The sequence below is a fragment of the Sturnira hondurensis genome, unplaced genomic scaffold (genome assembly GCF_014824575.4).
Source record: "Sturnira hondurensis isolate 20B ecotype Veracruz unplaced genomic scaffold, ASM1482457v3 Scaffold0000780, whole genome shotgun sequence".
Lineage (NCBI taxonomy): Eukaryota > Metazoa > Chordata > Mammalia > Chiroptera > Phyllostomidae > Sturnira > Sturnira hondurensis.
In genome coordinates, this window is record NW_028073411.1 from 4,514,773 (window position 1) to 4,585,799 (window position 71,027).

Here is a 71,027-nt window from a genome sequence, read left to right on the forward strand (position 1 = left end):
CATGTGTCTGCCGTGACTGAGGAGGGAGAGGTTGGTTCACGATGACATAGAACAGAAACAATAGCCCAGCAGTGAGCAAGGCGATGACCTCCACAGTCAAAATAATTACTACAAATAAAGGTCGAAAAGGTCCCACCCACGAAGGAGGAGAACTCTCAGACCTCGCTTCAGAGAATATTTACAGGTGGGTGTCCCTGTGATCTCAGTCCTCTGCTAGGGACATGGCTCAGAAGGCGGCGGGGGCCACAGTGGTGGCTCAGGCAGAGGCTGGCTGACCTTGGCCCCGTCAGACAGACCAATGTAGGTGGAGGCGTGTAAGGTTTCTACTTTGAGTGGTGGTAGGGACCGACATGTGTTGTTCCCCAAAATTCATGTTGAAGGCCACATCCCCAATGTGACCGTGTTTAGACAAAGGGTTTTTAAAAAGATAATTAAGGTTAAATGAGGTCAGATGGGTGGGTCCTAATCCCATGGGGCTGGTGTCCGTATGAACAGAGACACCAGGGATGTGAGCGTGTGGAGCAAAGGCCAGGTGAGGACACAACGAGAAGGAGGATTTCTGGCCCCAGGGGCCAGATCAAACCAACACTGCTGGCATTTTGACCTTGGACTTGCGGCCTCCAGACTGTGAGCAACCAAATTTCTGCTGTATAAGCCTCTCGGTCTGTGGTATTTTGTTATGGCAGCCCTAGCAAACCAATGAAGGTGGCAAAGCAAATATTCATATAAATGTGCTTCCATATAAAGGCTTATTCTTCTAATTAAATAATCGAAACATGGAAAATAGCAGACAAGGTAAAAAACGTTCACTTACTTGCCACTCAGATTTTAACAAATGTGGGCATCTTGTCGTATTTGCTGCAGAATTTCCTCAATTCTTGTACAGTTTGGTGTAGCTGTCTTGCAAGTCTTGGGTTGGACTCCTTCCTGGGAATCTGATGTTTTGCTGCTGCTATAAATGGCATCTTTTTAAACTTTCTAACTAATGTTGTTGGTACAAAAACCTTACAAAACTCACCTACTAATTCTAATAGTTATTGGTAGATGCTTTTGAGTTTTCTACATGGGAATTGTCATCTGTAAATAATGACAGTGTTCTCTCTTGGTTCCTGACTCTCATGCCTTGACCTCCTTCCTGCTTTACTGCTCTGGCTAGGCTCTCCAGGGCAGTACTGAGTGAGACTGATGAAACCAGCCATCCTTGGTGGGCAGCTGCTCTCAGAGGGGGCGTGTGGAAGGCAGAAGGGCTCCCAAAGATGCCCATGTCCGAATTGCTAGAATTTATGGATATGTTACATGGCAGAGGGGAATTAAAGTTGCAGATGGAATTCAAATTGCAGACCAGCAAGGCCTTCATACAGGAAGGTTATCCTACATCTCCTGGGTGGGCCTAGACCCTGGGTGGACCTAGTCCCTGGTGTCCCTAAAAGCAGAAGAGGAAAAAGGTGAAGGGATTCAGAAGCACAGATTGGTAGTTACAGAACAGTCACAGGACGTAAAGTACAGCACAGGGAATACAGTCAGTAATATTGTTAATAACGATGGATGGTGTCAGGTGGGTACTAGACTTACCGGGTTGGTCACTTCCTAAGTCATAAATGTCTAATCACTGGATTGTGTACCTGAAACTAATATTGCAGGTCAACTGTAATTGAAAAATAAAAAAAAAAACTTTTTAAAAAAGTGAAAACAAGAGGTAGGAGTTGGTATCAGAGTGATCTGCTGAGAAAAAGATTCAACCGAACCCGCTCTAGCTGGCTCTGAAGATGGAGGGAGAGGGCCACAAGTCAAGGGACAAAGAGCGAGGCCTCTGGAACCTGGAAAGGGCAAGGAAACTCCTCCCCTGAGACTCCAGGAAGGAACGCAGCCCCACTGACACCCCGGGTTTGACCAGGGCGTGTGTCAGACTGCTGACCTGCGGAACTGCTCGTTAATCTGGCCTGTTCAAGCCACTCAAGTCTGCGGTAATTTATTACAGCAGCAATAAAAAACTGCTGCAGAAAGCTTTGGACTTTCCAACACTATGATGTGTTTTATGGGGGACTGGGGACCCTATTTGCTCTTGCGTTGCTTCTTTATTTCTGGAACAGCCTCTGAGCTGTCATTTTATCTGTACCCTTCCCTGACCATTGCTTGTCCATCTCATTTCTGAACTTTTCCAATTTCGATGCTGTGTTGTTCTCCGGTTCCTATCATTTCTAAAATTCCTCCAGGGTTTAAAAGCTATTCTTTTCTTCTGCTTTGTAAATGCTTCTGGGATATCTTCATTTTCCGTGGGTGTGTTAGATTGGTCATCTTAATTTTTCAGAGCATGTTGTTGGATGTGATCATGTTTACGTGATGTGGGTTTTTCTATTATTTCTCCTCCTATATTTTTCAAAGATTCTTGTGTGGAGGTGGGTAAGGGGAGCAGGACAGTTTCCCATTTTGTGGCCCTTGGGTTCTCTCTCCCATAGTTGCTAAATGGTATTCAATAACAGTGTTCTGTGTGCCTCTTTGGTACTTCCGACTTCTGTCTCACTGTTCTACTCAGTGTCTGAACCTTCCCTCCTTTACCCCAACATCCTTCCCTTGTCAATGTGTGTTCTGTACCCAGCAGTGTCACGCGGCACAGGGCTTTGTGCTCTCACTGGCTACTTCCAGGAATCCAGGTTGCCCTAGCACCCTACCTTTCGGCAGGCTCCTTTCACTAGCTGGTAATTCATTCCTGGACAGCCCTCTCCCAGCTCTGCTTTTTGGACCCGCTGGCAGAGGCTGGCACCACTACTGAGGACTCCTCCTTCGGGGCTGAGCACAATTGGCAACGTCTGGGTTCTTTGGCTCTTAGGAACATCACATCTCCCTTTCTCTCTGCTTGCTTCTCTAAGCTGTTGTTCTCATGTGATCTTGTTGCTATTGATGGTTTTAGTTCCCACTGCTCAGATTCTGGGATTCACAGGGATAGTCTATCGTCTAATTTTAGTGATGATGGGGTCACTGTTTCTTTTTTCCCTTTTGCTATAGGACAGCTCCGAGGGACTTGGGAGGTTAAAAAACTACCCACTGTGGCCACCATCCTACCTCCTATAATTAACTTTTTATTTTAAAATAATTTGCATTTTTTTCTATTTACATTATAATGCCCAAGATAGGACAGATTTAGTAACGAAAAGATCCACACTTTTCATGATTAAAGACGTCTATTTCTTGTTCATGTCATGGTCTAATGAAGTCAGCGGTGACGCCCAGGCCCCAGATGCTTCCGTTTTGCAAACTGTTTGTTGACAGCAGGAAGTAGGAAGACAGGAGAGTGTTCAATCAGGACCACGGATTGTGATGGCAGTGACTTTTACTGCCAGGACTGAAGTCACAAATATCGCTCTTTCCCACGTCTCACTGGCCAGAGCTCAGTCACAAGCCCCAGAGGAACTGTAACGCAGGCTTGAAAACACGGGGCAACCTGAGAATCTCTGCCACCGCCTTGTGCAGGCGCCCAGGCCGCTCTGGCAAAGAAGGGAGACTAACCCGTGCGATGCCGCCTGTCTCTCCATGTGCTGCGAAAAGACTCAGGATGTAATCTGACCAAAGAACATGTCACCATCATTTTAAAATAAACTTTTAATTCCATTAGTATCACATTTTAAATTTATCAAAAATTGTAAATCAAATTGTTTTCAATTACAAAACATCATGTTTCCAGTCTTCAACTGCTGACAAATTTGGGGGACAATAAGGCAGCATATTATTAAATAAAATTAAAATGTGTCTAATTATAAATATCCTAGTTAAATATATCTTTTGAAATTATAAAGAATTAAACTATACTACTAAGATATGAAGTAAGAAAATGGTGGTTTGGCATCATTTATAAACATGTTTACAAACCTAAATATTCAATACACATACTTCAGGAAAAATCTAGCCTTAAGACAACAATTTCTACTTCTTTTAGTCTAACATTTGACACTATAAATATATTCACTGAAAAAAATTAGCACAATACTTAAATAAGAATTAAGTTCATAAAAATTTACAAAATATAACCAACGTACTCTGACTTATAATCACATCTTAAATATTTCAACTTAGCTTTTATGGCCTGGTCAGACCATTAAAAAATATTTCCACACTATTTTAATTTTAGGACATAAAACAGTAGTAACTTACTAAGATTTTCATTATAAAAATTAAAAATTAATATAGTAATTCTCAAAATACTGAAAAAAAAGAACTGTTTTAGAAAGCAGTTACCCACATCACAACCATTTAGTTCTTTTTGAACACGCCTTCAAAGGCTTGTTTCAATTACTAGTATTCATCTAAAGACAGGCGTGAGCTCCACACTTCCAGTTTTCCATCCTGTCAACAGTGAGGGGGTGAAGGGTCAGGAGGGAGGAGGACAATCCTCCTGGGACAGCGGTATTCTCACTGATCACGGCCACAAGGGCTAAGAGAAAGGAGGGAAGACAAGGAGAACTGCAGACCTGCCTTCCACCCTAACCTGACCTTCAGGGAGTACTTTTGATGCAAAAGTACATAATTAAGAAAAAAAATTACAAGACGGAAAGCTTAAAAAGCAAAAGGCCAAAACTCTAAACTGCCCTGTTCATTCCAAGTGATGGTGTTATTTGTCTGGAGCCTGAAGGAGAGAATGAAACTTCTGCTTCTTTGGAATCACATCTTCGCACTGGGGTGGTCATAATTTAAATCCCTTAGTGAATTTTAGTGAATTAAAAGTGTTATAAATGCCCAGAATGTCAGGCATACTGACATTCAAAATTAAACATAAGTGATTTTATGGTTGTCTCTGTCGTGGTTCGCTGTAATTAAGGAGGATGTTCTAAATTTGACTGTAATTATAACATTGGGAATTTCAAGTACCTGAAAATACTGCTGTTATTTTTAAAAGTTTATATCTTAGGACCCCCAAATACAATCTAACATGTACTTTGAGGATGGTTTACTTTTCAGTGAAGTTAAATACTAACTGAAGTACTAAATTGAACAAGATTAGTAATCTGAACTAGTGTTTATGTAATTGATTCCATGCAAAAAACGAAAGGGAATTTTTAATGCTATTCTAGAATTTCAAAAACATTAAGGATCTACCTTAATTTTATATAATTCTCCTCAAGTCTCAGTTGAGTGTTTTTATTTTTTTAAAAAGGGGGCATCTTTAGATTTTTTTCTCATTATAACAAAATAAATGACCAAAAATATTCTGAAGTACAAAAAAAAATAAAGGTCATCTATTATTTAAGCATGATATAATTTTCTGGTCCCTCACAATCGTCACTTTAGGGACTTATTCAAGTTCTAAAATAGCAGCTTTTTAAATTAAGGCAACATTGCTTTGTTCTTACATGTTTTTCTATTAACTAATCTACTAAGTTCATAAGAGTAGTTTCATATTCAAAGGCTTTTATAATGTAAGAAGAATTAACATAAACATTCTTCTCAATGTTTAAAAAGTATATAAAAAGTTATTTTATTCAAAGTTAACAAATACCTTATTTTTCTATTTGAAATTCTAAAATAATTACAGTCATTTCAAAATGTGTAAACCATGAAATTACCTTTGCGACTAGCATCATCAACATAAAGTACATTTTTCTCCAAAAATACAATATAGGAGATATATCAGTTCTTCCCTGAAATAAAAAGCTAATATTTGGACAAAAAACTGTAAACTTTTGATAACATTCAAAACATAACCTTTAAAACACATATTATTTGAGGTTTTGGCAACCCGAGTGCTCAACAGCAGATCTGCATTGCTGCAATGTAATGTAAATACACTTTACATTCTAACAGCACAAGAACGCAGGCTTCTCTCCATCTGCTACCAGGAGGAGAAAAACGGCTTCCTGCAGTGGAAAGTCTGCGTGAAGGAGCTGCCGAGGTGGACGACCCGGCCCTGCGTCCTCCCTTGGCTCTGCTCCACGATCACACAAGGCATCTGCACCAGCTGGACGGGGCTCTTCCCGTCTCTCAAAGCCTGGGTAAGATTTAAGATCTGTGGAGAGAAGAAACATTTTCACCAATTCAAAAAGATAACGGCCCTTCAGTTCACTGACACTAAGTTTAATCATTTATTCATAATTACAATTTGTATTTCATCTGTGTATGCCTGACAGATTGTAATCAGGAGTAACTGCTACAACTATACATTACATGGCCGTATGTATGTTTACACACGACATACACACACACACATACGCACAAAGTTAGAACTCAGTAAATTCCGCCAGCTGGTGCCTTTACAATAGTCTAGAATGCACCTATGTCCAGGAGAAGTGAAATCAGAGACTTGCAAAAGAGAGTGATTCCACACATTCCATTTGACACAGAACCTAAATCAGTACTGGTCTACAGAGTCTGGTTTTAACTACACACTGATTCAACAGAAACATTTATGGAAAGCAAAACATGCCAGGCTCTGTTCTAGTGCTAGGGATACAACACTGGAGAAGCAAAACAAACCTCTGCCTCGTGGAATGTACATTGTGGCAGGGGGAGGAGTCAGTAAATACTACAAACCAGTACGTGAGTTACACCAAGTATCAGGGGTGTCCAACCGTCTGGCGCCTCTGGGCCACACTGGAAGAAGAGTTTTCTCCGGCCATGCATGAAATACACTGCAGCGTGTAATCACACACACACAAATCTCACAATGTTTTAAGTAAATTTGCGATTTTGTGTTGGGACACATCCATCGCCATCCTGGGCCACAGGTTGGACACCCCGTTAGAAGGTCAAAGTGCTGTGAAAGAGATGATGCAGGGCCAGTGGCGAGTGGGTGACAGACTTTGGGAAGGTAGCCATTTAAAATAATGTTTTATTTAAGAGTTAACTTTTTTTTTAATTGTTGTTCAAGTACAGTTGTCTCCACACCCCCCCCCCACCACTTTCCCTCACCCCACGGATCCCCACCTCCCATCCTTAATCCTACCCGCTTTGGTTTGTCCATGGGTCCTTCATACATGTTCCTTGATGACCCCTCCCCATCTTCCCCCACCCCCTCCCCTCTGGTCACTGTCAGTTTGTTCTTCATTTCAATGTCTCTGGTTCTATATTGCTCATTTGTTTGTTTTGTTCATTAGGTTCCACTTATGGGTGAGATCACATGGTATTTGTCTTTCACTGCCTGGCTTATTTCACTTAGCATAATGCTCTCCAGTTCCACCCATCTAAGAGCTAAGTCTTAAATAGGAAACATAAAGTAGGAAAAGTAAAATACACTACATTCCATGTTTACATATTCTTAGAACTGCTACTTGAGCATAAAAATAAGGTTATGAAACTCAATACATAGCTTACAGCCTTTTCTGTTCAGATAAACTTTTAACAATTCATTTTATTTTTTCCCTGAATATCAAGCAAAAAAATTCCCTTTGTTATGTATTTAGTAATAAGGAGGTCTCCTTCAAGTATGTGGAAATCTATAGTAAGCAGATGGCGTGCACTTGACTGGTTCATTAAAGACTATTAAAGACCATTTACTACTGATAAGCATAAAGGTTATAACACAAAGCCATACTAATGAATACACTTCATAATACATTTAAATAGTATAAACTGGATAGTTTAGATCTTAGAAGATTTTATTTATCCTTAGAGGGAAGGGAAGAAGAAATAGTGGGAGAGAAACATCGATGTGCAAGAGAGATGTCAACTGGTTGCCTCTTGCACGTACCCAAAAGAGGCCCTGGCCCACAACCCAGGCATGTGCCCTGCCCAGGAATCGAGCTGGCAGCCTTTCTGTTTGCAGTATGACATCCAACCCACTGAACCATAGCAGCCAGGGCCAGATCTTGGGAGACAAATTACTTAGCACATCAGGGAATCATGTTTAGCAACAGCAGTTACTCACTGCATCTGTTTTAGTGTCCCTCTTAAATTCTTCCCTTAAAACCTTCTATTGTGTCATGTTTGAACAACAATACAAAAGGAATGTATGAAATTTACACTTATATATACTATCTTTACCATGAAAATAAAATGTGAGCACCAGTGTGGTTAAAGAATGAAATGTTCTGGTTAGTTCCCTCTGCTGGTTGTAAAAATTCTGTTCTAAAAATGTTGGTGTAAGCACACTAATTCAAATAACATCTAATGTTTTCCTGACTCTAAAATCAATACGTAATTATTGCTGAGATTCTGGAAAACAGATGGTACAAAAAAAAATAAAGTCATTCTACTAGATTGACAATTTTCAAATACATACTAATAGTAAAAATTATTCTACCCTAAAACTATCCTAAATATTAGTATCTCTTCGAGAGTTGAGAAAACACTTGATAATGTTGCATTTATTTGACAAAGAAATACTTACTAAGCAAGCACTGGGCTGGAGAGGAGAAGACTCCTCCCCATAAGAAGAACCACGTGAACCCTCAACACACCCACAGAAGCAACAGCCAGATGAACAAATAATGGCAGTGTCGCATGACAAACACTTTAACAGCAGCTGACCTGTGCCCTCACTTTAAAAATCTCTTCCTATTTCCAAGTTGGACCCAAGAAGGAACACACCAAGGCACATAATAATTACATTAGCCAAGATTAAAATGAAGGAGAGAATCCTAGAAGCAGCAAGAGATAAGGGGATAGTCATCTACAAAGGAGTGCCCATTAGACTGTCAGCAGATTTCTCAAAAGAGACCTTCCAGGCAAGAAGGGGCTGGAAAGAAGTATTCCAAGTCATGAAATCCAAAGACCTACAGCCAAGATTGCTTTATCCAGCAAAACTTTCATTTAGAATGGAAGGACAGATAAAGTGCTTCTCAGATAAGGTCAAGTTCAAGGAGTTCATCATCACCAAGCCCTTATTATATGAAATGCTAAAGGGACTTATCTAAGAAAAAGATGATGAAAAATATTAACAGTGAAAGGACAGCAAACTCACAGTTATTAACAACCACACCTAGAACAAAAGCAAACCAAGAGGACAGCTAGATCAGGAGTGGAACCATAGAAATGAAGAACACAAGGAAGGTTAGCAACCGGGGAGTGGGAGGAGGAGAAGGGGAGAGAAGGCACAGAAAATAGCATAGACAGTAGGTAGAAAATAGGTAGGGGGGAGGGCAAGAATAGTAGGGGAATATAGAATCTAATGATTGAGACATGTGGTCATAAACTAAAGCAGGGAATGGTGGGGGAGGGGTGTGCAGGGTAGAGGGGAATGAAGGGGGGAATAGAACAACTGTAATGGCATAATCAATAAAATATAGTTTAAAAAAAAAAGAAATAGACTAGACAATGCAGTCGAGGAGAAACACCTTAGACTTCGCCACCTATGCCACATTTGATAACTTGGTAGGGATGTGACAGTTATGTCAAGGGCAGAGTAGTTAATTCACAGGTCCTCGTATTTTAATGGCATAAGAATTACTGTATTATCTCCATAAGGACACATATATTCTACTTTATGGTTGATTTTAAGCTATAATCCTCACCAAGTATGGTTATTGATCTTAGAGACAGAGGGAGGGATCAAAGGGGAGGGGGGGGAGGAGAGAGAGAGCGAAACACTGCTCAGTTGCCTCCCATAAGCCCCCGACCAGGGCTCGAACCCGCACCTTAGGTGTGTGCCCTGACCAGGATCTGACCGGAGACCTTTCTGTGCAGAGGGTAATGCTCCCAACAACCAAGCTGCCCAGCCAGGACCTAAGCTATTTTTTAAAAGGCACATGCCCAAAAGGCTTATTTTAACACCAAATTTCTGAGTAAAATATGACAGCAGTGGATTCCCAGGGAGGGCTGTGGACATTGGGACGCCCTGGGTAGCAGGAGCAGCCGAGGAAGAGGCGCCCGAGAGACCCAGCAGCCAGCCCACACGGGGGCGGCCCTGGGAAACAGGAATGGGAAGGCTGAGCCCCCGAGAGTGGCAAGGCTCCGGAAGCCTCGAATGGCAGGAGAGGAAGGCGAGTGGTCCGACTGGAGGCAGACTGTGAAGGGTCTTGTTGCCGGTGCCAGAGCCGGGGCTTGCGCTGGCATACACTGAAGAATCATGGAAGTTCTACACTGCAGAAGACAGATGGATTTGCTCTGAGAGAGACTGTTCTGGTGGGTGTGGGAGAGCGGCGGGGGAGAGGGAAGGACACACCTAGGAGACCCTTAGCTCCCCAGAAGAAACGGTAAAGGCCCTGGGCAGCAGCGACACCTCAGGCTGCAGGGCGCCAGGCTGGGACGGACCCTCTTACTTTGGATGTTGCTTAACCCCTTTGACCAGGTTTCCTCCACATAAAAGGCAACTAACTACAGGAGCTGTTACCAGGTAAAAGACACAAAAAATATCTAGTAGAGTCAAGTACTCAGGAGGTGCTAAATGTTAAGTTCATTTTCTTTAAAATTGATTATTACTGAATCTGCAAGTGAGGGTGTGGCTCACAAATCACTGAATACAAGTTCACTACATACTCATAAAGCAGTATTATTTATTATTTCTGCCATTTTTTTCAGATCATGTATAAAATGTATTTCACATGGCCCATAACTATTTTCTGAGGTCTAGTGTTCCAAACTGGCACAGGGAGAAAGGAAAATGAATGATTTTATTAAATCTCATTTTGACCTACCGCTATTTAATGTAAGATTCAAACATGGTTTATCTTTAACTGTCATAAACATCATATCCCAGATTTTAAAAGGAGTGCCTTCAAAGTAGTTTTGAGTTCCATTCCATATCTTTGTGTGAAAAATCAGAGCATGTCACTGATTATGTGCATAACACTAAAGACTTACTATAAACTAGGGCAAAAGACTTGGTTGTATAAAGCACAAATCATGAAATTATTGGTAAGACTGGAGAAACGAGGGATTTAAGGGAAAATTACAAATGATGGAACTAACAAGAATTTCGGCTCATTTCAGGAACTAGCTAAATGATGAGTCTGTTGTTTGGAACCCTGGTTACTGGTGTTTGCTTCTGTTCATTAACCCTGTTTCACAAGCACTGATACACTTCAGAATATAAAATACTACCTGACTTTTCACAGTGGATTTTTAAAAATGCAGTTAAAACTAGAGAACTGCATAGTTGTGTCCATGGTCAGTGTACTCTACTCTTTCTGGCTATCAGAAAGGGCAAAACCAATTTTTTAAATGATAAAAATTAAATTAAAACATATAAAGAAGGTATAGTTTTATTTTTTCTTTCCCTAGATCTTGATCTTGTAATTTTCCTTTTTTATTATACACATCTGCATAATGCTTCAACTCCTTTGTGAATGAGACCGGATGTGAAGAAACAAAGCTAAACTAGCAGAAATACTGGTGTAACTGTAATAGACCTCAGTAACGCAGTGCCTCCGTGTCTTTTCAGTGAGCGTTTTTAAATTGAAATTCCTCATGTACCAGCTTTAATCAACAATTACAGCTTATAAAATTATTTACAGCTTTATTCCTAAGATAAAGATGTATATTTAGGGTTATGATGACTCCAGAAGATGGAGGATATTTACAAGTTAATTTGTTTCAAGCAAAAAGGTCGAATGAGGGCGTAATTATCAATTCCTGAAAATTCAGCTCAAATATAGCAGGGATGGTAACATTCTGCAACATAATTACCATCACTGATCATTTAAACCCTTCCTCTCCCCGGAATTGCTGAAAACACTCCCCCAGGGGCTCGCTGGCTCTATACTCCCCGTCCCCTGAGTAAACCTGCACCCCACTGTCCAGACGAACCTTCTACAGCGGCTCTGAACCTTTGTCAGGACAAGGGTGCCTTCTGCTGAGACAGAAATCCAATGGCTTCCCCACATGCCCGAGACACACTGTGAGATGTAATCTGGCGCACAATTTAGGGAGTTCAGAAGAAACAGGTTGAGGTCTCTCTGAAAATGTCAGTCTCACCAAAAGCCCTTTTGATGCTCCATCTCTAACTGTTCCAATCCCTTCTGTGTGGAATGGACATTCGGGCCCTTCAGGCCCTCCATGGTCTGGACCTATGACCCTGCCCAGGCACTCCTCGTACTATTTCAAACTTGGGACTCCAGCAAAGCACTGCGTGGAAACAACAGAGCACGGAGATGGGCGAGCTAGTACCCAGCCCTCTCCCTGAGCTCCCTGAGCAACGGAACTGGGTTCTGTTCACGGCTTTGTCTCAGGGACTTGAACCATTTCTAGCACTAGTTCTGACAATAAATATTTGGTGAATAAATAATTACCTAACTTAATTGTATTTATTCATTATAAATAATATAAGAGTGCAAAACCTAAACTCGTCTTTTTGCCACGGGAATACAACAGCTACCCTATATTAAATGAATATATTTTCTAAGAAGTTAATTACTGACTTGCTAAAAGACAATGTTTATTTTCATTTCCAGCCCCTTTTTTGGGGGGGGGATCTGAATAGCATTAATGAAGTGGAAGAACCAGAGGTTGTCAGTCGGTCAGCCCAGCCTGCAGGTCCACACCTGCACACCTAACACCTCGTATTCTCCTTAGAGGTGAGAAGGGCAAGACGACTGAGTAACAGTTGGTACTCTTATGCCCCAAGTCAGTGCTCAGCCTCTCCTGACACGGTCATTGACCGGCTGCTCTTGCGAGGGCCAAACCTGTTCTATGAGGCAGATAATCAACGGGCAACGTTACATCTAAGCGAGTGAATTTGAGGAGGAGAAGAGAGTAGCAATCAGGAAAATAGTTACCAAAATGAGGACAAAAGAATCCACTGGGTAACAACAAAATGCAGCAAAGTCAAGGATATCTAATTTGTGAGACAATACTATGGAAATCAACTTCACTTTAATTATTTGAGCTACTTCGGCTCATTTACAGCAAGTGCCCAGAGTTGCAGCTATGGGTCACAATGGAGAAAGACGCTGATTACTGTTTCAAAGAGAGGGTTTTTTCCTTCACAAGAACATGAAAAGGTGGACCTACCTGACCCCTCATCACAGACATCTGACTTTCAAAAGCGGCTTTGTTAAATCTTTTGTCAATCTATCACAAAAAGGAAAAGAAAAACAACATTATAGTTCCAGAAATCAGGATCTTTGAAACAAATATTTGAAAATAAATGAACTCTCTCAACTTAGCACATACGGTCATTGGAAATCTTTCCTAATTGATAAAATAACACATGAAAGGGCATTTTTTACCTGAAGAATTTTTGTACATCCCTAGAGTAAGAATAGTTTATTTATACTCCAATCTGTTCCGGAAAGGATTTAAAATGACACTTCAGCCAATGAATTCAGGATTTTTGAGCGAATTATATTATAGCTGGTCACCAAACATTTGTTATAATTTTTAGAGTCATTTTGTAAACATTCAACTCTGAAGAAAACCACTTGTCAAGTTTTAAGTCTCACTACAAACGATGCTCATAGAGAGAACAACTTCACAAACGGACGCTCCCAATTCCCTTCTGCTCTGTCAAGTTCTATTGCAAGAAGTGATACTAGCAGTAAAGTGCAAATTAGCTTTAAGGAGAAAAACCTCTTGTATTTTAAGATTTCATTTTCTGTAATAATTAAAACTGAAAATGTATTTACCTTAAAAAGTTCATAAAGATCTTCACATAAATCTTGCACAAAGTTCATGTCAGAAATATATGGTAGAATCAAGTTTTTTGTTTCTTCCGAAAAGGGAACTTTTGCTTGAGGAAGCCAAGCCCAATGAAATGGATCTAACAGAAAAAAGCATTCTAATCAGTGGGGGAAAGGGTTTGTTTTGACCCACATTCATCCTTGTCCTTTTCCCACAATTCCCAGGTTCTTAGAAAAAGGAGAAAGTTATCAGACAACAGTTATCCTGTGGCACCTAAATTATTCAGATCCCACGTTTGTATGTTAATTCAGATGGCAAAACACAAAAAGTTATTACCTGAAGTAGCTAGGTTTCTGAGTTTTAAAGAATAAAGAGTTTTGTCCTGGCTGGTGTAGCTCAGAAGACTGAGCATGGGCTTGCAAACCAAAGTGTCGCTGGTTCGATTCCTGGTGAGGGCACATGCCTGGGTTGCAGGCCAAGTCCCCAGCTGGGGGTATGTGAGGGGCAACCACACACTGATGTTTCTCTCCCTCTTTCTCCTTCCCTCCCCCCCCTCCGTCTCTAAATAAATAAATAAAATCTTAGAAAAAAGAATAAAGAGTTTTGATGCTGTGTATATTTCAAACAGCCCTATATAAAAATGTGTATCTGAACCTCTGGTTCCTATGTTTGGGAATTAAGAGATTTCCAAACAGAAGAGATTTCCAAATTAAGAGCTGCAATTTGTTCACAGCCCCGGATCAAAACACCTTGGCTGAGGTCTCTGAGCCCTTCTAGCCACAAATCATCAGGAACTGGGTCATCACACTCCCTGACCCCCATATTCTAACATTTTAAATCCTTAGTAGGTAAACAGGTGAATGGCTTTAGGTGATAAAAGACCCATCATTCCAGGCTAACTGTAGTCCTCCCAAGTGGACCATTATCTACACAGCTCCAGGACTAGAAAGATTTATAAAGTAGTGGAATCTTCTAGAGAGAGTGCATATTCAGCTTCCTGCACAAAAAGTATACAGCTTATGACACCGTGATCACCCACAGAACTACTGCGGGTACATTGAATGAGACCTCTAGCTTCGTTGGCTGCTACCATTTGGAAGGCAGAGGAAGAAATCTGCTTTCAGACTCCATTCCAAAGAGGGCTTTCCCACAGGCCCACATCTCCCTGACATTGTATCCAATTTCCTTTGCACCTTTTCCTGACCAATTATATAAAGGAAAAGCGTTTATTCTAACGCCTGCCTCTACTTCCAATTCCTAATCCTCAACTTTGCTACCACCCTCCCCCGAGACCACCAGCCATCACATCAGAGCCTCCCCAAGGCCCGTCTGCAGCCCTCATCCACACGAGGCCTCCGCATGGAGTGCCCTCTCCTGCCATCACCCTTTGGGAAATGCTCTCCTACGCGGCGCTGCGCTGCAGGTGCCGCTCTCAGAGTTTACCTTCTGTCTTTCAAGCCACTTCTCTGGTGTGCTGGCTTTTCTTCAATGTTACCACTCCCCCAGCTTCTCTTTACTGTTTTCTCTCATTCATCTACCAAACGCTCATGAAACACTCAGCACTTACGTACTCTGAGAGTGAACACATGGCTTCCACTACCAAGATGGCACTTTTAAAACTACCATATTTTGCTTTGTATAATGTGCATGTTTTTGCCCAAATTTTTGAGGGAAAAATAAGGATGCCCATTATACATGGGTAGTACTAATTCTGTATCTATATAAATGTTTTTAATTTTTATTTATACTTATGTATTAAAAGTATAACTCTAGAGAATGATAACAATATCTGTATGCAAAATAATGCCCTAGAATATAATAATCTGTTTTTTCTAAATATTAAATATAATACTGAATTAAAAAATTAAAACAAAAATTTTTTTATGAAAGTTTGGGACAAAAACACGAATGCACACTATACATAGCAAAATACGGTATATCCTCAATACCATTTCCTCTTTTAAAGCCTTCAATTGCCACCTGTGTGTTTGGTAAAATTTCCCAGATGTATACTGGCACCTTAAACTTAGTACCTTTAAAGTCCAATTTATACAAAGACTCCACATCATTCAAGGAAAAAGAAATGGAACAAACACCTCAAGTCACTTCAATAAAGACAGAAAAGGAAAACAAGAAATGGGAACTTATGGTAAATAGAAATAAAGACAATGGCAGTAAAAGTTCACATGTATCAGTTGCTTATTGAGACAAACTAGAGTTTAGTGACCCCAGTAAAAGGACCTCAGGCTAGATTAAAAAATCCAGCTAAGTGATATTTATAAGTCGTACACTTAAAACAAAATGATGGAGGTTAAAAATAAAAGTATAAAATAATACCAGGTAAATGCTAATAAAAAGAAATGAGATATACCACGTTACAACAGACAAAAAAAGGACGAGAGAAAAACACTGAGAGTGATACAGTGGGATATGTTTCACGGTGATGAAAGAACACACCACCAGCAAGATAACATGCTGGGCCTTTAGGAATGTGAACTACAAAGCAAAAAAATGCATGAAAATGCAGAAATTGACAAAATCACAATCACAGTGAACTTTAACTTTCTCTAAAAAATAGATTTTATGGTCAAAAAATAAATCAAGAATATGATTTGACTAACAACAAACAAGCTTCAATTAGTAGACAGATACAGAATGTTGTGCCCAAACATTCTTTTTAAATACAGTCCAAACTGGCCATACATCCTATTATAGCCACATTCACAGATCACAAAGCAATAAAACTTGGAAATAACAATGGAAACAGCTAAAAAATTAACTGATCTAGAAACTTTATAATCAAACAAAACACTTCTAAATTACTTCTGTCAAAAACAAATCTGAAGGTATGAATCTATAAAGCAGAATAATAGAGAAGCATGCCCAATCTATGGCCTGGCCAAAATGATACCTAGAGTAAAACATATAGGAAAGTAATAGAGGATGAACACAGAACAAAATAATGATGGAAAATGTAAATCAATAAAAAATAAAAGCAACTAAATAAACTGAAAATTTGATCAATAAAAGGTCAATTAGCTAACACACACACACACACACACACACACACACACACACACACACAAGACATGAAGAGGCCAATGTTTTATAATAAATCTTTGGCAATTCCAGTGAACGAAAAGAGGCTACTAATGAAAAGTGGGAATTTAAAAGAAGCATAGTATTGATACAGTACTGATACTGATATTTAAATGCTGGTTTTTTAAAAGTATTGATCAGTTTGGTTGGGCATTGTTCTGCAAAGCAAAAGGTCGCCAGTTTGATTCCCAGTCAGGGCACATGACTGGGTTGTAGATTCAGTCCCCAGCTGGGGCATGTACAAGAGGCAACTAACTGATGTTCCCATAGATGTTTCTCTCCCTCTCTTTCTTGTTCCCTTTCCCTCTCTCTAAAAATAAATAAGTAAAATCTTAAAAAAAGAAAAAAAGAAAAAGAAAAAATGTCTTAAACTGGCATAAGAAGACACAGAAACCAAACCAGCAGAGACTGGCAAGGCAGTTAAAACATCCCTCACTAAAAAGGGGGTGGGGGCTTAAGACAAAGAGTTTTATCAGTGAACATTACTCAAAATATTAAAATAAAGCTCTACCAAAATATTACATCGATAATTTCCATGTTATAATGTTTTATGTATTTATTTAAAATTGGAAAGCTACCAAACTTACACAGCTAACACAAGCCGAAAAACCAAAACCAGCCCGTTATCCAAAGCGAACACCACATGGCCAGGCCCACGCAGTGCACGTCTCTGAGCCCAGTGCCTAGAACAGCGTCCCAGCGGACACTTCGCCCAGGTTTTTTCCCGCTGGTTTAACAACCATAAATTTTCTCCCTTTCTTTTGCTGGAAAGGGGTAATGATAGAACCTCTCGAATGTTTTAAGTACTCACATGCTCTCCACTCATCAGGATGTTTAAAAGGAAAGGCCAGACCATTATCAATTGCAGCTATTTGAATGAGTGATTCTTTACCATCAACCCAATCTGCTTCCTAAAAAGGAGAAAATAGTCTGTTGATAAAAAATGTATACAATATTTTTAACAGATAAAGTATTTACAGTAATTACTGGGGTTTAAAGACATTTTATACTTAAGAGCCTATAAAAATAAGAAATAAGTTCCCAGAAAGTACAAATTCACTGTTGAAGGGCAGAGACTGTCTTAAAAATAAGAATTTCATAATCACTATTTTTTTAGAAATTTGATATTATAAATTTACATAGGAATGGTTTCTTCCCCCTGCCCCCCTTAATAGAAGAGCATTTGGAATTATTAAGACTTAAAGTGTTATTCTGGATAATTTATTGCTAGATGCATTTCTTAAATGTATGACAGTTACAAAATATGGACATTTTCAACAACTTAAAAAGTTACCTAATTAAAATCTAGTCTTTCCTCGGGTCCTATAGAAATAATTAGTTTCAAATACAAAATGTTTATAAATAAAACTCCCCAAAGACCACAGCTAAGTCTAATGAGGTGCAGAAGGAACCTCAAGAAACCCGATTACAGAATCTAGGCCATTCCTAACTTTTACATTCTTCTGTAGCAGAAACGAAGACACCAGGGGCAAGAAAATTTTCTGTCAAGGAGTACCTCCTATTACTTAAAGATAGACAGTTGCCATTATTAAGTGGCATAGATAAAACAATAAAAGGTAAAATGGATAATTTTTAAATTATAAGTAGATGACTGGGTAAAAAAGCTGTGGTATATTGACACAATGGGACAGTACTTGGCCACAAAAGAAGAATAAAATCTTATCATGTGTGACAGGAGGGATGGACCTGGAAAGTATTATGCTAAGTAAGCAAGTCATAGAAAGATAAATACCATATGATTTTACTTACATGTGGACTCTAATGAACAAAATTACTAACAAGCAGCCCTAGCTAGTGTTGCTCAGTGGATTGAGCACAGGCCTGCGAACCAAAGGATCACAGTTCGTTTCCTAGTCAGGGCACATGCCTGGGTTGCAGGCCAGTTCCCAGCAGGGGTCGCATGAGAGGCAACCATACATTGATATTTCTCTCCCTCTCTCTTCCCCTTACCCTCTAAAGATAAATAAATAAAATCTTTAAAAAATATAAGTAAAGTAGAGGGGAGGGATGTTGAGAGGCTAGGAAAAAAAGGTGACCAGATTAAGCAAAAAACAAACAACATCTCATATACACAGACAACAGTATAGTGATTACCAGAAGGAAAAAGGGAAACAGAGGTACGGGGAGCTAGAAAAGGGTAAAGGGGAATGTATGGTGATGGAAGGGGGCTTGACTTTGGGTGATGAACACACAATGTAATAGACAGACTATCTGTTAAAGAATTGTACACCCAAAACCTACATAATTTTATTAACCAATATCAACCCAATAAATTTAATAACATTTTTTTAAAAAATTCAAGTATTAAAGTAAAAGTCTGTGTGATATAAACTAAAAGAAATAAACCTGGCATATATCAAATATCTCAGTAAAAATGCACAAAATACTTAAGAGCAAAATAATGAAGTTTTCAGTAAACTCTAATTGCTCAAAACATACCAATAAAATATATTTAGGAACTAATATAAATCTATAAATATATGTTTAAGTCTATACTTTAAACCCATTTCTGCTATAAATGGCACTTATTTTTATTTCTATCACTTTTTTCTATTTACAACTTTACTGAGATATAATTCACACACAATAAACTTCACATATTAAAGTGTACAATTTAATAAGCACTGGTAGATGAGAAATCTTCACCCAAAAGCTCCTTGTGTCCCTTTGCAGTCCCTCCCTCCCTCTACCCCCCTCCCCCAGGCCACCAGTCTGCTTTCTGTCACAGGGGTAAGTTTGCACTTGGTAGATTTTTATACAACTGAGACCAGATAGTACATTCTCTTTGTTGCAACTTTTCGCTGCTGCTTTCATTCAGCGGGATTCTGAGGTTCATTCACATTACTGCCTATACTGAGTTCATTCTTTTTTTATTGATAAATACTATGAATATGAAATTTTAAATTTCTCTGATAAACACTGAAAATTACAAACTTTCTAAAGTGATGCCACAGCTTTAAGAGATAAGAACACATAGACTGTAAGTACTGGAGAGATTATCTTTTAACTAATTAAAACTTTCTCCAATGTATAGACTGTTTTGAACTACTAAAACTAAAGTATCTCATGTCAATAATTAAAATTTGAACTTGGGTGGCCAAAACTGACAAAAACTGATCTAAAATCTTTCATTCGGATGGTGTTACAGGTCTAGGCAGGCCGTTATATATATTAAAGTCAGCTTCTCCTAAGGGGAAGTACATTTCTTTAAGTTCAATGTATATGAGTCACAGGTAAAGGACACATGTTCTATAATACTGTATGACCGAATACTGAGCCATAAGACTCAGAAAGAAGTGAATTAGCATATTTATTCAAAGAAGTGGATAAACATGACCAAAAATATTAGAAGCCTTTACTGCATAAAAGTAAAATAAATCTGGTGGTTTTACAAAAATTTCCTAAGCTCTGTAGAAAGTACCAAGCTGGCAATATTCTTCTACTTTAATACAACATAAAAAATAAAGCACTGTGTGGAGATTTAAAAAAAATAGAAACAAAAAATGTAATATAAACAAAGGAAGAAAAGAAAAAAGATGAGGAAAACAGAAAAAGAAGGTAAAAACCAAGGTTTTGTGGGAAGGAAATAAGAAAATAATGAAGAATAACTTCAAGGAATCTTTTACAGAAATTGTGTGTATGTGTGTGTGTGTGTGTGTGTGTATATATATATATATACATACACATTCTTTTTTAAATTTCCTTACCTTAGTTTTTGTTCCATGTTTCTGCTTTTCATATCTGATTAACCAATTATCATTTCCCCTGTCTTTCAAAACAGAGAAAAAAAACCCCAAATCTGTTACTTCATTGTTTTTATGGATAGTATAGCCTAAATCAAAGGAGAAATCTAGTCACCTCTTGATTTTCAAGACTTTCATTGGTTATCTGTGACATATATTTACATATTAAAGGCTCCAATTTAACACATAAAAACTAAAAAATACTTCTAAATATTAGCTAACATTTTTGAGCCCTGGCTGGTGGTGGCTCAGTGGATTGACCACTGGCCTAAGAATCGAAAGGTCACTGGTTCGATTCCCATTAGGACACATGCATGGGTTGTGGGCCAGGTCTCTGGCTGGGGGCCTGCAAGAGACAACTGGTGGATGTTTCTCTCCCTCTCTTTCTCCCTCCCTTTCTCTCTCTCTAAAAATAAATAAATAAAATCTCTTAAAAAATTTTAGCTAACATTTTTGAGCATTTACTCTGTGCCAGACATTATTGTAAGTACTTAACATGCATTAATTTATTTAATCCTCAAACCACTCTGCGAGGGAGGTACAGTTATTGTCAAGAAGTATTAAATCAAGATTATTAAAATCAAGGATAATTTCTCTTCACCTTAAAAAAAGCATCTAACGCTATCGGCAGGCAAATTTACCTGGATGGGTTCTCACCTCATGTCTGTATAGGAGCATTCTAGGCTTTACACTACTTTTTAACATTAACCCAAGACTATATTAATTAAGATGGTAAACCTAGAAAAGCATATAATGCTCGTTGAGAAACCAAAATAGATGAGCTGTTTGAACCTGTGTTTCTCAAGCTTCAGAGCACAGCAGAAACATGGGAGAGTTTGTTAAAACACACACTGCTGGCTCCCAGGGGCATTTCTGCGTCACAAGTGGGGGGTGGGCTCCTAGAAGATGCAGGTGCAACAAGTCCCCACCTAACCCTGACCTGCACAGGCTGGAGGGACATCTGGGAGCCACTGTGTTACATACCTATGTCACTTCTCCCTTCCAGCCCTGCCAAAAGTAAGAGTTTAATGTATTCAAATAATGCATTAAATTACCTATAGTCAAAATATGCATCTAAAGTAATTTATCCAATCAAGTTTTAATTATTCACATCATGCAGGTAACATTTCTATAAGTGGCTTTGTCCTGCTGCCAAGAAACACCATTCCAGGGTCAGGGACAGGTCTCTGCCGCCGGGCAGGGGTGGGCCAGGAGGCGGCAGGTCTCTAGAACAGGATCAGTTCCACCAGGAGAGGCCGTGATGCTTCTGTTTTCTAAGGCAGGTCAGCAAAAAGCGGCCTCAGGACTTGGGCGTGAAAACTTTATGTCTTTGATTTCAATAATGAGTTGAAAACAGTTTGAGAAGTAACATGGTTTTGAGAGAACAAATGAGGAACTTCAATACCTGTGTTTCTGATGATGTAATCCAAAATCACTAATCGTTCAAACTGTGACTGAAATTGTTTTCTAATATTCTCAGGCAAGGGGTCAGCTTCAAATTTCCTAAGCCAAAATTCCGCCTCCTTGTAACCTTCAACAAATAACTGAAAGGAACCAATCTGTAATTTTAAGAACTATAGTTAAAAGAGACAGTACAAGAACGAAGGGATTATTTTTTAAATTTCTCAGCAGTATTATCATAAAATATATAAACACAGTAAGAAAGACAAGTTTTAACATTAATTTAGATAAGCCACATTTATCAAGAACACTATTACACACCAATTTGAAATAATTACATAAAGAGAATACATAGCAAATAAAAAATGTTCAACCCTAGACTTTCAAGGAGTGTAGCAGTTATTTTAGGACAAAAGGCATTTCTATCACTAAAAGTTACTGGTTGTTAACATTAAAAAAGTTATTAAAGTAAATACAAATTTAAATAGCACATGGCACACAGGTAATAGGTAACCAACCTGGTTAGTCTCCTAAGTACAAGGAAATCACCACAAAGAAAATCTAGTTCTTATCGTTTCTTAACAATTTATGTTCTCATTGTTGGCATGAAATTTCAATGATTTCCTAAAGGTCTTCTCCAAAGCATTCATAATTAAGTCATAGTAGTCATAAATAGGGAAATAATATCTGTTTTTAGTCACACTTATTTCAGCATAGCCATGAATTCTTGTAACAGGCCTTGTAAAATTTTTCCAACTTCTTGCTTACTTCAAGTATAATTTTAGAAACAAGTTAGGCTGACCGTGAGTTTCTACTCAAATTCTTTTATCTAGATAAATACACAGCTACCACACAACAACAAAACTGCAGGTCAAATGTGTTTTTTTTAAGAAATCCTGGAGCTTTTTCTAAAAGATCTTTCCCATCAATCCTCCCACCCTTGCTTAGCTAGCAGCTAATCATCCCTCAGGTTTCTTTAAAAGTGGTAAGAAAATTTAACATGTAGTGAGTAAACAGTAAACATTCACTACCATTACTACGTGCTAGGACTGCACCAAGTACCTGGCATAAATTCCTTCATTTTATCCTCACAACCTTAAGAGGCAGTTTTGATCATTCCCCCGTTTTACAGAAATGAGGCCTGGAGAGTAAGGAACTAGCCTAAGGTCTTAGAGCTAACTAATTGGTAGAAGGGCTGGGAGTGAAACCTAGGTCTGATTCTGGACCTGCGATTTCAGCCATTATTTTGTAAAGCTTTAGATGCTTTATAATTAAGTCAGAGTTTTAGATGCTAAGTACCTCCTCTGGCAAACGCGACCCAGCCCTCCAAAGTGGGGCAGGCGTCCCGTACCAATCCTCTCCGAGTTCCCGGCAATGTTATCATACGTCACCACCCTAACAATGTTATCATACTGCATTGAGATTGTTTCTTTACATTAAGCTCCGTGAAGCTGAAAAATTGTTTTCTTTACCATTACATCCACAGCCCACAGCACAATGCCTAGTACATGGAACTTGGGTAACAGGTGCTGAACTGTCCCCTTCAAATAAAGCTTATCACAGAAACTTACCTTAGGAGGGAGTCCTATCCGATGAAATTTTCTACCTACTTTGGGCACTTTCTCTAAGGCATACTTTTTGCCTCTAGCTTTTGCACGATCAATTGTACTGTAGTTAAATGTCTCACTGACGAGCCAAACCACCTAAAAACATACAGTTTAGAAAAATGGTTATTAGAAAAATGGTTGTTAGAATTTGCATGATAGAATTTATATTCATATATATCATGGAAGTCACTCGAATACTGTAAATTAGCAAAGTTTAACCCTACACAAAATGCCTCAGAATCTAAAATAGAAGGGTTAAGGGGTTTTGCAGGCAGTTAGATGCCACCTACTTCTCTCTGAGAGGCAGCGTCAAAATAGCCATTGGAACAAAGCAATAGTCTTGACATGTACAATTAGGAAGGAATATTTTGAGGAAGTCTTCAAGTCAAAATGTATAAAGGACAGAAAGAAAAAAAACAGTCTTTTAGCACATTAGTTATCTCTACCTTCAACAGAATTTTAGATCCCTGATCTTTATCTGCTTTCTAAAAACTGGTTATTTTTCCTCTTTTTGTTAGCATCATCTCAGCTCATGTGTGCAAAAGACACTCCCTTGGGGACTCTGTGGATCTACACGAGAATCGATCTGTTCGTCACTCATGACTGGATTACCAAAAAAGGGAGCTCGAATTCAGGCTCTGTCATTTGAAGTGTGTTTACAGAAAAGTAGGCTATAAATCAGAAGTCTGTGCTTAAAGACAAATGCTCCTTTACCCTTGTTTTCGGTACAATGCTCAGATGAAGCTTTTCATCCACAAGGGAGGCAGCAGCTTCGGAGAGATACCCCTGGTTGGGCACCAAGCAGCCTCTGCCGAAGCAGCAAGGGCAGCAGACCTTATGAACATATTTGGTCCACTTTGGGTTCAGTTGACCATAAGGCTCTTCTGATTTGGGCTTAAACACACCAATGATTTTCTATATGGGAAAAAAAGGAGAAATCTTATTAGACTTTTAATATAGACAGATAATAATCCATGAAGTTCATTCTGGTAAATCTTTTATACTTCTCCCCACCACAGACTTGGACATAAATCTTCAATATTGAGGGATTTAGTTCCATTCACATTTTCACATTCATTCTCATTCAACAGTCTATGCTCAGTAATTGTCTGGGCTAGTGGTTTTCAAACTGTGCTCTGGGAACCCGGAGGGAAGGAGCGAGGGGAGGTGGGGCAGGGCTCTGACCAGAGCGACTCTGACTCCACCTGTTTTATATCACTGGATTTCCAGGTTATTAAAGGATTCCACTGACTTTACAGTGTGAAAACCACCATTCTAGGTCAAACAGTTATTACTCAGAATCTACTAAATATCCGAAGTATACGTTTATTTGCTTACTGTCTACCTTCCCCACTTGACAGCGTACATTCTAAAAGGGCAGGGACTTTCTTGGGACTGTATCCCAAGTACTGAGAACAGTCCTTGAAACTTGGAGGCATTGCTAAATTAATAAATCCAGTGACAAAAAGTGTTCTCTAAACAAAGATAACGACAAAGATAAAGTACAAAGGTAACGACAGGATACAGTGAACATTTATGTTATCAGGTTCTCCTACTCTAATCTCTTTTCCAATAATTTTTTAAGAACCAATTTTAAATAAATTTTCTCCTCTTAAAAAAATTTTGTTCATGGACGTCTAAAAGGAACTGGTGGCTATGCATCATTCAGAAAGCTTTTACAAATGATAACATTGATATCTGAAAAATTCTATACTAAGTGGAACAAAGTCCCATATCAGCTTTTCTTTTCCGCCCTAAATTATGGTTTGGTTCATTTCACTTTGTCACATTCCAATACCTTCAAACTTCAAATTTCCCAGGCTCCTACTCTGGTATAATACAGGGAAATAATATAACTAGGGTAGGGTAAAATATAACTTAGGAAAAAGTCAGGCAATTTGGAAACAACATTAAACAGGTTTTGAAAGTTTAAGTTTCTATTCTGCTTGGCTACTATGGATATAGACTACTATAAGGTAAGGCCTTACGATAAACTAAAAAAATCTCCAGCTGAAAGTGAGTATTCAATAAATGTATAAAACCAAATAGCAAAATAACAAGATTGGCAAACTATGACTTCAAACAAATAGGTTGATTTCTAAATAGTGATGCTTTAGTTAAAAAACAAACAACACACACACACATCAAAAAAAACCCCTGACCTTTCTTTCTGAAAAGAGGGTATAATCAGGTTAGGAAACTGTCTCAGAAACTCACAAGGACTTCACATTTAAGTTAGTGTTTTCCAAAATGTCTGTTATAGATAGGGGGTCTGTGAAACTCTCACCCTCTTAGGATCCTTCACAAAGTAACTTCCACTTGAACCTTGAGAGATTCTTTCTGGAAAAACTCCAAATTCAATTGCTTGCTCTGCTTTCAATATAACATCAGCAAACACTGGATCATCCAAGAATGTATTCAATTCTGAAGAACCAACAATTATTACATTAAAAAACATCAATGTTAAGATAGCACATGAAGAAGAAAAAAGACCAGCTAGGAGAATGCTCATGAAATGAAACTGTCATGTTGGACCAGGTTAATAGCATTAGGACATGAAAGTATAAAAATGTAATCAAGTAGTATATGGGCTGCTTTGATCCTCCTTTTCTCACTACCCCCACTTTTCTCTTTAAGTTCCAAGTGATGACATGTGGAACCCTAGACGCCAATCTGTTGATATAAACACACCACTCTTTCACATTACCTTGAACTCACGTCCAGTGATTTTGTTTGCCATTCTGTCGGTCTCCAACTGCACAGTCATACCTCAGATATGTCATTACCAATACCTGCAATCTCTCCATACTCTGAATTTCAAGCACCTTATATCTAATTCACTTCCTCTGGCATCCTGAGCCCCTGATTCTTCCATCCCACTAGGAACTACAAAGCCCTGATGTATCAGGTTATCACTGATCTTTACCTCCCTCGTGCCTTTCTCGCCTTCCTGGGTCACCTTAACTTACAGTCAATCATCATATGATCACTCTCTTCCTCTCCCCTCATCATGGTCACCTGGAAAAATCCAAACCCTGGTTAAACCCAGCTGTCAGCTGACTATGTCCGGCCAGCCGGACTTGTCAGGAGAAGCACACACCCCCACAATGCCTGGTCTCACTTTAAATCCATCCCCACAAACCTCCGGTGGGCTTCGTGCTGCCCAGGCAGCATGCTACATTCTGATAATACACTGAATACACTGAAGCCCAAATACACTGAATACACTGAAGCCCAAATACACTGAATACACTGAAGCCCTAATCCCCAGTATCATTGTGTCAGAAGGTGGGTCTTCCAGAGTGATCAGGTTTATAGGAGCTCATGAGGACAGGGCCTCCAATGGGAGACTTGGGCCCAGAGTGGGCTCTGCCATGTGAGGGCACCCTGAGAAGGTGGCAAGCCAGGGGGAGAGCCCTCAGAACATGGCTATGCTGGCTCCCTGAACTTGCACTTCCAGACTCCAGAACTGAGAAACAAGTGACTGTTGGTTAAGTCACCCAGGTCATGGTATTCTGTTTTAGCAGCCCAAACTAAGACAACTCCAGGCTACAGACTCTCCCACTCTTCTGAACAACCACCTCATACTCTCTCCTCTCCCCAAATTCTCAACATCTCTCTCAGCAGATGATCTGGTTTCTCATTTCACTAAGAGAAGCAATAAGAAAAAAGATGCCATTAGCTCTCAGCCCAGCATCTACCCACCCCCCATCCTGTACCCAAAACACTGCTGCTTAGTATGTTCCAAAAGCTCAGTTATGGAGGGTTGTCAAGACACACAGGAAGACCGTCAACTCTTCTAGTACCTTCTTCTAAATTAAGCCAGATTACCAGCATTTTGAATTCAGCAATCCCAATAGCGCCACCCATCAGAAGTACTTCTATTGAAATGGGCTGCAGGGAAGTTGTAAGAAACGCCACAATATCAGTCACTTTCATTACAAAGATATTATTTAACATACAGTCTCTTTTCCAAGAGAATACATGAGAGTTACCATTTCCCCATTGTTTTGCTTCAATAGTCAGTTTACTTTAAGTTTATGGACACTGATAGTCTTTCTCTCAAGTCGGCTGCTCGGTCACCTTAAAACCAAATTTGTGGGCTGCCTGCACCAAGTGTCTCGTGTGCATTTTGTACTCTTATTCCAGTCTCCATCTATGTATGGGTTTTATTATCCTTATTTCCCATTCTCATCTTTCCTCCTTAGTTTTAAATTCTATTTTGTTCCTATATTTATAAGCCACCATGAGTCATTAAATGGCTTATAAATACACACTTCCTTTTACTTTAGTAGCTCTTTGTGAATTCTCTAATTGTTAGGCTCACTAACAAAATTGGTAAGTGCTCCTGGTTCATATTAACAGGACCTTGGAGAAGTCACTTCACCTCTCTGTGCTCTTAAAATGAGAATTTAAAAAAAAAAGTGCTCATGCATAGGGCTGGTTATGAGTAATATACATGAAACGCACAGAACGCTATCCTACATGTACTGTTATGTAGGTATTAATCATTAGCATCTTTATCACTCTCCAACTCACTGATTAAAATGACAAAACAGGGAATGACACTAACCCCTCCACCTTGACATCAATCCACCAATGCTATGGTTTAAGCTGGTTCTCGACTTTGTCAAATGCCTTGTCAAAGATGAGAGACGTACTACATTCTTCCATTGGCTCAAGTACATCAATTACACAAACAGAATAGTCATAAATTATGTTATTATTAATCCAAAGCAAGAATTTCTTGGAACTAGAGATGTGGCTTCATGGAATTGGATGGTAAAGGAAGTTAACGTACTCTGAAAAACAACTGAACTTAAAAATGTAGTTAAATTACTCAATCATCAACTTTTTAGGAGACTGGTTTAAAATTTATAAAACAACTTTTACAATTCAAAACTATTTTTAAATGCCTTAAAATAAGATCTCCATAATAAATGACCAAAGTAACAAATGTTTTGTAACACTTGGGGGTCTACAGCGAAGGGAGAAAGTGCATGACGTGAAGAACCAGGCTGAGTCCTGGCTTTCTACTTCCTGGATAGCTAACTTCAACGACCTCTGAGGTTCTGTAACTGAATACTGGTCATTACAGTTTCTTATCCCCTTTCAATCCTCACTAGAGGGATGGGGGTGAGTAACTTACTTGCTATGTTGTTGTGAGAATAAAATATACAAAAAGAAAGATCCTAAATCATGGACTGTGATATAAGTTAATTATGATTTAAAAAGGCAGGAATTATTTTTAATAATCCATTTGTATTCTGAGTACTTTTTAAAGTATTGCCATTTAAATTTTTCTGACCTTAATATTCTTTCTTTACAAAACCTCACTCACTGTCACAAAATAAATGCCCTTTTAAGGTTTCAGGCTCTTTTAAAATTTAGCTACCCAGGTAAATCTGGGGTAGAAAAAGGCAAGCTAGCCACACAGATTGCAGTTACTTCACAGACTGGATTTTAGGTAATATACATCCAAATTATCAATGTAGCTAGTGAATGTGTGTCCACCTGTTCCTTCTGTTAAATGTGGTAATGCCAATGCATCCATTAGCTAACACCATGGTAGCCAACCTGCATGTCTGAATGGTTTTCTAAACCCGCATTCTTCACGAAACACTTAAATTTGAAAATCCACTTCCCTTAGGCCTCTCTGATTTGCTTACTCCAGAATGTTTGACTCTTAAATTCAAATAAAATTTGAATAGCCTAGTCTGTCCAAAATGCTTTAAAATGTAGAAGGCCCATTAGTGCACTAGTAAACACAAGTAAAAACCTAAGAATTCCAGAAAAATTAAGCAACATTAATGAAAATTACATTTTCTATGGCTTTTAAAAAACTGAGTTGAGAGAGAGAAATGGAGGGGGACAGGAAGGAAAGGATGGGGGACAGGGATGGAGGGAGGGAGAAACAGACACAGAGGAGAGCATCCCCAGTCTTCCACCAGATTATGCTTTCATTGGCTGTTTCTTATAGTGCCCTGACCACAACCTCTGTGTAGGGGGCGTCGCTCTGCCTGCCCCTGCCCAGAGGTACCTGGCCAGGGCTCTGTGGCTTTTTGGAAAACCTCTAGCGATAATCCAGGCATTCGTACATACACCATCTCGTTTAAACCATCCTAACCACAAGCAAGTAGGTGCCATCACGATTTTACAAACTAGCTCATCTCACCTTTAAGTAGAACTCTTACAAGTCTATTTTACCATCAAATTAACCTAACTCCACTTGCCATGCCCCTCCCCCCCAAAACCCGCTTAAATATTAAATATCCATGTCTGCGGTAGCATGCCTAAATTTTACCAACTTTCAATATCATTTCAATTACCCTCTCTTTCACCTGAGGCTATCAGTCCGCTTAACAATATATTCTTTTTTCTTTTTTAAGATATAATAACGGAAGTGACTCAAGGGTGAAAAAAGAACTTTGCAGGAGACAGCAGGTACAGAAATGCAACAGCCTCTGCCCCCTCTGGCCGACGTCACAATAACAACTTTTAATAGCAAAGTTTTTGAAACGTGTCCCAGTAGCTACTGGCTATTCTTGCTGTACATCTTGCAAATGCACAATTCCGAGAACCTTCTGCATACTTCAGGGTTCTTAGCCCAAAACTCAAGTCCAAACTTAAGCAAACAGCTTACGTCACTTTACAGTGTTAAGTTTCCTCTAGTCTGATTCTAAAAGTTTAGGCTCCCTGTTAGGGGAGGCCTCGGGGATCAGAGTTGAAGGACACCGGGGGCCTTGGGAGAAGTAGTTTACAGCCCCTGGGGAAGGTGCAGGAGATGCGGGGGCGGGAAAGACTGGCACTGAAGGCCTCCAAGGTCCGCCCGGCTGCTGGCCCCTGGCCTGTGCCCCGGCCGGGATGCCTGGCCAACTAATTGCCTTTCTTACTAGACAAGCGCTAGTGGGAGGCAGAGAATGGAGCCAGGGACAAGGCGGGGAGCCGGACCCCGGGACCGGGGAGGGGCGGGGACGGGGGACGTCTTGGGACGGCCTCGGGGAGAAGGGCAGAGCCGGGTCGCACCTGAGCCCACGGAGCGGCTCCAGTCCAGGTCGGTGGGTGAGCTCCCAGGGAGCCCCACGCCGTGGGAGGGGCAGCGGGGCGAGTCTGCGGGACGGAGCAGCAGTTCCTTGTCGTCCGCCTCGCCCAGGGACGCCGCGCCCGCCTCCCCTGCAGGCTCCACCAGCCTCACGGCGGTTCCCGGGGCTCCCTTCCGCGGTGGGGCCCAGGCGATCCGCGGCAGCAGCGGCTCCCGCTCCTCGTCCTCTTCTTCGTCCAGGCTCTCGCCGCCCGCGGCCACCCGCCGCCCGGGCTCGGAGGACTCCGCCATGGGCTCCCTCTGTGCCTTTCGCGCTGAGACCGGCTCAGAGAGGCAAGCTGTCCGGGTTCGGGCTCGGCATCGCGGGGAACCGGCACTCGCCGAGTCTCAGGGAGGCCACCTCACTAAGTGCCGCCGCGCTCGGTTCCCGCCCAGCGGTTGCCCCGCCCGGCGGGCCGGCCGCCACGCCCCATCGCGCACCGCCCCGCGCCTGTGCGTCGGGGTCCGGCGTTCGCAGGCGGGACGAGCCGCCACCTGCCCTTGATCACGGTGGACATCGCGTGCCCTGGGCTGGTGCTGCTGTTTGTGGACCCTTGACTTGGGGTCCGAGTTAGTCTGTTTACGCAGAGTGTCTCTCCAACTGATATCGGCCTCTCTCCACTAACACTTCTCTCGTAGTTTGCCGCGGTCTCTACCTGTGTATTTCCTTGCGTAACTTTTTTTCTTCCACTAGAAGTCCCTGAGAGCAGGGAGGGACCTTGTCCTTTGTTCAGACGTTCTTGATATCGTAGTTTTTATATTCGTTTCTTTTTTCCCTGAGTAATCTAGCTAAAAGTTTATCTACTTTTTAAATCATTTCAGAAACCTATCTCTTGTTCCGTTGTATTTGTTTTCTAGTATCGTAATTTTTGCTCTTTATTAATTTCTGTCTTCCCATTAATTGGGATTTGATTTCCTCTTGTCTTTCTAGCTGCTTAGAGTAGATTACATTATAATTCTTCACCTTTCTATTTTTTAATATAAGCTATTTTTAAATAAAACTATGCGTTTTTTCTTTAAGCACTTTTATTTTCATTACACATTTTTTCTTATGTTATGCTTTTAGGTTCAATTAGTTCTAAACGGTGTTTTATTTTCCTTATGATTTTTTCTTTGACTCACTTTTTTGAAGTGTGTTGTTTAATTTCCAAATATTTAGGGATCTTCTAGATACTATTATTGATTTCTAATTTAATATTGCTAAAGAAGATGCTCTAAGATTTTAACCTTTGAAATTTAATTGAGACTTAATAACCCCAAATATTATTTACCTTGGTGAACATTGCATGTGTGCTTTAAAAAGAATGTGTATTCTGCAGATTGAGTGGTTCTATAACTATCAGTTGTTTCTATAAATATCAGTTCAGTTAAGTATTGATAATGTTCACATCACCTATGTGGATTTTTAAATTTAGTTGTTCTGTTGTCCACTGACAGGGTACTACAATCTAACTATGACTGTGGCTTTGTCTATTTCTTTTCTTTTAGTTGGGTGAGTTTTTGCTTTATGTATTCTGAAGTTATTAGGTGCATATGCAGGATTTTTATGTCTTACTGATGATTTGATCTTCTCTCTGTTTTTTATGGACTATCCCTTCTTATCTCTCTCAGTACTCCAGGCTTGAAGTCTGTATTGCTACATTGTCTGATATTAATGTAACAGCTCCACCTTTCTTAGGCTTACTTCTTGCATGGTAAATCTTTTCCCACCCTTTTTCTTTCAATCTATTTGTGACTCTATATTTAGTATGAATGGTAGATAGCTTGTAATTGGTTTTGATTTTTTAAAAAATCCAACCTGATAATTTCTGCCTTTTAATTGCAGGTTTTAGTCTATTTACATTTAATGCAATATTAATGTGGTTGGATTTAGATATACTATTGCTCTACAATTTGTATTTTATTTGTTTTACCCTTTTTTGTTCCTCTGTTCCTTTTCTGCTTTTCAGTTAATCAATATCTCTTCATATTTCATCTTAATTCTTCTATTGATCTTTTGCTAAAAGTATTTACATTAATTTTTAGTCCCTACTCTGTTGCTTACTGTAGTTATCCTTAGTTATTTCAATGCACTTAGACCTCAAATTGTGCCACCTAACATAAAATGTAAGAATCTTGCAGCAGTGTGGTTCCATTTACCCCTCATTTATAGGGAACCAATCTGTGAGGCAATGGCAAATGTAGCTCAGTTCTATTGGAAAACTGACAGGCGTGAGTTGGCACACAGGAAGCCAAATCCTCAGATCAGCTTTCCCATGGGAAACCAGGCTTGCATTATACCTGGGATGCTTTGAGGCTTGCTCTTTCTAAAACTCCCTCACCTTGGGTTGCAACAGAAAATGCTTACTGCATATCTTTAAAGTAACTTCCTGAAGTTTGTGCCAATTCTCCCAAGGACAGGCTGTAACCAGACTGATCACTGTAATTGTTCCCTTGCATTGGCAACATTTTTTCCTTGTTAATCTGTAAGAAGTAATCAGTAATATCCTATCCTTTGTTATCTGTAAAAAGTAATCATCTAAAGCAAACGTGAGCATAATGAGAACCTTCTTTGATAAATGCTATTAGAAAGCAATAAAAGCTTGTTCAGGCAAGGGTCTCGGCCCTCTCTCAGAGAGTGGCTGTGCCATCCATTTTTCTCCACAGGACTTCTGTAGTCCCTGTGAATTTATTTATTTATTTATTTATTTATTTTATTATTTATTTATTTTTTAAAAAATTTTAAAAAATATATATTTTATGATTATACCATTACACTTGTTCTATTCTCCCCCTTCATTCCCCTCCACCCTGCACACCCTCTCCCCCACCATTCTCCCCCCCTTAGTTTATAACCACGTGTCTCAAGTTCTTTAGATTCTATATTTCCCCCACTATTCTTGCCCTCCCCCCTATCTGTTTTCTACCTGCCGTCTATGCTATTTTCTGTGACTTCTCTCCCCTTCTCCTCCTCCCACTCCCCTGTTGCTAACCCTCCATGTGTTCTTCATTTCTATGGTTCCACTCCTGATCTAGCTGTCCTCTTGGTTTGCTTTTGTTTTAGGTGTGGTTGTTAATAACTGTGAGTTTGCTGTCCTTTCACTGTTCATATTTTTCATCTTCTTTTTTTTATATAAGTCCCTTTAGCATTTCATATAATAAGGGCTTGGTGATGATGAACTCCTTGAACTTGACCTTATCTGAGAAGCACTTTATCTGTCCTTCCATTCTAAATGAAAGTTTTGCTGGATAAAGCAATCTTGGCTGTAGGTCTTTGGATTTCATGACTTGGAATACTTCTCTCCAGCCCCTTCTGGCCTGTAAGGTCTCTTTTGAGAAATCCACTGACAGTCTGATGGGTACTCCTTTATAGGTGACTGTCCCCTTATCCCTTGCTGCTTCTAGGATTCTCTCCTTCATTTTAATCTTGGCTAATGTAATGATGATGTGCCTTGGTGTGTTCCTTCTTGGGTCCAACTTCTTTGGGACTCTGAGCTTCCTGGGTTTCCTGGAAGTCTATTTCCTTTGCCAGACTGGGGAAGTTCTCCTTTATTATTTGTTCAAATATGTTTTCCACTCGTGGCTGTTTCTTTCCCCCTTCTGGTACCCCTATAATCTGGATGTTGGAACGTTTAAAGATGTCCTGGAGGTTCCTAAGCCTCTCCTCATTTTTTTGAATTCTCATTTCTTCATTCTTTTCTGGTTGAATGTTTTGTTCTTCCTTCTGGTCCATTCCATTGATTAGGGTCCCAATTTCCTTTCCATCATTATTGGTTTCCTGTGCATTTCCCTTCATTTCAAGTAGTTTAGCCTTCAAATGTTCCTCTAATTTGTGACTATAATCTACCAGTTCTGTGAGCATCCTGATGACCAGTGTTTTGAACTGTGCATCTGAGAGGCTGGCAATTTCCTGGTCGCTTAGAGTTATTGGCTCTGGGGCTTTGAGTTCTTCTTGAGCCATCGTTTGGGCTGTTCATGCCTGTTACGTAGCAGGATCGGAGCCCTAGGTGTTCACCAGGGCGGGGCAACTCAGTCCCTGGGTTGTAATGCTGTATGTGGGGGCGGAGTCAAAGAGGAGCAATGGTGTCCTTTCTGCCGCCTCCCACCGCGGCCCCCACAGGTGCGGCAGCTGCCACCGTCACGGGGGCTTTCGCGTTTTGTCCCACTGCACGCGAATGTGCCACCACAGTGAGCCGTCCGCCACTGGGTTTGCCCGCTGGGGCCTGCGCAGTCCGTTTCACTGTGGGAGAATGTGCGACTGTGGTCAGTGTGTCCGCACCCCGACTGGGTCTGTGCCTGGGTCAGGGGATCTTTCCTGCCCAACCCTGCTCCACTGCTGCCTCCGCCCCTCTTACCATCCCAGTTGAACGGTTTGTTGTTGTCGGACTTCCGTATAATTCAATTTTCTGTTATTTGGCTGTGTCTTTGTTCTCCAAACCTTTGTTGTATTCAAACTTGGTTGTGGGAGAAGGCACAGTGTTTCCACCTATGCCTCCATCTTGGCCGAAGTCCCAGTCCATGTGAATTTGTTCATTGCACCCACAGCACTGCGGGCACCGCTGGTTGGAGTCCGCATCACTCATTCTATGTATTACTGTTGTAATATACGTTACACCCACATATTTAAACACAGTGAAAGATTTTTGCCTTAAACAATCGCACTTCTTTAAAAGAAATTAAGAAAACAATGTATAATGTTTCATATTTACCATTTCCAGTGCTCTTCAATCCTTTCTGTAGATCTTAGTTTCCATCTACTATCATTTCCATTCTTTCTGAAGAATCTTTTAAAGCATTTTTTGTAATGCAGATGGCTGGTAATAAATGCTAATTTATTAGAATTTATTCAGATAAATTTTCATTTATTTTTTATTTTTAAATTCACCATTATTTTTATTTCACCATTATTTTCAGAGGATATTTTCTCTGGATATAGAATTCTGGATTAATGGTAACCTCCTTCCTGGCTCCAGCTGTGTAATTCCATTGTCCTCTAGCCTTTGTTGCGTCTGAATCACATCCATTCACCCACCCACCCAATTTGTACTAAGTTCATTTTCTCTAGCTGTCTTTATGATTTTCTCTTTATTTGGGGGTTTCAGTAGTTTGACCTGATGCTCTTCGTATGAATTTCTGTATTTATATTCAGCTTGAGTTTTGTTGGGCTTGTTGAATCTGTAAATTTATGTAGTTCAACAAATTTGGGTGAATTTGAGCTGTTATTTTTTCAAATATTTTTCTGTCTGGCATTCCTGTTACATGTATGTTAGACTCTTTGATATTATCCTACAGGTTAGTAGGAATCTGTTCATTTTTTCCAATAGTTTGTATCTCTTTGTCAGATTGGATCATTTTTTTTTCATTTGTTCTTTGCCCATTTTTCAGCCATTTCCAATTAGCTGTTAAACCCACCCAGTGGATTTTTAATTTCAAATTTTATAGTTTTCAGTTCTAGAATTTCCATTTGGTTCTTTTCTTTTTTTTTTCTTTAACTTAATACATATCAACTTTTTTCTCCAATTTTTATTTAATTATTTTTCAAGTACAAATTTAATTATTTTTCAGTAATTTTATTCAATTATTTTTCTGTCTATTACTCCCATCCCATCCCACCCCCCATGCTCCCCCCTCCCTCCCATTTCCACCCTCCTCAGTTGTTGTCCATGTATCCTTTATATAGGTTCCTCTAAATCCCTCCCTTATTTCCCTTGGTTCTTTTCTAAGAGTGTCTACATCTCTGCTATTTTCCATGTGTTAATTCATTGTGACCACTTATTTTTAAAGTGTATATGTATAATAACTGTTTAAAAGTCTTTGCTCATTCTTACATGGGAGTCATCTTGAAATCAGTTTCTATTGACTAATTTTTCTCTGGACAATGAATTAAACTTTTCTGTTTCTTTACATATCTGTTTAATGTTTAATCATTTATTGGATATCGTAGATACTATTTAGAGCCTTAGATTCTGGTATCTTCCTCTGATGAGTGTTGATGTGTTTTAGTAGGTAGTTAACTCAGTTGAAATCAAATTCTACCTGAAATTTCTGATCATTTCTTTTAGCTGTTGCTTTTTTTCCCTGAGCTCTTTGGAAGATCCACCATGCACCAAGAATTGAGGAGTCAACCAAGGATTTGGGCAGAATGTATGTATAGGTTATACTCTCTCCCTCTATCACTCCCTCCTGTTCAGGATTTCCTACCTCAATCTCTAGCTGTTCTGGAATCCCTAGACTTCATCCTTTAATTCCTTAAGCGATTAAGACTATGGCTTTGAATTCCAGCTGCCTTTCACAGTGGGAACTGAGTAGAGCTCTCAGATGAAAAGATGTATGAGCATAGATCACACTTATTATATTTCAGTTCTTTGAAGAGTGGCCATCTCATCAATTATTGCCAGCTGGCTTTTGATTATTTTCTAGTGTCATCAGATATAATCATGCATCATTTACTGATGGGGTTATGTTCTGAGAAATGTGTCATTAGGCAATTTCATTTTTGTGCGAACATCATAGAGTTCACTTACACAAACCCAGGTGGTATAGCCTAAGCTATATGATATATCCCATTGCTTCCAGGGTATACGCCTATACAGCATGTTACCGTATTGAATGCTGTAGGCCATTGTAATGCATTGCACTATGATGTTATAACACCTGTGACATGGTAGGTGATGGTAATTTTTCAGCTCCATTATAATCTTATGGGACTGCTGTCATGTAAATATGTAATCCATCACTGACAGAAACATTGTTATGGGGTGTGTGACTGTAATGGTTCCTTTATTTTGTCCAAAGTTTATGACTTTATCCATAAAAAGGTTAGCCTGATATAGCCTTCTATGGCATTTTATTGGAAATGTATCTTTTGGTGAGATGAATGGTGCAATATTTTTTTCTCAGTAGTTCACATGTTAGCAGAGGAATATTAGTTATTGCTAGGTAAGACAGGATTTGTCATTGGTTCTATTTATAGTTTACATTTTTATAGACAAACACTGAGACAATCTGCCCAACTATATAGGTAAATATGGAAATCGTTGTATAATAACAATGTCACTAAAATCTTTAATATCCTAGGAATACACTAAACATCAGAGAGTACTTTATCACTAAGTGGATACTATAGCTCAGTGGATTGAGTGCGGGCCTGCGAACCAAACAACTGTGGTTCGATTCCCAGTTAGGGCACATGCTTGGGTTGCAGGCCAGTTCCCAGTGGGGGGCACATGAGAGGGGCAATGTATCAACCATACATTGATATTTCTCTTTTGTCCTTCCCTTCCCCTCTAAAGATAAATAAATAAAATCTTTTAAAATTTTGTTTAATTTTATTATAAGGTATCTCATTTAGGTCTTCCCTTGCTTGAGTTATTCACTCTCTCAATTTCTGGGAAGTATACCAAAAAGGCTTTTAAAAGACATCAAATTATTAATGTAACTCATTCAGTTCAAGGCACCTTATTTTTAAACTCAGAATTGAGAAAGAAAAGATTAACATTTTTACAAACCTTTTGCCAAATACAATATTATTTATTACAATTATTTATATTATCATGAGCTTTAAGTATATATATTTAAAATCTTGGAATTGCAGATTTGGCTTATTCATTGTATGTAAAGCTTACAACTTAAAAGTAAATTGGCAAAGCCAGTCTTCATTAGCAAATCAGCTGACCAAAACAGACTTTTTTCCAATTCACAGGAACATGTGAAAATACACCCCTATGTCAACACGTCAGTTTTGAATTCCCAAGCTCTTTTGCCTTCAGTATTTCCCACAGATAATTTTTTACCCTGTTCCCATGGAATATCCCTTTGGAGTGTATTTTTTGATAGCACTCAGGGTTTAGAAAAGGCGAAATCTTTAAATGAAACTTGTCATCACTTTCACAACCTCACTCTATAGTACCTATGTGTTCAAAACGTCCTAACACAGGCCTGAACGCACCTTGTCCAGTATCAGCATCGCCTTTAAAATAATGCTCCTTTATTAAGAAAAGACATGAAACACTGCTGCTACCTTCAGGGCTTCTGCTAAAGGAGGCTTTGCCAACGCCTGTATTTCAAAGCCAGTCTGTGTTGGGAGCCTCGGGTGTTTTGCTCCCTGGAGCAAGGAGCCCCTGGAAGAGTCAGGACAGGGGGTTCCAACACCAGCTAGTGCGCTGCAGTTGAATTCTGGCACTAACCACCCAGAGTTAGCCCAGAGCCTGAAAATGAAGGGGTCGGTCCTCCATAACACTGCCATCACTTCCGGTGTCAGGCACACTTTGGCAGTCTCCATTTACAACCAACAGACTACGAATCGGGTGGGGGGGCCACAATCCCCTCGGTTTCTATAATTTGCTAGAATGGTTTCAGCAAAGATCCCAAGGTTCTTGCACTCAAGGAGGTCCTGATGAGGTGGAACTTGTAGACAAATAACCGGGCAGTTACAATGCAGTATGTTGAGAACTATGCGGAGGACATACATGGTGCTCTGAGAGCACATAAAGCATATAAAAGATGCTAAGATTTAGAAAAAGAATACAGGGGCAGGGGAGAGACTTGGCTGATGTAAAATCTCACCTGAAACGTTTTATCATTATTTTTAGCGATCGAGCTGTTGCTTTTTGCTGGGCTAATAGAAGGTCAGGGAAGGCCTCATAGGGTGGATGACATTCGGGGGAGACTAGTGATAAGACAGAGCTATTCCTGGAAAGAATGGAGGAAAGAGCAGTCCTGGCAGAAGGAAGAGCTTGAGCAAAGACCCTGAGGTATGCATTAGGCCCTGGAGACCTCCAGGGCTGAGCACAGCGTAGAGGAGTGGAGGTGGGGAGAGGGAGAAGCAAGACACTGGGTCTAAAGGGTGGTCTGGGGCCTCACTGTGTTGCCTTTCAGTACAAATATCATGCCAGTATTTTCAGTCCTTTTGCTGAAGGTCCTGACCACACTGCTGCTCCCTGTCTCCACCAGGAACGAATGCAGCAAACACTCAGACAGAGTCTTGACACAATTAAGATGATAGTGGTGGCTGTTGAGCTACCTGGGAGAGGAACGTTCCAAATACATGTTTGCCTCTAAATCCTTTCGGTACAGAAGTTCTGGAGCTTCTACTGCCATATATGTTTTTGGGCTGTTTGAGTTTTTTCCCCAAAAAACTACATTAGAAATGATTTTAGTGTATTATTATAGTAATGGAAAAAAAGAAACAAGAACAACTTGATTTGGGTGAAATCTTAATTCAGTGTGGCAGATTTTTAAGGTTATGATTCATCTGATTAGCAATCAGTGTGCATGGTAAACAGATAACAACCACCAAGTTGGTAATCTGTGTTGGTTTTAGCTAGCTACAGTGGACTTTGGCCTCGTGGGCACCTGTTATTATTACCTTGAAGGAACACACAGATCCTCCAGACAGGCCCTCTAATCTTTGTGTTCTGCTCCACTTCAATATTTCCATGTGTGTGTTGCAATTTAAATACAGATACATTTAGGAAGAACTTAATTCCCACTTCTCTGCCATTCCCAAAACTTATACTAATATTGGATCTTGCTTTATGCAGAATCTGTTCCCAAAACGTACGTGCAAGTAAAACCTGTGGAACAAGTGCTGCATTAATGTGGTAGTAAGGAAGCTACAGGCTTTTGAGAGCCTATGCTGCTCCATGTGCTTGGAGTTTATTAGCGTATACACCTTCACGGTGACCCACTGAGGCAGGGGTCCTTGTTGTCCTCTCTCTACACATGCAGAAACTAAGGCATGTAAGTGAAGTAGCTCAACCCATACCATCCAGACATAAGTAGCAGAGAGGTAGCGCTAGAACGCAGGCGGTCTGGCTCCCTTCTCGTAGCCGTTCTGTTATGCAGCCTCTGTTGGCTCTGGAAACCAATAGAAGGTTTTTTAAAATCACAATTCTGATCCTTGTCACCAACTTCTAGTGTTATTCTGTTGCTCACCAGAAAAACAAAATCAAACCTGAAAATTTACCAGGGCGTGTGATTCCTCCCACAGACTGGGCTCTTACCTCTAATACAAACCTGGCTTCACCTCCTCCCAGCTGCAGCCGCCCAGAACTTCCCACTTCTAGAACCAGTTATCTCACGACTTTGTCTTTATTTTTGCTCTAAGGATGTCCTTATCCTCTTCTCAACTGGACCAACATCTACCTGGCCACTAAATCCTAGTTTAATGTCAGATGTCTTTGTAACACTGTCCCCAGTTTCTTAAGCAGAGATCGTCATGTCTCTGCCCTGTGTTCTCCCCAAAGCCTTGCTCTAACCTCTGGTACAGCCATCTCCCACTGAACTTTATCTCCCTATCTCCCTACCAAAATGCCTTGAAACTTTGAGCCCTTTGCAAAGAATGATGTGATGTTCTCTTCTCCACATTTCTCTCTCATCCCTCCAGTTCCCAGGAGAGTGACCACAACATGGTGTGCGCTTGACACAAGTTTTATAAATTAGTGAACAATAATGAATGAGTAAAATTCGATTTAAAGGAGTTCAGTAAATGACTTTTGTAGTGAAAGCCATCAACCCTCAACTTCTCTTTCATAGCATGGATATTTGCTCCCCAAGTATCCCCAAGACAACCTATGTTGGAGGTCCCCAAGAGCACCCCCTGTGCTTGATGATTCTAGGAAGACTCATGGTCTCAGCATACGCCATCTTCACAGCTGTGAGTTATTGTAGTGAAAGAAACACAAAGCAGAATAAGCAAAGGGAAAAGGCGCATGCGCTGAAGTCAGGAGCAGACCAGGCACTTCCTGCCAAGAGCCCTCTCCCAGTAGTTGCACAGGATGCCCTTACCTCCCCAAACCACCAGTTGGGACAGACTACAAGTGTGAAATGTTGTCTGCCAGGGAAGCTCATTAGAGATGCAGTGCCTGGCCTGCATTAGTCAGCGTTCTCCAAAGACACAGAATTAACACAATAGAAAAGATTTATTTTGAGGAACTAACTCATGCACTTGGGTGAGAGGAGGCTAGTAAACTTAAAATTTGTAGGGCAGGTCAGTAGACTGGCAACTCAGTCAGGGGTTGATACAATTGCCTTGAGCAACTTCTCTGAGAAACCTCAGTTGTTGTTTCTTATGGCCTTTCAACCAATTGGATGAGACCCACCCATGTTATTGGGAGTAATCTCCTTTACTTAAAGTTAACTGATTGTCGATGCTAACCTTGTCTCCAAAATAGCCTTGAGGCAACAACTAGTTTAGTGTTTGATCACAAACTGAGAATACAGCCTAACCAAACAGACACATAAAGTTAACCAACACATGGACCCTTCTTCTCCTCTTCTGTCTCACTAGATCACACCCATCCCTCATCTGGGACTCCATGTCCCCAGGAAGGCCCCCTTCACCAACTGGATGACCCCTCCTCATTAACTCCAAATGAACTCTTAAATGTAACACTAATTTTATATGATTTTGTAATAACCTGTTTACCAACTACAACATAAGCCTGAAGAGTAAAAGCATGCTTAGTTTACTGTTATACCCATCAGCCAGCATACAACTTGGCCCATAGTAGGCACTCAGTAAATAGTTACCAAGTGAACGCATCTGATCCAACTCCACTTTATGGCTGAAGTACTAGATTTAGAGTTAATAAGCCCCTTACTTGCGGTTACCAGGCAGATTAGTAGCAGAGCTGGATTAGAACTCACAGCTCTTTCGCCTGTAACCTCAGGCTCCTCTCTGCTTCGTTACTCCTCTTTGTGCAGGAAGGTTAGGATCCATTAGAGGTGGTGAGGTTTAGTTTGCAGAGTGTGTTCAGCTCTTTTCTATAACAGAAGAGAGGCAGACTCTATGCAATAGGGATTTATGTTTTTTAAATATACACATGATGATAGGAAGGTCACATGACAGGAACTGCCCTGGAGAGCCTGTGGGAAACCTGACCGGAAACTAGGTTCTCTCCTTGCCGCTCAGCAGCCCATGATCACCAGTTGCCCGCCGTCCCGCTGACTCAGCGACTCAGCTCTGCTCTCCTTTTCCTGTTACTACCCACCAACGACTCCCTGTCCGTCGGTTAAAGCCTTCCTGACCGCTTCTTATGGGTAGTGTGGGCTCACTCATGCCTTCTGTTTGAAAGTTTTCCGTGTCTCTTTCTGCCAACCAACTGACTCGCTTCATATTTCCCAAATCTAATCTCTGACCAAAGCACTCTGGTTGGTTTATTTTGTTACTGTCTTTTCTGTTTGGATAGAGTTTTACATGGCTGATTTTTTTTAAATAGGCTTTATATTTTTTTAGAGCAGAATTAAGTTCACAGCAAAATTGATCAGGAGGTACAGAGGTTTTTCATATACCACCTGTCCCCACACATGCACAGCCTCCCCACTATCAGCATACCACACCAGGTGGTACATTTGCTGTAGTCCACGAACTGACATTGACTTGTCATTATCATCCAAAGTCAGTAACTTACGTTGGGGTTCACTCTTGGTGTTACACGCTCTGTGGGCTTGGACAAATGTATACTGTTATGTATCCACCATCAGGTATCAGAGAGAGTAGTTTCCCTGCCCTAAAAATTTCTCTGTGCTCCATCTCTTTATCCCTTCTCCTTCCTTAACCCCTGATCCTTTTACTGTCTGCATAGTTTTGCCTTTTCCGGAATGCCACATATTTTCAGATTTCACACTTGGTTTCCATGCCCTCACATGTTAGCCCATGAACTGGCTGTTTTTAGGCGCAGTCGGCTGTGATGGAGGGAGTAAGCGGCAGACAGATCACATGGGGGAGGCATTCGTTGTCTCTTGCGGTGACTGAGAGTGAGGCAGGCACCATAACTGACCTGTCGAACACGCAGAAAAAGGACGATCAGAGTTTTGGGGAACAGTCTCAAGTGCTGTCTCAGGCAGGGTGTAGTGTTTGAAAGAGGCTCCCTCATCTCCGGCACGTGGTGGCTCTGGATTTTCCTTTTCAGGTGAAGAGGCTGGGAGTAAAACATGTGGGGGGGCAGTGTGGAGAAAATGGGGAAGATGAGTAATGGAAAGAAGTAAAATAGCCGTGAGATTAAAACAGTCTTTGCCTCGCACAGTAACGAGTGAATCTAAATGAAGCTAGATCACATAGTGATTTCTATAAAAACAGACAGCTAAATTTTATTTTCCTTTCTTCCCCTTTTTCAAAAAGAAAAAGATTTTAATGTAATCTGGTAGAGTAGAAGAAAATAACTCAATGTTCTGAAACTAAATTTCCCCAAGGAAGCTGTTGCAGCAGCCCTCCTGTTTCCTGTCATACTCTGAATCAGTTCCAAGGACAAACTCTATTTGTTTGGGTACATTAATTTTGCTCGATGGCCTTTCTATGAAATGAGCATCAAATTGATGGGACTGGACCTCAGCAAGGAAGAAGTTCCAATTTTCTCTGGATGGATTGTTCTGGACGTGCGGTGGAAAATTATTATTAATAGCGATTCATGTTTACCGTCCAGTGAGCAGGAGAGGAAGATAGCGTTTGGAAATGCAGCAGCGTCCGAGTGAGCACCGAGCGTCGTAGGACAGATTAGTAGGGAGTGATGACCCCAATCTCTGGTTCCTGTGTCTATTTGGTCACATTTGGTGTGTAGGACATGGGTGTTCTCTGACTGTGTTTTGGTTCTGGAACTTCAGGGAAGCAAGATAGATTTTTTTAAATCCAATCTAGTCATTTTAGTTGCCCTGGATGTATCCATATGTTTATTTCAATCACTTAACTGGTTATTTCAGTCATTTAAGTGGGCACAATGAGAGGGTCTGAACAGACATGTTCCTTCCCGTCCCTCATGGAGGTGGTATTCTTGTTACTTAATCTGGTTCCTAGGTCTTCTTGATTCCTGACTCAGCCCTCAAAGGTCAAACCTAAACAGAAGGATATGGTGGCTCAGATTTGTCTTTTTCAGGTTAAGGGCCTGGGGGGTAAAGCAGGCTGGAAGGGAGTGTGAGGATGGAATAGAGAAAGGTAAAACAACTTTGTCCCCTGGGGCTTAATCAGAACCCAGCTAGTCCCTGTGGTCAGTGGGCTGTGGAGAGTTGCTACAATGCTTATTTCTCATAAACATACATGCCTTTGTCATTGCATTCTGTGTGCTAAGCTAATTCCTGAATTCATCTCTTTTTCTCTTTGATGGAAATAAATGAAGACCAACCAAATTAGAACGGGCACGGTGTCTTTATTTAGAGTGTGTATAGTGCTATAGTAAAGGGGTCAGCCACCATCACCTGTGTTTTGGTAGAGAATCAAAGGCAGGCAGAGGAGTGGGCACGTTTTTAGAGTGAAACAAGGGAGGATTCCCGTGTTCCCTGATTAGAGGCTGTTGGCCTGGGAAAGCTGGAGGTGGGCTAACTACGCATGGGTCATGTTGTGTGATTGGTTAGGGGTGCACATTGGGCTCTGTCTGATGGGTCCTAAGTTTGAAGTAGAGACAAACATTAGGGAAGCTCGGTTGTTACCAGTAATCAAGTCCTGGATGTTTGGGGTCAGCTAAAGTTATTGTTTAGCGTCCTGGGCTGGTTACTATAGGTTGGTTTCCCAGGCTGGTGGCTGCAGGTTGTGGGTCATAAGTTCTGTTTTTATATATAGTCTAGACATCGTCTATTTGTACATTCAGTCTCTTACTTCTTATTTTACCTAGGTTACTTCATCTATTTTAACTTTTAAATCCTTTATCTTAATCATATCTACTAATAGCCATTAATTGTGCAACCTCCATGGTACATTTTCAAGAAACTTTTAATTACAAAAATAATACATTTTTATTGATTAAAAAGTTTCAAAATACACTAGGTAAAAAGGAGAATAAATTTATAAACTCCCGTAACCACATCCCTACTCATAATTTGCTGTGTGCTCTTTCTATGTATACATATCAATGTAATCCCATAGCGCTTTGAACATTGACAACTCTTATAAATAGTTGTTGGTATGTGATTTCCCATTGGGGATGTATAGAGATGGGGAGATTTCTTATTCTACCCTTACTCCATCAACCTCAGATAGTGCATTGAACATGGTAGCATGTTCAATAAGGATTAATTGATTATTTTATGTTCAATTATATGAAGTTGGATTTCTTCTAAGTCAAAATAACCAAATAATGGCATTTTCGTGTGGTTAAACCGAGTGGATGGACAGATGGGTGAATGGATAGATGGAATGATAGACAAGGGCTGGACACATTATAATGACTTGCACCATTGCTGGTCCTATTCCATATAACTAAAGATTTAAGCATCAAAAGTCTGGATGACCATGTTGTGGTCTTTTGACAATGACGGGGAAAATTCTGACTTCTGCTCTCAACTTAGTTATTTCTTCCATTTGTTTATGACTGTTATTTAGCCAATTACCAAATAGCAGTGTCAACCCTTCTCATCTATATGTGCGTTCAACATTTTTATAGGACTGCAATCTCCCTGTCATGAGTAGATGGATTATTTTCATTTTTCAATTATTTGAGCTTCAGTTTAGGACTTCGGTTAATGGCTTTTGCAAGACACTGATTACAAAGGTCTTTTTCTTTCCTGATTAAAAGTATGTATGATATCCTCTCTCCAGCTCTCGTTTATTTGTATCTAGTAATTGTGGGTCTAAATGTATGGCTATGGTGATCTGTCATATACTATATTATATGAATTTTTCAGGAAGCAAAATCATTTAGTTTTCTAAGGAAATCATTTCAGAAGGTTGTCATTAGTCAGACTAAGGACTTTGGAAGTAAATCTTAAGTGAAATGAATTGTTTCAATAGAGCGCTATAATAGCAAATCACGCTGGCAGCTCCTCTTCAATATTCCTCCCGTTGTACTGTCTGTGTGTCGTAGCCAGAGAAGGGCTTTCACGTACATTATCTCTAAGGCCATTGCCCATAGGGCGTGGTCTTTCAACCTGAATTTTCCTGTTTTTTAGTGAGAATTTTGACCACCACCTGTCTATTTAGTTTACAACGGGCACTCTTGGAAATGACCTCATCTGGTGATCTCACTGGACGAGAGGTGCATTGCCAGGACTTGTGACTGCCTGGACACTGTGGAGAAGTGAGCAGGAAGAAGCTGTTATTTACATTTTGCTTAGGAGGGAACCGAGAGAGGAGTGTTTAGAAGTTCCCCGAGATCAGATAACAGCAACCTAAGTTGCTGTTCTCCTTTGTCCAACTGTAACATGCTCGTTTTGTGAATTGGCTTGTATCTTTGAGGCACCAATGATATTGCCCTAAGACAAAATATTTCAGAAATACTTTGCCTATCTTTCTTCCCATTGCATCTTTAGAGCCTGGAAAGCAAAGTGAGCATATTTTGTGTCCATATGATGTGTGAAATTGTGCTACCCAATAATACTGCCGAGGACGGGCCTTAACACGTAAGCAGATATTTAGTGAAAGAACAAACGACTATATCCTCCAAGACAACATTACCTCCATTTATCTTAGTCCTTTTGGGCTGCTATTATAAAATATTATAGACTGAATGGCTTATAAACAACAGGGATGTGTTTCTCATGGTTCTGGAGGCAAGGAAGGTCAAGATCAAGGCGCCTGCAGATTCAGTGTCTACCAAAAGCTCACTTCCTGGTTCATAGACAACAGCCTTCTCCATGTAACCTCATGGGACAGAAGAGATAAGGGACCTCTTATTTATGAGGGCACTAATCCCATTCATGAGTACTCCACCCTTGTGACCTAATCACCTCCCAAAGACTCCACTTCCCAATAGCATCACATTAATGGTTAGAATTTAACATATGAATTTTGGGGGGACACAAGCATTCCGTCTATAGCACCATTGTACAGAGGAGGTAACTGAGACTCCAAGAGGGAAGATACGAGCCCAAGTTAACAGAACTTGTAAGAGAGACCAATGGAAGGAGAGACAACTCAGGAAGCCAACTGTGCACTCCTATCCACCATGCTAAACCACCAAATTTAGAAAAGTTAAAGTTGTTCATTTATTCACTCAACAGATGTTTGTTAAGTGCCTGTTATTCACCAGGCGCTGTTCTAAGTCTTGAGGTAGAGGGGATTCAGGGTTAGTTAAAGGAGAATTTCAAAGATGTCATTAAGGACCATTTTCCCTTTTCACTATCTTTACAATGTTTTAGAACAGTTAACTTCATCTTTGGGTTTGTACCCTCATAGTCTCAAGAAGGCTGCCACAGCTCCAGATATCACATCATTACAAGGCCTCATCCAAAAATAAAAACTAGGGGGAAAGAGGACTCTTCTTCCGTGTATGTATTTTATTTTATTTTTTAATCAGGAAGCAAACTTTCCAAAATCCCCCCAGCAGATTTTTCCTCAGGCCCCATTGTCTAGAGTGGGTCATATGCTCATGCTCTAGCAGTAGAGAACTCTGGGATACAGTCTGTTCAGCATTTTCAACTTTTTAATGACAGCATGGTCAACCAGCAAAGAAGAAAAATAGTTATGCATAGTTAAGCAAAAATAGTTAAGCAACTAACAATGTCTACCATGGCTATTTTGTAGCTTTTTAAACTTGAGTAAAACTTGGATAAAGCCTTTTCTATTAGAAAAGGGGGCAATAATACCTGCTCCAAAGAATAGGGTTAGTATTAAACATTATAAAGTAAAAAAGCATGTGATGTAATAGGCATATAATATGTGCCAAATAAATGTTAATACCCCCTTTATATTATTCTCACACCCATAACATTCAGTGTTTGTGGAGAGTTTATCAAGAATTGTTCAAATGAGAGTTCCAGCCAAGATGGAGGCATAGGTAGAAACACTTTGCTTTCTTGCACAACCAAAAGTAGGATAATAACCACTCTAAAAACAATAAATAACCAGAAGTGCCAGAAAATCAAACTGCATGGAACTTCAACAACTAAGGAATTAAGGAAACATTCAGCCAGACCAGTAGGAAGGAAACAGGCAGGCAGAGAAGACCCATGGTGAGAGGTGGTGGACCATGGGAGCAGGACTGGCTGAAAGGACCCGTGGTGAGGTGGTGGACCACACAAGCGAGGCAGGGCTGACTGGATGGGAAGCTAAGACTCAAAGTTAGCTGTAAACTAGGGCAACGGTTGCCACAGCAAGAAAAACTCCCAGTCTCAATCGAGAGTTGGTTGGAAAGTGGGGCTAGAGCTGAGCAAGCAAGACACACTGTTTCCTCTCTGGCCCCTCCCCCACAGGCAGAGCCACAACACAGCAAAGAGGTTTGCCCTGCCCTGGTGAACACCTAAGGCTCCGCCCCCCTATAACTTAACAGGTGCACCAAGACAAGGAAATATGGCCCATATGAAAGAAGAGAGCGAAACCCCAGAAAGAGAACTAAGTGATGAGGAGATAGCCAACCTATATGATGGCAAGTTCAAAGCCCTGGTAATCAGGATGCTCACAGAACTGACTGAGCTTGGTCCCAAAATGAAGGAACAAATGTAGGCTACCCAAGGTGAAATAAAGCAAAATATCTAGGGAACCAACAGTGACAGGAAGGAAACTGGGATTCAAATAAATAATTTGGAACAAAAGGAAGAAATAAACATGTAACCAGAACAGAATGAAGAAACAAGAATTCAAAAAAATGAGAGGCTTAGGAACCTCTGGGACAGCTTTAAACACTCCAATATCCGAATCATAGAGGTGCCAGAAGGAGAAAAACAAGAACAAGAAATTGAAAACTTATTTGAACAAATAAAGAAGGAAAACTCCCCCAATCTGGTGAAAGAAATAGACTTCCAAGAAGCCCAGGAAGCCCAGAGAGTCCCAAAGAAGTTGGACCCAAAGAGGAACACACCAAGGTACATAATCATTAAGTTACCAAGATTAAAGAGAGAGAGAGAATATTAAAAGCAGCAAGAGAAAAGGAGACAGTTACCTACAAAGGAGTTCTCATAAGATTATCAGCTGATCTCTCAAAAGAAAACTTACAGGCAAGAAGGGACCGGAAAGAATTATTTGAAGTCATGAAAGGCAAGGATCTACATCCAAGATGACTCTATCCAGCAAAGCTATCATTTAGAATCGAAGGGCAAATAAAGTGTTTCCCAGATAAGGTCAAGTTAAAGGAGTTCATCAGCACCAAGCCCTTATTATATGAAAAGTTAAAGGGACTTATCTAAGAAATAGAAGAAGATAAAAAACTATGAATAGTAAAAGGACAACAAACTCACAATTATCAACGACTGAACCTAAAAAAAAACCAACTAAGCAAACACTAGAATAGGAACAGAATCAAAGAAATGGACATCACATGGAGGGTTTTCAGTGGGGAAGGGGAGGGGAGAATGGTGGGGGGAGGTACAGGGAATAAGAAGCATAACTGATAGGCATAAAATAGATGAGGAGAAGTTAAGAATGGTATAGGAAACAAATCAAAGAACTTACATGTACAACCCATGGACACGAATGAGGGGGGAGGCGGGAGGGTTGGGGATGCAGGGCAGAGGGGGGGATAAAGGGATAAATTGGGAAAAGTGTAATAGCATAATCAATCAAATATTTTTAAAAAATAAAAAAGAATGGTTAAAATGAAAGACCAATTGTAAAAGATGAAGAGGAGACACAACGAATGTATTTCATGTTATGATTTGAGCCTATGTAATTTACAACTTATATAGCTAGAGAAATTGTAGCTTATTATTTTAAAGGGTGGAAGAGAATGTGGAAATCTGAATCAGCCACAAGATGTATTTCAGTTAATCGAATTTTGTTGCTTCACAAATACATGGAAAAAAATGATCATGTGGAGGATATTGGATACCAAATGGGCTTTATTTTTAACTGTTTGTTTTAATAGCTTATGGAAAGATGGTGGTGTTTTTTATAGCTGTAATGAATTTTAGGGGCATGAAACTTCACTGCAGCTAGTGCTAAATCTTTTTAGTGGAGAGATAAAATACTCAGTATACTGATGCTTCTGCATGCATCTCAGTGGTCAGTTCTGTTTTCTGTTACTATTCATCCTTTTCTAAAAACTGCAGGTTGTAAGTATGGGTATGAGGGGTGATAATTTCAGGAGTTCGTGCCTAGGAAACTGGTGTGATCACCCATGAACTTCATTTACTTTCCCTAGGTTTATTCTCATTTCTTAGACAGAAATCTTTCTCTATTTTTATGTAAGGCATATAATGGCTTTTTTTTGGCATTGGAACTTTGAAGGGGGGGGGAGAATATATGGGTGTGATAAGATTATTGGATTCCAATATAAGAAATCCAGCTTAACTTCTTAGCCCCCCTAGCCCCACCACAAAAAGAATATTGATTGGCTCCTATAACTACAAAGTCTAGGCCACACTGACCTCAGGTGTGGCTGGATCCAGGTGCTTTGAATGTTATCAAAGGATTGTTTGCATGTCTTTTGTCTTTCCTGTTTTCCTCTATGGTGGTTCCATTTTCAGGTAGGTTGATCTCTAGTGGTGAAAGGATAGCTACCAACATTTGTCTTCTCAGCAAACCCAGTAGGAAAAAAAACCCTATTCTTTCCTTACTTGTGCCAGGAAAAGGTGTCCACTCTGGAGGAAGAGGGATAATGGCAAGGCTGATACTGAGCCAGACAGCACCTGTGAATGTGGGACAGCAGTTTATGGTGGCCATCAGGTTGGGCAGTGCCTATCCTGTACTGTTGTTAAACTTTTTTGAAGGAAAAGTCATAACAAGTTATCCCCATTGTACATTTTATAGCCTTTATTTCATTTCATTCATCTTTATTTTTCTCCCTTCATTTCCTTTCCTTCACCAAAGTCTTGATAAGAAGTAGGGGAGCAAGATTTCATCGTAGTGTGATGTAGTCATAGCGGTGGCAATTGTGTGTGTTGGGGGTGTGGCCAGGTTATTCCAGCCCCTGTTTCCTACCACAAATTCTTTTGTTCAAGGAAAAAGTAGGAAAAACTTCAGCTACACTTGGACAAGACACTAATGTCTCATTCACCATAATATATGAAGTAGAAAAAACAAAGCTGAACAATTGTGTATGTTGTGGTTTCTACTTTTTATATTAAAAAGCATACAAGTATTTGCATAGAGAAAACATTTTGATGGACACACAACGAATGTGATAACAGTGGCTATTCCTGGGTGGTATGTTTTCGGAGGTGATTCTTACTACCTTCTATATACCTCTGTACACTTTACCACATAGCGTTCCTTTTCTTTTTTTCAATAAGCATATATTGCTTTTATAAACAGAAGAAACAAAACAAATTCTAAACACTATGACAGTGTGACAGGGTCAGGTAAATATAACAGCTCTAAACAAGTAGACTTTGGAGCCTGGCAGGTCAGTGATGGCACACGGAAAAGCGCAGAGTACAAGGGTGATTCCAGATTGCCGGCAGAGGGCGGGCGCTTTCTGACTCACGATATGCCCTTCATGACCACTGGATGCTGGTGGTCATGTCTTCTTCTGCGATATCTGGAAATAAAAGAGATGTCAGACACTGGTCTGCTAATAGCAGACTGTTGTGGGCTGAATTGCATGTCCCTAAAATTCGTATGTGGAAGCGCCAATCCCTAGCACCTGAGAATGAGACTATATTTAAAGAAGTGATTAAATTGAAAAGAGCCTGTGAGGGTAGGCCCTAACACAGTCTGATTAGTAGCCTTAAGAAGAGGAAATCAACCCTGTCTGGTGTTGCTTAGTGGACTGAGTGCTGGCCTGTGAACCAGAAAGTCACTGGCTCAATTCCAGCTCTGGTCACAAGCCTGGGTTGCAGGCCAGGTCCCCAGTAGGGGGCACTTGAGAGGCAACCACACATTGATGTTTCTCTCCCTCTCTGTCTCCCTCTTTTCCCCTCTCTCTAAAAATAAATAGATATTTTTTTTTAAAAAAAGAAGGGGAAGTCAGACACACAGAGACACCCTCAGTATGTGCAAGGACAGAGAAAAGACCACATGAGGACAGTGAGACAGCTGTGATCTGCAAGACAAGGAAAGAGGCCTCAGGAAAAAAAAAAACCAAACCTGTTGGCAACTTGATCTTGGACTTCAATAAAATAAATAAACTTCTGTTGTTTAAGCCACCCAACCTGTGGTATTTTGTTAAGACAGCCCTAGCAAACCATACAAGGATATTATTCACAATTTTAAGTTTTTGCACATTGAAATGTATAAATATTTCAGCCCAAATATTTTCACAGATGTTGCCCTTTTTGCCTTAATTCAGAGTACCTTTTTTCAACAAATATTTCATAAGAAAAACCTCATCAAATAAGTTGTCTCTACTTATGATTCTGCATAATTATAGGTCTCCTAAATTTCATTTAATTCCAGTACAGAACATAAATTTATCCAATTAAAAGTAGCTGCTTCAACAAATGAGTCATCCTGCAAGTTGAGATATTCCAAAATGCAATTACAGAATTCCAATATTAATATTATATACCGTTTGAGGGCTCCTTGTTTAATTTGTTTTGTATCTCCTGTGCTTACGAAAAGATAAATTGTTAGTCTTCATGTTTGCAAATCTTGCTTCCAATAACTGCCTTTGTCATTTCATTTGATAAATACTTAGATTAAAAAAATGCATAAGCACATGAAAAGATGTCCATCTTTATTGGTCATCATAGTGATGTCCATTAAAATTACAATGAGAGATTTCTGGTCAAGATGGAGGCACAGGTATATATACTTCAGCTAGATCTCAAAGCAAGTAACACCCAAAACTGTCACGAAATTGAGCTGTATGGAAGTCTGACAAGCAAGGATTTAAAGAATCCACATACATGCACATGGGTAGGAGGGGCAGAGTTGTGGAAATAAAGAGGAGAAGCAGGAGTGGAAGGGACAGTTCCACATTCATGTATGATGGATAAAAATTGAGAGGGACACCTTGTGAGCGAGTGATCCCAACGCTGGGCCAGACCGCACAGCCCATGGTGCCAGCACCAGGAAGATAAATCCCCGTAACTCCTGGCTGTAAACACCAGTGGTTGTTAGGGTGGCAGAAGAAACTTCCAGATTTTCAGGAGACTCCAGTTAAAGGGCCCATGTGGATTTTGAACACACGCAAATCTACTCGCCCTGGAATTCACCACAAGGGCAACAGCTAGATGGGCACAAATCTCATACAGTAAATGGGTGAAGCGACTGACAATGGGATGAGTGTTGGGCAAACTTCCAGAAGCCAGGCAGCAGCCCTGTCCCTTCTCTGAGCCCTCCCCCGACACGGAGCTGCAAAGCAGTGAAGCAAGTTGCTCCACTCTGGCAATTACCTGAGGCTCTGTCCCACACAATTTGTGCCTTTTGTACAACAGGCCACACTACTACTAAGACAGGGAGTAAAAGCAACTCTACCTAATACACAGAAACAAATACAGGGAGGCTGCTAAACTGAGAAGACAAAGAATTATGGCTCAGATGGAAGAACAGAACAAAACTCCAGAAAAAAGTAAATGAAATGGAGATAACCAACCTATGAGATGCAGAATTCAAAACACTGGTGATCAGGATGCTCAAAGAGCTCACTGAGTACAGCAAAAACATGAAGAAATGAAGGTTGCAGTAAGTGAAATAAAGAAAAATCTCCAGGGAACCATTAGTGGAAGGGAGGAAGCTGGGATTCATATCAATGATTGGGAACATAAGGAAGACGTAAGCATTCAACAGAACAGCAAGAAAAAAGAATTTTAAAAAATGAGTATAAAGACTTTCTGGGACATCTCCAAATGTAACAACATCTGAATCATAGGGGTGGCAGAAGAAGAAGAGGAAGAGCAAGAAATTGAAAATTTATTTAAAAAAATAATGAAAGAAAACTTCCCTAATTTGACGAACAAAATAGACATATAAGTCCAGGAAGCACTGGGAGTCCCAAGCAAATTGGACCCAAAGAGGACCACATCGAGACACATCATAATTAAAATGCCAAAGGTTAAAGATAAGGAGAGAATCTTAAAAGCAGCAAGAGGAAAGCAGAGAGTTACCCGCAAAGGAGTTCCCATAAGACTATCAGCTGATTTCTCAAAAGAAACTTTGCAGGCAAGAAGGGACTGGCCAGTAGTATTCAAAGAGAAGAAAAACAAGGATCTACAACCCAGATTACTCTATCCAGCAAAACTATAATTTAGAATTGAAGGGCAGATAAAGTGCTTCCCAGACAAGGTAAAGCTAAAGGAGTTCACCATCACCAAGCCATTTTTACATGAAAAATTAAAGGGACTTATTTAAGAAAAAGAAGATCAAATCTATGAACATTTAAATGGCAAAAAAATTCACAACTATCAACAACTGAATCTAAAAAAACAAACTAAGCAAACAACCAGAACAGGAGCAGAGTCGTAGGTATGGAGATCATTTGGAGGGTTATCAGCTGGGAGGGGGAAGGAGGGTGATGGGGAAAAGGTGCAAGGATTATGAGGCATAATTGGTAGGTACAAAAATACACAGGGCGATGTTAAGAACCGTGTAGGAAATAGAGAAGCCACAGAACCTATGTGCACGATTCATAGACATGAACTAAAGGGTGGGATTGGGGGGGGGGTACCAGGCTGAGGGAGGCAAAGGGGAGGAAATTGGGACAACAGTAATAGCATAATCAATAAAATATTTAAAAATAAAATAATAAAAGCACAATGAAATATCACTGTACACTAGAATGGGTAAAGTAAAAAAGGCTGACACCACGAAGCATTGGCTAGGACATGATACACCTGGAACCCTTGGACTTAGCCGGCAGGAACAGAGTCACATTGGCAAACAGTATGGCATTACCTTATCAACTTAAAGAGCATCACCATACAAGCCAGAAATTCTGCTTCTGGGTATCCCCCCAAAAGATATAAGTATGTATGTCCAGACAAAACATGTTTATGAATAGTTGTAGCAGCATTATTTACAATAGCCCCAAACTGGAAACAACACAAATGTTCATCACCGGTGAGGGGATAAACCAAGGATGGTGTATTCATACCCTGGAAGAAAACTCAGCAGTGAAAAGAAAGGAAATATGAATATAGACAACAACATAGATACACCTGAAAATATTATGCCGTGTGAAAAAAGTGAAACAAAGGTTCTATACTGGATGAGTATTCATATAAAATTCTACGATATGCAAAACTATAATGATAAAAAGCAGACTGACGATTGTCTGGGTTGGAGTGAAGGGGGTGATTAAATATAAATGAGTACGAGGAAACTTTTTAGAGTGAGAAAATCATTCTGTGTCTTGATCCGGTGGCAGTTAAATGATTGTACAAATTACAAAAATTCACCAAAATTGGACACTTAAAGTTAGTAAATATTATTTTGATTAACAAAAAGAGGGGAAAAAACCCCAACTATTTCGAACAACACACAACCAAAATTTAAAACACTGGTTTACAAAGAGTTTGACACAATGGTAGAACACTTAATTTATAAAGCTCAAATTTTGAGGTGCAAATATTTTTAATATCAGGTTGAAGACATTCCACCAACTCTTTGAAGAACTATGATCTTCATTTTGAAAAGGATAAAACAGGCTGAGAGAACATGAGTAACTTGCCCAGGGAAATAGCTAGTAAGTGGTGAGACCGGATTTCAAATTATGTCTGAATTCGGAGCTCACATCCCATCCACTACAAGCCTTTGACTTCTTAATTGCACCTGACATTAGCATTTAACATGGTCTTTCAGGGCCATTTCATCATGCTGTGATTAGCATTTAATGATAGACCTCCTTTTTAAACCTGTTTTAAATGTTTCCTATCGCGTTCTCTCCCCAATCACAGTGCTCTCCCAGCGGTGGGAGAGTGTCTCACCTGCCCCTCCTCCACGCCTTCGTGTCTTCCTTTTGAATCACCCCCTAACATTCCCCTTTGCTCTCCATCAGTGCCCAGGAAAGCACAGTCCTTCAGGGGATGTTTGGAAATCTGTGTGTCAGGGGGCATTTTGGACCCATGGGTACTTAGTGGGCAGGAGTCAGGAGTGCTAAGTATTCTATTATGCCGTGTGTGAAGCATGAACTAATCCAGCTCCAAATAACCAATAGTACTATCACACTCCCCCCAGACGTTGGCTAAGTCCTGTCAGTAGAAATCCAACTCAGCTCATCTCTTCAAGGCTTTCTCTGCCCAACCTGGCCCCTGATACAGCTCCCCCTGGAAGGACACCAGCCTGGTGTTGCTGCCTTTGCCGCTCCTGCATAGCTTTCAGCCCTGCGTTCTCTGGTTTTCTTCTCTTCTCAGTGTCACAGCCCGTCCGCCCAAGCACGTTGAAGGCACTCTGGCTTCAGGAAGCCAGTCTGTCTGCGATGCAGGTGTACCCGGTAGTTCAGGAGCAGTGCTGTGCTTGTTCCTTCTGTCAGAAGATGATTTAAAAGTGGCAGTGCTGTAAGGACTTTCTTTAGGGATTGTAGCTAGAGAGAGAAACAGGGGCCCTTTCTACTGAGTGAGTGTAAATATGCATGCTACAGATACCTGTGAGAGACCTGGCGTGGGGGTGGGGGAGTTACGGCAGTGGCTGACCTTTGCTTGGGACTCCAGGTGGCATCAGAGATGGCTCTCCTGAAACCTCTGGCTAGCACTTAATTCTGCGTGGGTAGCCATCATGATTCATGTACCAGGCCATTAATCCAGTAAGAAGCTGCTAAATGGGCAGACGAACAAAAACAGGAAGCCCTTCTGAGAGCTGTAAGTTATCTCTTGTAACAGCTTTATGTACTTGAAAGTGAAGGTATCTGGAGCTCCCTGGAAAGTACCCGGAACCTCAGTTTCTAACAGAAACCTTGGAAATTTGATTTGACCACTAACAAATTGAAGACTTATTTGGTGCAAGTGGATGGGCTGGCACAGAAATGAATGAAAAGACTGTCCTTAATCTTTCAGGAGTTCAAAACCACGAGAGAATCTTGAATACTATTTTCCCATCTCCCACCTCTATACCTAGTGCTAAAGTACTAAAGGCCCTTCAACACGGGTTCTGGACTTTTCCTCCTCTTCACCCCTATTGCTGGACGATGGAAGCAACGGACTCTTAACCCAGTTCCCCTTCTGCTCCGGCCGCTGTTGGAGCCAGAATCCACACACCAGCAGATGAACATTTCCAAATCAAATGTTCAAACTAATCAAACTAATCAAAAATCAAACTAATCCTCTCAGTAACTGACGCAAAACTGCTTCATGGCACCCTGTTGGTGCAGGATGAAATCTGATCCCCTTACCAAGGCCCTTCACCATTGCAGCCCTATCTACATCTGCAGCCTCTCCAATTCCCCAACCAGATACACTGGTGCTCTGGCCGTTGCCCAGACCTCTGTGGTCTAACTTCTACCACCTTGCACCGTGTGTCCCAGCCTCCAGACCAGAAAACTAAGCTCTCAGGATTTGGGTCTGGTTCCACCTCCTCCTTCTCCAGCCCCCTGGGTGAGGGGCACCTCTATTTGTGTTCCCCTCACCACCATGCTTTCTCACTCACATGTGCCATATCTGACTCCTTCTCTGTCTCCCTCAGGCAACTTTGATTTTCTCAACTAAACCACAAGAACTACGCCCCATTCATCTGTAACTCCTCAGCACTTGGTAGTGCGCCTGGTACCTGGTAGGTGCACAGTGAATGCTTGCTGAATGTGTTTGACCGAGTGCCTATGCAAGGTCACAATACATAAGACAAGAAGGACTCATTCGGAGATGCTATAAAGCACATTTGTAGCTCCGTGTGGTCCCTGCTTTGTTTCTAAAATTGCACTTGGAAAAGCGGTGGACAATGGAATGCCTCATTGTTCCTGAATGATGTATGGGAGTAGAAAAGAGACTCTATTTGTTATATTTGGGGAAATCATAATATAATCCAATATAATTTTGCCTCACAAATATTATGAACATTCATGTTTAAATTGATAGCTGCCCAGAAGATGTACAGTTTACTAGGATGAACATTTTGGATAATCAGTTGAGTTCAAAACTTCATGATTTTGTGAAACTGCCTTGTTTTGGCCTGGTTTTATTCATTTGGCCCATGTATTAGTTTCCTAAGGCTAGCATAACAAATGACACAAATTCGTTGGCATGAAACAACAAAACATTATTCTCTTACTGTTCTGCAAATCAGAAGTCCAACATCAATGTAATGGCAAGCTGGGATCTCTCCAAAGTCTCCAGGGGAAAAATCCTCCCTGGCCTCTTCCAGCTTTGGGCAGCTCTAGACATTTCTTGGCAATGTGGCTACACCAATCTATTCTCTGCCTACATTTTCACATGGCTTTTCCCTGCCTTCTGACTCTGTAGGGACACTCGTCATTAGATGTAGGTAATTTCCCAGGCAATTCGTGATGATCTCATGTTGTGATACTTAACTGCATGACATATGTGAAGACCCTTTTCCAAATAAGGTCACACGTTCAAGATTAAGGTGGGGAGATATCTTTTTTGGGAGGGTGGGTGAAGCCCAAGTCAACCCATCACAAACTGGAAATAGTAATTGTAAATACATCTATAAAAGCCATTGGGTTAAAATTCTAGGGGGTTATATAATTATGTCCCCTTAAGTAAATATAAATAACTATTTTGAAAGGCTTGAGAAGGATCCTTTTTCCTCAAATTGAAGGGGCTGCAGATGGGTGGGCACTCTAGTAGATGACGACGCCACCTACTGGTTGCTGAGATCCACAACCGGCAGAGCTCTGCGGTAACAGCATGGAATTCAGAATAACTGTGGTGGCATACTAGATAGTAAACCTAGTATGTGGTACCTGTTAGCACATTGGAAAATGTAAAATGGCTGTACAGATACATTGGATATGTTGAGTCCAGTAAGGATACTTGTAAGGTTTATTTTTCTCTTAGGCTTTGAAGCCATGAGCTTAAAGGGGCAAGGAGTATAAGCCATTTTTTCCCCTTAGTGCTAATGATATTCCATGTTCATTAAAGGAAGAAATAAGGAGAAGTAGATTAACTCTAGGAATCCTTGAGCATCAATTCTAGAGTTTATAATAAAATAAATGGAAAAAGTCATGCATAAATAGTACTAGGGTGGTATGAAATCAGTCAGTTCAACAAGTCCAGGGGTTGGCAAGCTATGGTCTCAGGCAAGATGTAGTCTACTGCTTGTTTCTGTATATACGATTGTATGGCAACATAGCTATGCCCGTTCATTTACATATTATTTGTGGCTGCTTTTGCACTCTGCCACAGAGCTGAAGAGTCGGGACAGAGACATTGCAGTCCTCAAAGCCAAAAATATTTACTATCTGAATCTTTACAGCAGAAGGTTGCCAACCTCTGATTCTGCTAGATGCTGTGTTGTTTTATATGCATTTTTCATATATTGAAATAGTTTTATTGCATCCTCAAAGCCACACTATGAGTCGATTATTCCTATTGCCATTTTACAGATGAGAAACCTGAGGCTTAAAGGACCAAGGAACTTGCCTTGGATCACAAAGGGCCCACAGAGGTGGGTTTATTGAGCTGTCTGGGTGATTACTGAACTGGGCTTTTCACTCATCAAACCAAGTGCAAACTATTGTGCTTCCTGATTACCTAAATTAGCCCGGAACCAAGAGGAATATAGTATATACTGGCATATATTTGTTGTGTTTTTGAAAAATAAAGGAATGCTTTTAAGCCTTATTAGAAAAATATTTTAAAAGAAGCTATAGCTTATTTTAGTTCTTTAGTATTTAATTATCCACACAGAGGCAATGAATTCATCAGTGAAGTGAGCCCTCTGCTCTCAGTTATAAACATGATGAAAATGAAGGTCTCATTTAAAAGCTACACATGGGGTGTAAATTTGACAGATTTCATATAATATTGTGGTTTTATTGGCAAGATTACCTTTGCAGGGGGAAAGAATGCCTTAAGCCATTTTATCTGAGGACCACTACTAAACCCTTCCTTCCTGACTCTCCTCCCCCTGGTTCTATGCTCAACAGTGAACCTGCTAGTAACCCAGCGCCGGTGCACTGGACAATTGTGGGGGTAGGGGATGTACCATTCACACTGCAGTCCCCAGGAATGGCAGACCCTAGGTTCTGATGCATGAAGCGTGGAATACTATGGTAGGTGGCTCTGGAAAGAATGGACTAGTGATGCTGACACCTGTAGTTTTAGTGAGAGTTATGCCACTCATCATAAAGTAAATGGACAACGAGCCATATGCATTGCTACCTGTGAACCTGAATTAATGTGAGTCTACCACTGAGACCGCTCTATTTCCTCTGTGCTAACACCATCAGAGTTCAGGATTTGGCAGACCAAGAACTGGTCCCGGAGTGTTGTAATGTTGCCAAGGAAATAGATGCCACATTATGAGGTCCCTGGGTAAAGAGCTAGACACTTCCTTGGCATCACTACGATTAAGCCACATGTCTTCCCCATTTGTGGAAGATACTTTGCTGTGCCGCTCAGAAGGGAGGGACTGACTCCCCAGCTGTTGGCAGCTGGCCCTCAGCTGTCTAACGGGATTGCATCAGCTAAGAGGGCTGTCTTGTTCCACTGCTCCAACTTTTAAGCCCCAGCAGTTTCAAAGGCGCACTCTGTTTCCAGAATTCTCAGCAGAGTTGGCTGAGGCTCCTACTAGGATTGTGTCGCAGCTCTCCTTGTCCCTCTGCCCAGTCCTGCTTTCTTCCCTTCCTTGCACAGATTCTGACACACTGCTTTCTGGGAAACCTAACCTGTGATACCATTCAAGCCTCAAAATCAGAGATCCCCACCTTTAGGAATTGTCAATCCATAGAAATGACACCAAAGAAATCAATTTCCACCTCTTTCTCCAACAATTATTTATTGAGCATCTATTATGAGCCAAGTACCTTCCAGGCACTAAGAATAGAGCAGTGAATAAGAAAAGTCTGTCTTCCTGGAGAACTTTCTAGTGTGGGAGGCAGACGAAAACAAGTAATTTAATATCAGGCAGAGATACATACTTGAAGAAAAATGAAGTAGGGTGAAGGGGTGGGAGGAGCTGTCATAGGGAAGGCCTTCCCGAGGATGTGCCACTGAGCAGAGACCTGAAAGAAGTCAGCAGCCGAAGGGTTTGGGAGAAGAGCATTCCCAATTAAAATGCAAAAGGCAGGTCCTAGTTTTGGGAGGGGCATTGGGGTTTGGGGGGGACATCAGGAAGGCCAGCTTGGCAGAGTGGAGTGAGCAAGGTGGCAAATAGGAGAAGGTGAGACCTTCAAGATACAAGGCCGAGACAGGTGCCTTGTATCTTGAGCACAGTGGGAAGCATTGAAGGGTTTTGAGCAGGAGAGCAACAGGATGTGATCTATGTTTCTAAAAGGTCACTTTGGCTGTAGTGGGGGGAAGAATGGAAGCAGGGAGAGCAGTGAAGAGGCTTTGCAGTGGCCTGGACAAGGCATGATGGTGTCTTAGACCAGTGGAGGGGTGGCGAGAAGTGGCTGGGTGGGGGACCTATTTTGAAGGTGAGGTCTCCGGATGTGCTGATTATGAACTGAATGTCTGTGCCCCCACCCCAATTCACATGTTGAAACCCTACCCCCAATGTGATAGTAGTAGGAGGTGGGGCCTTTGGGAGGTTCATTTCAATTGGATGAGTCCATGAGGGCAGAGGACTCATGATGAGATTAGTGCCCTCAGGAGAAAGAGACACAAGAACTTCTCACCGGCATGTGAGGACACAGCTCGAAGCAAGCGGCCTACTAGTCAGAAGAAGGCTCTCGCCAGAACCTGACTGTGCCGGCACCCTGATCTCAGATGTCCCGCCTCCAAAGTGCGGGGGATAAGTTTCCGTTATTTAGGCCATCCTGTCTATGACTAAGACACGGATGGGTTAGATGAGGGGTTGGGGGAGGGAAAAGAATCAGCGTGGCCGTGTTTCTGGCCTGAGCACGTGGGTGAGTGACGATACTATTTTCTGGATGGGCATTCTGCCCATTTCCGGAACCTCTTGTGCACAAGTCAGAGGCCCACGTGGCAGGGTGCACTTGCAGGAGAACCCTTCACTGTGGGCCTTGGGGGGTTCGTGATGGGGGAGGCAGAGGAGATGGCACTTCAGTCAGCACAAATGTGCACTTACTGTTTCCTAAGAAAAACTCCTGGTGGGAGTGGTGAGGGAGACTGTGGTCGGGACATTCTGTGTCCAGTATTCCTAGAAGTCACTCTGCCAGTGTTCTCTTTTACGTCATCTCTGTCGTAAATGAGAATTGGGATGAGGAATGAGTTTTAAACCGGAGGAGTGGTGGGTGCAGTTTGGCATCTCTAGTCAGTTCTTTATAGTTTTCTTCTCTTAATGTGATGAAGTAAATGTTACTTGTATATTTCATAATGTTGAATCATTCCGGCAGCGATGAGATAAAATCTACAGGGAAGTGGTATACCGTCTTTTCACTATACTATCGGGTTAGATTTGCTAATAATTCATTAATTATCCAATTTATTTATTAATGTTAGATGCTCTTCATTTTTTATTTTTTCAAGTGCTGAACCGTTTAATTGAAAATAGAATTATGAAATGATAAGACTGGTTACCTCTGGCTACTATTAATGTGTGTGAATATTAATTTTGCTATGCTGCTATCTTGACCGGATATTCAAGTTCAATGTTCTTTGAAAAATAAGCTTAGGGTATTTTCTTTCTATTGTCTTTTATTTTCTATTTTATTAGTTTTTAGCACTTATTCATTACTTTCTTTGTTTTACTTTATTCTCTCTCTAGTTTTTTCAAATTGACCATTTTTATGTTTTTAGATTTTTAAAATAATAATGGCATTAAGTCTATAAATTTCCATTTGAGTATAATGCTACCTGTATGCACAGGCTTAGGGATGAAATATTTTTTGTTAATTTCCATAAATTTTTTCAGTTTTGAATTCTCTCTTTGATCCAAGTTGTTTAATTTTCTTTTATTTTCCAAAGATAGTTTTAAATTCTCAATTACATAAGATCTTTTGATATAATTTTGTTTTTGATATAATTTTATTAGCTTATGGTTAGAGAAATTGATCTATAGAAACAATATATTTCAGAAAAATTGTCTTTCTGAACAACTATATGACCAATTTTTGTTTAAATAAGTACAAACTTCTAAAAGCCTATAGGAAGTAGACAAGAAAATGTCTTATTTGTGTGGCATAGATGTTATTTAATTTTTCTATATTAGTTGAAAAATAAAGGATGCTGGTTAAGGGTGAAAAAATGAGCACATAATTTTACTCTGTTCTCATCAAAGTTCTCACTAAAAACCGCAATAAATGATTTTTTAAAAAATTGTAAATCCAGGAGAAAGAGAATAAGAGAAGACTGGAACTTAATTTTGTGAGCTGAAATGTACAGAGATGAATGGTGATGGACTGGAAGCTGCTTCCGTAAAGTAATGGAACTGTCAACATCTGGAAGCCTGCAGAAGTGAGACGACCTTCCCACGCACCTTTCCCGGTTCCTAACGAAGGGACATGCCAGCTTATTAATGCGTATTTTTAATCCTAAAAATACCGGTTAAAGAGGGAAAAGTGAATACTAGAAGAGTCCCAAAGCCTAGAACTTTCAGAAAACTGGGGACTAAAATAAGGGGGAAGTGTTGTGAATGCACAAAAACTTGATCAAGCTTGCAAAAGTAAAGACAATAGAAGAAACAACCAATTAAAATACTGAGTAAAATAAGCTAGGGTAGAAGGAATGAAAGCAAGTGAGATATCATATTGCACGAATAACATGATGCCCCTGGCTTAAGGTGGAGGCATCAGCAGAAGGTGACCGCTAAACACCTCACGTGTGCTCCACCGGGGATCACAAGAGTTCTTGGAAAGCCCACAGGTTTCCTTTCCTTTCCTACATGTATGTTCATGCCATTTTTACAAAAACACTAATGGCCATGAGGGAGACAGAAAGCCAGTTCCCAGACAGGTCTGCAAACCGACTCTTACCTTCCCTTAGCTTTGCCCAGTTTCCTAATCACTTTTCTACCCCCACCCCAAACTCTTTTCTTTTGTCTTGTCATATCTCCACAATTTATAATATTTTGTTAAAAAGGATATGTATGTGTGTATATATCCTTTATATATTCTTTATATATATCTACACTTTATATATATTTATGTATTCTTTATATATATAAAGTTCTCAGGCCTATTCACTTCTTTCAGCTTTTGCTTTTTGGCAAAGGCCAAATGCATGGTAAGAACACCTATTCCTGCTCACCTGCCCTGCAGTCTAATTTGCAGGGCCCCAGTCACTAGGCATAAGAGGATAGAGGAAAATTTTCTCCCCACCTTTACATTAGTTATACCTCCTCAATATAAGAAAAGAAAAAAAAGAGTTCATGAAATTAGGTAGCTGGCCTGATTTGGTCAACAAGACCCAGCCTCTGGATATTGCTTTGATTTGGGGGCATAATCCCTCTAGGGAAATCTTCTGGACGTTGCTGACTCTGGGGTGAAATGTGTTGGTGATGATTTGCTCTGGAAAGTGGAGCTTCTACTGTGAATGTGGAGGCTGAGTCTACCACCATTTCGGAGGAATTGGTGTGTCCCCCTTACTCGTGACTTGTTAGTTATTTGAAGAAACAAGCTTACACCGGAGATACAAATGATCTGTTAAATGTACACCAGAATCTTAGCTGATCACTGAGGTTCCATTGTTATGAAACCAAACCACATCCTGTCTGTGGAGATGAAGTGAGAGACTGAGATGAAGCCCTGTCTGTGGAGATGAAGTGAGGCTATGTCAGCAGTGCTGCTTTTTCCAGAGGCAGATCTTCACATCACAGCTCTGCCACTGCCTGGTGTGCCCTGGGGCCGGTTCCTGCCCTCTTGGAGTCTCAGTTCTTTACTTGCAAAGGTGGAGAGTCACTTGTTCATTGCTTCATTCATTGAGCCACTATTATTTGGGTATCCACTAGGTGGTGGTGGCTGGGGATGCAATGATGAGCAAGCACAAACATAGTCCCTTACAAATAATAATTTCTATTTCATTGGGGTTGTTGTGTGGATTAAATGGAAAAATTCAAATAAAGGGTCTGGTGCAGCAGTTATTATTATTATTAACTTTGAATTACATGTGATCCAAAAGCCCAGTTAGAGCAACCTGCCATGGAACTTGGTCCTTTGTTGAAGATCTCCAGTTTTCGGGGGCAGTACTTGCAGGCTCCTACTCTATTGCCTTCTCTGGCCTACAGAAGTCCCACCATCACCTCATCTACCTTGGATAACGCTTTGGATCTGAACAAATTGTTAGCAAAAAGGGAGAAAGGGGCCAAGAGACATGTTTCCCTTCCCCTTCCCTCCTCCCATCACATCCTGGATTCCCTTTGATTAGTGCACTCTAGAAAAAATATTTCATTCTTTCAGCGTTAGTGAAAGAATGAAATTCTTTTACACATTTTATACATTCGCCTATGTACTACATGTGGACTATACAAAATCAACAAACTGTGGTTCTTGTCCTTGAGAAGCCAAGAATATGCCAAACCCAAATTCTAAACATGGACCAGACAGACCAAGAGTATAAAATGGGTATTCTCCAAGTATGTTCAGGGCAGTGCTTGGCAAATCACAATTCTCATAATTTTATAAATTCAGATGCTACACGCTGTCACCTGGGCTAAAAATTTTCCTTGATGCCTTAACCATCTGCTCACCAGTCTTCTGCCTTGGTTTGTATTGACTTTGAGTTCAGCTGGACATCTCCTAACAGCCCGAGAAGGAAATGTTTCTAAGCTGTAAAGAACTTGGAATGTGCTTTTCAAAAGTACGTTTTTAAACATTAAAAGAATTTTGAGAAGTGTACCCTTTGCCTCAGGGCAGATGATTTAAAAGATCTCTCTTGTGATGGCTTTAAAATACGTTGGTGATTGGAAAGCTGATGCATGAACACAAGGCATTATTATTCCACAGGGACGCTTCAGAGGAGGAAACTAGTTAGGGGAATATTTCCTCCCTAACATTTTATCCCTGCTGAAATAAGTCAAAATATCCAATGTTCTTTGTATTCAGAGGTGACACTCGTACAAGCACCACTGTCAGCTGCTGTCAATCCCGGGCTTTGGAAGCAATGTCACGGCGCTTTGACTTGCTTTTCAGTTTGCTCAGCATGTCTTTGAAGCACTGCCTCTACTCATCTCCTCCACAGCTCACTGTTCAGCCAAATTACACTATCTCAGCAGGAACTCAGCTAAATACTTAAAAGGGAGTGGGCCAGCCTCCTCCTTGTCGAAGATTAAATGCGGTGTTTTTCAAAGAGTGATCTTCAGGTAGGCAGCAGCCATGTGCCGGGGTAGGGGTGGGGGGCCGGGGTTGTTTCACTCATTCCCAGACCCACTTGGAGATTCCGGGAATGGGAGACCAGGTAACCTGCATTTGCCCCAGTGGTTCCTGTGCACTGATGGTGAAGACCTCTGAGTTAGGGCTTTTACAGCCACTAACTGTGTTTCAGTTGAGCCTGTCGTATTCTCTGCACACGGGGTCATGAACAATCTGCAGCAGCTTGTCCCCAGAATGATACCTCAGTATCACAAAGGGCAGGTCTATTCATATGATTCAAATCTTCCCGGAGAACTTCCTGTCCCTTAAATATTTTATGGCTTGCATTTTGAAAACATCCCACATCCAATCAAATATAGCTTTCTAAATGGCCAGGCAGATCCTAAACAAAGGCAGAGAACAAGTCAAATTCAAAACACTGACATACTTTGGAAGAAGGGAAAAAGCCCTGAGCTTGGCTGACATGCAGGCCAAGAGCCCTTTCCTGAGATGGTTAAGAACGTAAGAATGAGTGCGACAGCCCCTTGGGCTTCCTCCCCAGACAGGCATGCCCCGTGCCCTGCCCCGGGCAGACTGACCACACTTCTTCCTCTGGCCACCTGGAGCTCAGAGCTCCACTTCTACCTGTATGGTTTCTACAACCACAGATAGCATTTCTACCCATTTTTTTAACTTGATTTTGAAATAATTATAGATTTGTAGGAAATTGTAAACAAAATGCACCGGGACGTTCCATGTACCCTGCACTCTGGTGGACTCCGGCCAGCAGAGTCTGTCTGTTGTGGCTGACGACGAGAATAAATGCATAGGTGACAGCAGTCCTGTGGAGAAAAAGGGGACAGCACGGCCACTCCCTCAAGCAGAGAGCCCTTGTCTAGACAGGCTTTTATTATTTCCCTCGGGTCTTACATCAGAGAAGGATTCATTATCTACTACATAGAATATTATTGTCTACGTTTTAGGTACAATCAAGGGAATGAAAATAACATGCAGAGGGAAATGGTGATGAGCTGATTAGCTCTATCCTTGGGAAAATTCACACAAGCTTTGGGTATTATCTTGAAGATAGACGATACACATTTGTTGTTTTAGACCAGGGTGATGGAGTTTTAGCAAGAGCAAGCCGTAACAGTCTGTATGCATTTTCTAGGCCTGATTCTCATGGGAAAACTCGGTTTGAAGGTCTGGCTCCTTCCCACCACTTCACTTCTGTAGGTTTTCCATACAGAGCGGAGTCACATTTGCCAGGCCAAAACAAACCGGTCCCCCACACTGCACCCAGTTTCCTCAATGGTAATGTCTTTCACAACTATAGTACAATAGCACGGCCAGGAAACTGACACTGGCCATTGGTACAATGCACAGAGCTTACCCAGATTTTGCCAGTTTTACTTGCATCGTGTGAGTGTCTGTGTGTGTGTGCACCGATGCCTGTGTGCCTGTAGTTCCATGCAATTTTATCACATGTGTGGATGAGCACAACCTCTACCACAGTGCAGCTATGGAGCTGTCCTATCACCACGATGCTCCCTGTGCCATCCCTTTAGGGCCACGCCCACCCCTCCCACCACCATCCCTAACCCCTAGCAACAGCTAATCTGTTTTCCAACTCTATAATTTCCCACAATTATTTTTTAATAGCATTTTAATAACCTTGAGGCAACCTCCACCCATGCTGAGCTTCCTGCCTGGACTGTCCAAGTTGTCTCTCAAGGCGCCCATTACTGTTTTTGCCAGTGCTCTACTTAGAAAGTCAGATACATTTTAGTGCTCTGATGATAATCCCAGTGTTCCTAAAAGCATTATTTTAAATGTACAGTTTTGCTGAATGTGTGGTTGTTTCAACAATGTCTATTCCGTGTCCACAGCGGAAATAAATGTATAATGGCTCCAACATAATAGATGTGTGTTTGTTTTGTTTTGTGTTGTCTTTCTACAGAAGAGTCCAAGGAAGATAATCAGTCTTGCAAGATTTCTCGTCAAGGAACCCAGACTCCTCATTTTGTGATTTTACCACTTTGATGGTTGATTTTATGTGTCAGTGCACTGGGCCATGGATGCCCAAAGATTTGGTGAAACATTATTTCTGGGTGTGTCTGCACTGGGGTTCCTGGATGAGATTAACATTTGAATCAGTAGACTGAGTAAAGCTGTTTGCCTCCCTGCGCACACCCCAGTGTAGCCAGGCCTCACCCAATCTGTTGAAGGCCTGAAGGAAACCAAAGTCTGAATAAGAAACCTCTTTCTCTCTGCCTGACTGTCTTTGAGCTGGGACATTGGTCTTCTCCTGTCTTTGGACTCGGACTCCAGCTACAATTTATACCTTCCGCTCTCCTGGTTCTCTGGCCTTCAGACTCTCGCTGGCTCTAAAACATTGGCTTTCCTGGGTTTCCAGCTTGCCAGTTGCAATCTCAGACTCCAGCCTCCGTAGTCACGTGGGACAATTCCTTATAGTAAATCTCTTTCTACGCATACATAGCCTGTTAGTTCTGTCCCTCTGGAGACCCCTGGCTAATACAGCCTCCCTCTAGGACCACGGCAGAGCTGCAGGCATGGACGCATCCACACAGATGGGTGCAGAGAGAATGGAAGAAGCACAACCGCTTCTTCACGTTGTTGACTAGGGAATGACGCAAACTTTCCTTTACGTTCCATTGTCTAGAACTCAGCCCCATGGCCAAACCTAAGTGCAATAGCAGCTGAGGAAAGTCTAGATCAAAGGATAGCTCTCTGCTAACTTCCAAAAATGGAGGTTTCCTTAGGAGGAAAATGGGGGAGAGTAAATGGCTTCGGACTAGGCAAAAAATAGTGTCTGAAATGGCTGCAAACATTTTCATCACAGAGTTGTTGATAATGGTGAACATATTCTAACAGCTTAGATCAGCCTTTAATAGGAGATTGGTTGAATGTGCTATGATGACTTCATACAACAGAATAAAATGCAATGTTTAATATGGTGTTTTAGAAGAATAAATACATGGTTAAGAACAACATGGAAAATGTTTATGATGCATTGTTGAGTGTACAAAGCAGGTAAGAAAACATATATGCAGTATGTTCCCTTTTTTGTAAAACAACCACAAAACAGTAAATATGTATATTGAAGAGAGAACGAATGGATATACAGTATATCACAATTTTAACAGTGGTTATCCCTCTGGGAAATTATAGGTGATTCTTAGTTTTTGTAATGTCTAGTTTCTAAATGGAAATATAAAGATGTATTACACTTGAAATATAAACAATAAAACATTTAAAAATAAGATAATGAATACCTATGACCATAAAACAAGGATAAAAGGCGCAAGATTGAAAGGAATTGGCGAGCAACGTGTGAATGCTCCTTCCACAGCTTATTGGTTGTTTTACTTTGCATAAGTTATTGACCTTTCTAAGTCTTGATTTCCTCATCCATAAAATGAGAACACTGGAAATAAAAACATCGACCTCAGTGGCTTGTTATGAGGCTTAAATAAAAGGTGGTTCTTCTGATTCAGGGCTTGGCACACAGTAAGTGCTCCCAGAGCTTAACCACTGTTACCGTGAGCATTATTAACAGTCACAGAGTTCTGCTGGAGGGCAGCGTAAGGTCGTGGGATAACTTGGAACACTCTCTCCACTTCTGGGCCCAATTTCAACCTTCAGAAATAAAGCCCTGCTTCTTCTCCCGAACCCACATTGCATTTCTTTTACCTCGATTTCTGCACTATTCTTATTCATGAACTTTCACATATGCTCTTGGTTGTTAATACCATTCAGCCTAAACTCTAATCCCATTTTTTAAAAAACCTACAAATTATAATGTTCATGATTTTAACAAAAGATCATACCATCAATTAGCCATCATAAAAGATCATTTCTAAAGAATGTGGCTTTTAAGAAACCTCTAAGCAGTTATTAAGACCACATTTTATGGAACATGTCTCCCTCATTGCTATTACCCACATACCTGTCCCCATTCCTGGAGTTTCCTTTTACGTGGAGATAAGGCTCCTGACTCCCTCCAGCCTCTCACTCCGACCTTCTCCCACATCCCCCAACCAGGCCTTTCTTCTTCCCTCTCTCTGGGGGAAGGCAGCAGCAAGACTCCCCTTATCCACTGGTTATGTTTAAGCCTGGTTAATTCTGGATATTGTATAAGAAACCTTTTGACAATGTCTCTGACCTAGACTTTATCAGTGATTAAGATGAATTTTGGCCTCTATCTGCCTTCTGCTTTGTCTTATTTTCTTAACTCATTTAAAACCTAGATAGGGAAAGCAGTTTCATTCCTGGCTCTACCCAAAGGTGCCAAGAAAACACACACACATGTTTTCTTGAAAATATAACTTCAAAGAATATAGGCCAAACCAACAATGAAATATCAGAAACAGAAATTAGGAAAAAAATCCCATTTGCTATAGTAACAAGAAAAATAAAGTACCTAGAAATAAACCTAACCAAGGAGGTAAAAGACCTGTACTCAGAAAACTACAAAACACTGAAGAAAGAAATTAGGGAAGACACAAATATATGGAAGTATATATCCTGTTCATGGATTGGAAGAATTAAC

General features: G+C 40.6%; 1 protein-coding gene across 1 annotated transcript; it reads right to left on the reverse strand.

Annotated features, from left to right (window-relative positions):
* Positions 1-3,581: 3,581 nt before the first annotated feature.
* Positions 3,582-30,831, reverse strand: PI4K2B (phosphatidylinositol 4-kinase type 2 beta). Its single transcript, XM_037044843.1, has 10 exons — positions 30,380-30,831; positions 25,641-25,777; positions 24,068-24,268; positions 23,318-23,449; positions 21,751-21,904; positions 20,310-20,371; positions 17,393-17,492; positions 13,488-13,621; positions 12,874-12,933; positions 3,582-5,995 (listed from the first exon to the last, which is right to left on the reverse strand). The coding sequence occupies exons 1-10, from the start codon at positions 30,684-30,686 to the stop codon at positions 5,822-5,824; spliced, it is 1,461 nt and encodes a 486-aa protein (XP_036900738.1). The 5' UTR covers positions 30,687-30,831; the 3' UTR covers positions 3,582-5,821.
* Positions 30,832-71,027: the final 40,196 nt, after the last annotated feature.

Coding starts and splice junctions, on each gene's coding strand:
- PI4K2B (XM_037044843.1), bottom strand. CDS start 30,686: ATGGCGGAGTCCTCCGAGCCCGGGCGGCGGGTGGCCGCGGGCGGCGAG. Junction 25,778..30,379: donor GAGCCGCTCCGTGGGCTCAG/GTGCGACCCGGC, acceptor TTGGTTCTTCAG/AATTGAATACATTCTTGGAT. Junction 12,934..13,487: donor ATCTTTATGAACTTTTTAAG/GTAAATACATTT, acceptor TTTTTGTGATAG/ATTGACAAAAGATTTAACAA.